The sequence below is a fragment of the Durio zibethinus genome, chromosome 22, assembly GCF_047325235.1.
Source record: "Durio zibethinus cultivar Kanyao isolate XHJ-2024 chromosome 22, ASM4732523v1, whole genome shotgun sequence".
Classification (NCBI taxonomy): domain Eukaryota; kingdom Viridiplantae; phylum Streptophyta; class Magnoliopsida; order Malvales; family Malvaceae; genus Durio; species Durio zibethinus.
This window is the reverse complement of record NC_143183.1, coordinates 9,996,337-10,068,425: the sequence shown is the minus strand read 5'-3', so window position 1 is coordinate 10,068,425 and position 72,089 is coordinate 9,996,337. Positions and strand designations below refer to the sequence as shown.

The window sequence follows — 72,089 nt, the reverse complement described above, 5'->3', positions numbered from 1 at the left end:
TTTAATAATATATTTGATAATATTTTTAAGATACGAAAGTAATAATATTTGTGAATCAAATAAATTAAATCTATTATATTAAACTTGTTTGATATTATATTAATTATTTAATTTTTAGTTATAGTTATAAAAATAATTTATAAATAGTTATTAATAAGACAATTAATAAGTAAAAGATTTAAAAAATAATCTATTTATCAAACAAATTCAAATCGTTATGATTATATGAATAATTATTTATTTCAAATTCTTATGACTTTTTTGTTTTGTCATAAAACAATTGTTTTCGTCCATATAAGCTTATTCGGATTAAAATAATATTGATTTATTAATATTTCAACAATTAATAAGTAAAAGATTTTTAAAAAATAAGTTTACCAAACAAGTTCAAATAGTCATGACTATTTAAATAATTATCTACTTCAAATCATTGTACATTTTGTTTTGTAATAAAACAATTGTTTCTATTCATGCTAGCTTATTTGAAATAAAATAACACTAATTTATTAATATTCCAAAAATTAAAAAGTAAGAGAATTAAAAAAATAAATCTATTTATTGAACAAGTTCAAATAGTTATGACTATCTTAATAATTGTCTATTCCAAAACATTACAACCTTTTGTTTTGTCATAAAACAATTGGTTTTATTCATTCAAGCTTATTTCAAATAAAATAATATAAATTTGCTAATGTTTCAAAAATTAGTAAGTAAAAATTTTAAAAATAAATTTATTTAAAAATTAATGTTCCAAAACCAATTGTTTCTATTCATACAAAATTATTCAGAATAAAATAATATTATTTTATTACTATTTTGAAAATTAATAGGAGATTTAAAAACTAAATCTCTTTACCGAACCAGCTCAAATAGTTATGACTATTTGAACAATTATCTATCTCCAATTATTATGATTTTTGTTTTGTCCTAAAACATTTAATTTATGTTCAACAAGCTTATTCGGAGTAAAATATTGCTAATAATAATATTCTAAACACATTTATTTTTGTTTAGAATATTATTAATTTAGCAATATTTTACTCCGAATAAGCTTGTTGAACATAAATTAAATGTTTTAGGACAAAACAAAAATCATAATAATTGGAGATAGATAATTGTTCAAATAGTCATAACTATTTGATCTGGTTCGGTAAAGAGATTTAGTTTTTAAATCTCCTATTAATTTTTAAAATAGTAATAAAATAGTATTATTTTATTCTGAACAATTTTGTATGAATAGAAACCATTGGTTTTGGAACATTAATTTATAAATAAATTTATTTTTGAAACATTAGTAAATTTATATTATTCTATTTGAAATAAGCTTGAATGAATAGAACCAATTGTTTTATGACAAAACAAAAGGTTGTAATGTTTTGAAATAGATAATTATTAAGATAGTTATAACTATTTGAACTTGTTCGATAAATAGATTTATTTTTTTAATTCTCTTACTTTGTAATTTTTGGAATATTAATAAATTAGTGTTATTTTATTTCAAATAAGCTAACATGAATAGAGACAATTGTTTTATTACAAAACAAAAATGTTACAATGATTTGAAGTAGATAATTATTCAAATAGTCATGACTATTTGAACTTGTTTGGTAAACTTATTTTTTAAAAATCTTTTACTTATTAATTGTTGAAATATTAATAAATCAATATTATTTTAATCCGAATAATCTTGTATGGACAGAAACAATTGTTTTATGACAAAACAAAAAAGTCATAAGAATTTGAAATAAATAATTATTCAAATAATCATAACGATTTGAATTTGTTCGATAAATAGATTTATTTTTTAAATCTTTTGCTTATTAATTGTCTTATTAATAACTATTTATAAATTACTTTTATAAGTATAACTAAAAATTAAATAATTAATATAATATCAAACAAGTTTATATAATAGATTTAATTTGTTTGATACACAAATATTATTAATTTCGTATCTTAAAAATATTATCAATTTTTGTAAATTTATCAAATATATTATTAAATTATTCTAAATAATATTAATTATTAGTGATTAACTTGTTCTAATAATAAATATAATAATTTAATCTTTTTGTAATATTATAATTATAATAGATTAGAATAATATAGTATTAAATTAGTAATATTTGATAATTATATTATCAAATAATTAATTTATTTAAAATAGATAATTAATAGAATAAATAAACAATTGTTTTACTTAAATTTTAAATTAATTTTACTAATTATATAGTACTATATATTAATTGAAATAAATAATATATAATTGTTGTTTATAATAGTAAATATTATTTAAAATAGTTAATAATATTTTGAAAATTATTTTTTATTTAATTTACATATTATTATAATTAATTTAACTAATAAATTAGATATTATTATACTATATTTATAAATGAAGATTAAATATTATTAATTAAATTAAATTAATATTATTAAATATTATTATATATTATTATAATTATTGTAATATTGATATATTATTATTACTGATAATTAATTTTAATATTCATTAATTTTATAGTATATTAATGAAATATTATTAATAATAATTATATAATTACTAATATAATAATATTATATGTTTATAATTATAATTAATATCATAAATTAAAGTAATTTAAAATTGATAATAAATAAAATTGCTTATAAGCATTTATTATATCTATTTCTAATTTTTTAACACTAAATAATATTGATATTATTTTATTATTTGTAAATAAAAATTTATTTCATAATTTTTGTTATTTTATATTTTGTATATAAATATTTGAATTGTATGTAATTAATTAGATTAATTAATTAATAAATTTAAAATTACTAAATATTAATAAATATATTTATTCATTACAAATAAAAATATTTGTTAATTTATATTAATTATAAATTTAATACTAATAATTTTATTAATTATAATATACTAATATAAATATATTATAATATTTCTATAATGTTATATTAATTCTAACAATTGTTTAATATTAAATTAATTTATTTGATATAATATTTGGTTATTTTATTTCAAATTAATAAATTTTTTTATTAAAATTTTCAATTTTAATAATTAATATATACATATTAACACTAATTTATTAACATTCAAAAAATTAATAAGAAAGAGATTTAAAAAAATAAATTTGTTTACCGAACAAATTCAAGTAGTTCTTACAATTTGAACAATTCTCTATTTAAAATTGTTATAACCTTTTGATTTGTCATAAGACAATTGTTTTAGTTAATACAAGCATAAATGGAATAAATTTAATAAGTTATTTAATATTATTTCATAAATTTAATATGAAATTGTTAGCATTGAATTGATCCTTATTTTGAAATGACAAAACATTAAAGCTAAATAAACTTGATCAAGATTTTGAAAAAGATTTTTTTAGTACATGTTCTTAAGTTTTATATTTTGGTACTAAATAAATAATATGATTTTCAAAGCTTAAACAAACCTTTCTTTGTTTTCATATTTCTCAAACCAAATCTATCTTTAAAGATTATTTATTTGAGCTTAAATGAAAGTCCAATTGTTGTTTTTAAAGTGAACTTATTCATTTTGGACTTAATACAATTTTGATAATATTAGTTTTGAGAAATAGATTAACTTAAGAAAGCTGTTTTACAAGAACAAAGTTTTTCAACATTGAATTTGTTTTATTTTTCTGTATTAATTCACAAAGTTTTAATATTTTAATTTTATATGGTTGGAAAGCTCTTTGAGTCTACTTTCTAATGGATGAAACAAAATCAAAATCCAAATTTTCTAAGAAAAGATTTTGAATTTTTACTAGACACTCTGCAGTTGTCAGAAAAACTGCATAAGGGGTAAATTTGAAAATTCACTATAATTCGTAATAAATAAATTAGGTGATGAATTTTATATGGATAGAAAGCTCTTTAAGTCTAGTTTCTAAATCTTTAAACCGTTTGTGATTTGGATTTATATAACTCAAGATATGATCAAATTAGTAAGTAGAGTGTAAAATAAAAGACAACCACTCAGCCATTGACAGGATCAATCCCCTCATGGAAGGGATCGATCGGTCATGTTTTTTTAAGCATAAAATGGTATAAAAATTGAACCAATCAATCCCCTCAAGGAAGAGATTGATCGGGTCTGGGTGGGATCACACCAACAACTACTTCTTCAATTTCTCTATAAATTGGGCACTCCAACACACCAAAAAGATTGATGAATCAAGAGAGCAAAAGTCAATAAGCCATATTTTCATTCTCTCAAAGAATCAAGAGTTTTTAGAGCTTCAAAGTCCATATCTTTGTATTTATTGTATCCAAATTATATTTGTTGTTTATTCATCATTTTCTTGTACTTAAACTTAGCAAACACTTAGCCTTAGAGAAGTTGTTCGATTGTTTATAAAATTACCTTTGATATACAAGGGTGGAAGAGAACAAGAGGTGATGTATCCTCTTGATATTGTAAGGGTATAGGTTGCTATCTAAGCCTTCAGAAAAAGATAGAGATTTAGTACAAGATAGGTTTGTATCTTGTAAGAATTTTTCTTCAATTAGTGGATTGAAGCCTTAGTGTGGACAACCAAGAGAGAGGGTATAGGTGCCTTGTGGAGAAAAACCGAATCTCTATAAATCATTGTGTTTGATTTCTCTATCCTTATCTCCTTACAATTTATTGTTGTTTGTATTTGATTTTAGGTTCATTAATTGTTATTGTTTGCATTATATTTTCATCAAAAATGCTTATTGTTTTAATTTCTATTCAATTAGATTGAATTCATTTGTTTGGAAGAATTTGGAGAAATCCAATTCACCCCCCCTTAGATCACCATATCACCTATAAAGCTAACAGAAATTAAGAATTATAATACAATTCTACAAGCATAATTAGTTAATATATTAATTTATAAAATTAATTATTCTATAGTATATTACTATTATATTTTGCTATTATAAGTATATAATCACATAATATTAATTATTATTTAAATTATTAATATAAATGTTACTTATATATTTATTATAAGTTATAAATAATAAATTGGATAATTAATTTAATACGAATGTAATCTTATATGCTTGTTATAATATAATAAATTATAAATTAAATTTTTTACTTAAAAATTAAGTAATTAAAATTTTAATTACTTAAATAAATTATTTATTAACAATTATTATATTAAAAAATAAGTATAATTTAATAATTAGATTTAATCATTATTATCTATTAATTAATTATAGTATTTTACTTAATATACTATAATAATTAAATAAGTATGTGATTTAAAAAGTGAATTTGTTTACAGAATTAGTTCAAATAGTTATGACCATTTCAACAATTATCTATTTCAAATTATTATTACCTTTTGTTTTGTCATATAACAATTGTTTATTTATCATACAGGCTTATTCGAAATAAAATAATACTAATTTATTAATCTTTCAAAAATTAATAAGTAAGAGATTTAAAAAATAAATATGTTTACCAAACTAGTTTATTTAATTGTTGATATATAAGTTTATTAATATAATTAATTAAATATATTAAATGATACAATTGATATAAATAATTATTAATTATGATAAATAATTAAATATTAAATTATTAATATATTATTTGAATAATATAATTTATATTATTAATTAATTTGCATACAATTATAAATATTATTACAATACAATATTATTGTAAATTAACTATAAATATAATAACTATTATGTAATTATACATAGCACTTAAATGTTATAATAGTATAATTTATTATACTATTATAATATTTAACTTTCAAATAATATGCATTTATTAAAAGGATAATATTATATTGTTTAATTAATATAATATATATTAATATACGTACAATTAATAATTTAACTTATTATAAATTAAATTAATATAATTAATATATATTTTATTATTGTTCATTTTAATTAGGATTTTTATGAATTCTATTATAAAATATAATATATTTTAATATTACTTAATTATATATAATCTAAATAATATTCATTTTAATATTTATATAGTATCAATATATTATTATTAATTAAATAAAAAATAATTATATATAATTATATATAAATAAATAATTATAATATATTTAGATAATAACAATATATTATATTTAAGTATAATAGTTTATCTTATAAAAATTAAGATAACTATTTTATCTAATTTAAAGTTATATAAATTATATAATAAATTAATTATATTACAAATTAATTTAACAAATATTATAATAAAATTAATCAATTATTAATTAACTATATAATTACTATATATTATTATAATATAAACATAAATAATAAAATTTTATTTTATAATATTTATAAAATTATAATAATAAATTAGATTAAATAATTAGATTTATTTAAATATATTTAAATATATAATATACTAATTCAAATAGTTATGACTATTTAATGTTATAATTAAATATATATTATATTAATTAAGTAATACATTATTACTATTTTTATTAATAATATTTATTACTATATTATATAAAATATTTAAATAAATTCATATAAAAATAAATTTTATAATTTATTATTTGTAATTGTAATTTATATATATTAATTAATTAATAAGTTCGATTAATATTAACAATTGCAATAATTTAATATTAAATATTTTATTATAAATATATAATCATTAAATAGATTATATAAATTTTATTATTAAGAATAAGCTTATATAGACGGAAACCATTGTTTTATGACAAAACAAAAAAGTCATAAGAATTTGAAATAAATAATTATTCAGATAGTAATAATAATTTGAATTTGTTCGATAAATAGATTTATTTTTTAAATCTTTTACTTATTAATTGTCTTAATATTAATAAATTTGTATTATTTTATTCGAAGTAAGCTTATATAAACAAATAAAATCATTATATGACAAACCAAAAGGTTATAGCAATTCCAAATCAATAATTGTTCAAATGGTCATAATTATTTAAACTTGTTCAGTAAATAATACTAATTTATAATTAAATAATATTTAATTAGATATAACTTAAAAATTTATTTGAATATTATAATTATTATAATATTGTAGTATATTATTTTAACTATTTATTCAAATATTTGATTACTAATATTTCATAAAATATATATAAATAGTTTATATAATTAGTTATAGTCTATAATAAATAGATAATAATCTATAACTAAATCTTTGATTAAACTAATAATATAAAATCTAGTTATTATTATAATTTATATTTAATTAATAATTAAATTATTATAAATATAAATTATTAATAATATTTTATTTTTATTTTTTTCGACAATGTATAGATTGTGTTTATTAATTTAAATTTAAAAAAGTATTTGTGTGATTGGCTACCTATTAAAGTATATCATTTTAATAAAATCTTAAAATTAATTAAGACATTTATATAATAATATTAACTTATTTATAATTTATAAATAATCTAATTGTAATCCTTTACTAATCAAATAATTTATAATATATTTTGCAATTAGTATAAAATTATACTTATATTAATAAATAATTGTTCATATAGACAAAAATTAACTATTTTTAATTTATTTAAATTAATAATTAATAATTATTTTTCTATTTAATTTTATTACTAGTAATAACTGTAATTATTATATTAATTGAAATAAGTTATTTAATATTAATATTAAATTTATTATTAATAATTATTAATGTTAATTTCAATTTTATTAACAAAAACAATTGTCTTAAATAATAATAATATTATTATATATAATAAATAATAACTATATAATTTGAAACTATCTATTTATAATTATTAATATGAATAATAAGGGGTTAAATTAAAAGTTGTTATAGTTACATTAATTTAATCAATATTTATTAATTAAAGATAATGAATAGAATTAATTTAATTAAATGTATTGAATACTAAATATTAATAATTAATATAATTAATATTAATTTAATTGCATTATTATTAAATTAAAGTTAAGCTAATCATGTTAATATTATTATAATTTAATATATATTTATAATAATTAACTGTATTTATTAAATCTTATAATATATTAAATTATATATTCATTAATTATAATATATTTATATTATTAAGTTTTTATTAAATACTAATTATTAATAAATAGTATATATTTAGTAAAAATATAATTATTATTTATAAGTAAAATATTTACTTTAATTTATAATAGTTATAACAATTAATGAATTTGTTATATATATAATAATTAAATAAATTATTTAACTATAATTATCTATTTAATATTATAAAAGCTTATAATATTTATAACTATATTAATAATCATATTAGTAATAATTTATAATTTATTATTCATAAATTAGTTGAGTATTAATTAATTTAAATAATTTTAATATTATTTAAAATTAATAATAATAATATTTAATTATTATAATTAATAATACTAATTTAATTAAAAAAATTTTAATTATTAATTGTTTTAAAAAATTAAATCTAATTATCTTTAATTATAATTAAAAATTAAGAATAATTAATCATTATTAAACAATTCAGTAGATAAGATTATTTAAATAGATTATAATTATATGTTTCCATTATTACATAAGTAAAATATATTATTACTAATCATATATTATTTAATATACATAACTAAATATATATTAATTACACATTATCTTTAATTATATATTAATAATTTAACAAAAATTAATGTTTATTAAATAATTTATAATAATTAATATTATTATTTTTGTAGTAGTGGGTAATAATAAATTACTATTTAAAAATAATATAATATATTATCCCTAATTTTTTTCCCAAAATTATAAATTTAATATTATAATTTATTATTACCCATTACTACAAATATAATAATATTAATTATTATAAATTATTTAATAAATAATTATACAATTAAATATATATAATAATATAAATATAACTATTAATTGATTATACATATTATTAAATATAATAATAAAATTATAGTAATTATAGTAATTATACAAACCAAAACAAGGTTTGAGAGTTCGATTACATGTGGGGAAGGTTATAACACCCCTACATGCCCATCTAGAGGATGGTACCATTTTATTTTAAACTTATCCTAGGGTTTTGCGTCTAATGATTTTAAAATTTTATGTTAAATATTGGAAATAATTTTTAAGATTCTCCATCAATCTGGTAGAATTTGTAAAAAAATTTTCTCAGCTCGGAAGTATTAAAGGATCCCATTTTTTTCCTTGAAGAGGCTCCGTCATAAAAAAAAAGTTTAATTATTATTTTTTTATTGAAAATATATCTATTTATTCCACCATTTAGGCCAACTTAGAAATATTCTCTTTTGAATTTTTAAATTTTCTATCATTTGGGCCTATTTAGAAATTCTTTTTCTTTTCTTTTATTTCTTTGTTGGATTTCTAAATTTTTCACCATTTGGGTCAATTTAGAACTATTTTCTTTTTTTGGAATTTCTAAATTTTCCACCATTTTGGGCCTATTCAAAAATTCTTCTTTTTATTTATTTATTTATTTTATTTTTTTTTTGAAAATAAATATTAAATATTGTTATTGAAACTTTATCTAAATTATTCCACCTTTTGGGACAAATTTAGATAAAATTTCTCACCTAAAAATTTTATAGAAATTTACCATTTGAAATTTCTTTAAATTCCATCATTAGATAATTAATATTTATGCCAAAAATTTATTTTATTTTAATTTTTTATTTTTTAAAAAATTTAATCATGCAAAATAATAAGAAAAAAACATATAAATAAAAAATAAAAAAATATCAAAAAAATAAAAATGGCTCGACTGGAGCAGCTGAAATTCAGTTCGGTTCGAGACAAAAACAATGGCTTGGGAGATGTGGTTTGGTGACTCGGCTGATGCATAGGTTAAAAACGGGTTGCACTCGGGTTGGGTTGGTCCAAATAGAAACGCGCAGATCCTGAAGGTCTCTTAATGCCAAAACGACATCATTTTGTAGTAGTATAAAAGGCTAATTTTGATCTTTTTTCACTAGATTTCCCTTTTCCTTCTCTCTCTTCCCTTTTTTTCTCTTATTCTCTCTCTAGAAATCCAAATAACTCCAATTGAATCTTTATCGGATTCTAGAAAAAGTCACCAAAATTTGGGTAAGTTCACCGAACATTCACCAAAATATTCAAGCTAGCCGAAATCTTCAACCGGATTATGGGATGCTTGCCAAAACATTCAACCAACGCTGAAAATTTTCATCAAAATTTGGAATTTTCAAAAATTTTTCCAAAAAAATCCCTATTTTTAAACCCAAAAAAACTCTCAAAATTTTTTTTTTGCTTTCTACTTTTTTCTTTTTTTTTTTTTGAATTTTGTTCTTGTGTTCTCTATTTTTTCTCTCTCTGCCCTTGATCTATCTCTGTGTATATGTATTAATAGAGTCCTAAGCCTAAGAACCCTAAACAAGAAAAAGAGTTTCTATTTATTCCAATCTTCAATTCTAAGTTTATCCAAACTTTAATAACCTCACAGAAACAATCCAAAACAAATCCAACCACCTAGAATTTTCCTAATTTTTTATTTTTTTTCATTATTAAAATTAAACACCTCGGACAGTTCAAGGTGTCTATAACTACCCCTCTTTGCACATTTTTTGTGAAACAGGAACTATGCAAAGATGTGGACAACCCAATTAACTTGACTCTTTTTAAAAAAAAAAAAGTGAACAAAGCTTCTCTAAACAGGGGCTCAACAACTTTGAGAAAAAAAAATAGCTCCTCTAAATAGAGGCACAACAACTTTGAAAATTAAAGGCTCCTTGACAATCATGTCCAGATGAGTCATAGATCAGGTCTGATGAAATTTGTAATGAAAACTCAAATATTCACAATTTGAGTTTGAAATTCCAAAGGTTTAGATTTGCAATATACCTTTCAACTTCACAAGAATTCACTGAAATTCGATTATCAAAATTTTAGTTTCATAAGAATTCAAATCTACAATATCTTAAGATTCACACTTGCAAATTGTAAGACTCTCATCCAAATTTAAAGATTCTCATTTGAATTTTGGAGATTCACATCCAAAAGTTCAAAGCTTCTCATTCGAGTTTGAAGATTCACATTTGATGAATTTCATAGTTTCATATCTCAAAAATTTTCATTTGAAACTCAAAGATTCTCATTTGAAACTTAAACATTCTCATTTGAAAACTCAAAGATTCTCATTTGAAGATTCAAAGATTCTCATTTAAGGACGCAAAAATTCTCATTTGAGGATTTTTTAAGGATTTTCATTTAAGACTTATAAATTTTCATTTAAAACTCAAAAATTCTCATTTGAGGATTTCTTATAGTTTCTTATTTAAGACTCAAATATTCTCATTTAAGACTCAAAGATTCTCATTTGAAGATTTCTTAAAGATTCTCATTTAAGACTCAAAGATTCTCATTTATGACTCAAATTATTTTCATTTGAAGATTTATTAATTATATTTAAATTAATCAAACTTATTCTTTATGCTAGACTTAACAAATACATAGTGTCGCCACCAATCTTTTTATCTAAGTATGATTGGCCACCTAAGGAATCTATCCTTTTAAGGAGCTCCTAAGCTTGATTAAGGGTCCCTAAAAGAATAGGTTCAGGTCTACAAACCAGAATAGGATTTGAAAGTTCGGTTACAAGTGGGGAATGTTATAGCACCCCTACATGCCTATCCAAAGGATGGTACCATTTTATTTTAAATTTATCCTAAAGTCTTGATTCTAATGGTTTTAATTTTTATGTTAAATATTGGAAATAATTTATAAGATTCTTCCATCAATATGGTAGAATTCTTAAAAATATTTTCTCACCTCAAGATTATTCAAGGATCCCATTTGTTTCCTTGAAGAGGCTTTGTCATAGAAAAAAAGGTTTAATTAATTTTTATTATATTTTTGTTGAAAATATATCTAATTATTCTACCATTTGGGGCAAATTAGAAATATTTTTTCTTTTGAATTTCTAAATTTTTCACCATTTGGGCCTATTTAGAAATTATCTTTATTTATTATTATTTATTTTATTTGGATTTCTAAATTTTCCACCATTTAGGTCAATTTAGAAATATTTCTTTTCAAAAATTCTAAATTTTCCACCATTTGTGCCTATTTAGAAATTCTTTTTATTTATTTTTTTTTTGAAGGGGAATAATATGACAATTACTTTTCTTGAAATTTCATTTAAATTCTTCCACCATTTGGGACAAATTTAAAGAAATTTCTCACCTAGAGATTTCTTAGAAAATTTACCATTTGAAATTTCTAAGATTCTCATCCTTGGATTAATTATCAAATATTTTCAACCAATTTTTTATTTTTTTGTTTGAAAATAAATATTAATTATTGTTAGTGAAAACTTATCTAAATTATTCCTCCATTTGTGATAAATTTAGACAAAATTTCTTACCTAAAAATTTTATAGTAATTTACCATTTGAAATTTCTATAAATTCCATCATTGGATAATTAATATTTATTCAAAAAATTTATTTTTTAATTTTTTATTCTTTTAAAATAATATTAATTAATTAATTATAATTAATTTAAATATAATATTATAACTATTACTTCTTAGTTTATAAATTATATAATATTATTATAAAAGTTATTATTTTAATAACTTATATTAAATAATATTAATATTATTTTAATCTATTTATATTAATTATTTTATTTAATATATTAAACTATAAATAATAAGATAATATCTTATATTAGATATTATAATAGTAATTATAATATATAATGATTAATTTACAATATAATTATTTTATAATTATATATTTATTATATATAATCAAAATTATTTGAAATTAATTATTTAATTTATAATGTTTAGTTATAATTAATAATATTACTAATTTAAATAATAATAATTTATAATACATGTAATAACCTAAAGTTATAATTATTATAATTATTTATAATATTTATATATAATTTAATATCTAGCTCAATTGTATGAAAATTATATGTTTTATTTGTTATAATATTTAATTTATAATAATTATAACTATTATTATAAGTATTTAAGTATATCCTTTTAATAATTATATGATTAATATATTAAAGCATATAATATAAATATAATTAAATATATAAATAATAGATAAAATACTATAATATAGTATCTTCTTATTAATATAGTATTTATTATTACACTTAATTAATACTTATTTTAATTATAATTCACTATATTTGAATATAAATATATTTTAAATATCTTAACAATTATATTAAGCTAATTATTTTATTTATAATATATTTATAATTAATATATTATTAATTATGGTAAAAATTAATATTTAAATTATAAATGTTTAATTTGAAATAATATTAATAATTTATTTTATAATTAATACAATTAATTTATCTACCGATAATTTATTTAATATAATAATTATAATATACTATTTAAATTTATATAATATAATTATATGAATGTATTAATAATTATTAAATTAATTAATCTATAATAATTTATAGATCTTATTAAGATATATAAATTTTTAAGTATATTAATAAAGTTTTAAGTATATATACATAGCCTAGTATTTAAATAATAATAATATTATTATATTATTTTATTTTATAACAAAAGATAATTCAATTATTCAATTAATTAATAAAATTAATTTAGAATTATAATTATGTATATTAATAAATATTTAAATAATATCTTAATAATAGTTAATATTATATATAATTAAATAAACATAATTATTTAAATTTATTCAGTAAATAGATTTATTTTTTAAATCTCTTTATTATTAATTTTTGGATTATTAATAAATTAGTACTATTTTATTTTGAATTAGCTTATATGAATTGAAACAATTCTTTTATGACAAAATAAAATGTTATAACGATTTGAAATAAATAATTATTCACATAGTCATGATTATTTGATCTAGTTTGGAAAGTATATTTATTTTTAAAATTTTTTACTTATTAATTGTTGAAATATTAATAAATTAATATTATTTTAATTTGAATAAGCTTGTATGAATAGAAACTATTGTTTTATAATAGAACAAAATTTAATAAATTAATATAACCTATACCTTTTAATTGTTAATACTATTATTATATTATTATAATAATTAATACCATTTATTCAAATTTAATAAATTTATAATAATATTAATAATATTTCATTTTTTATTAAATCATAATCTTTAATAAAAAAATATAATATTTTTTTCAATTATAGTATATCTTAATAATAAGCTTATTATAAATTTCTAATAAATATATGTATAATTTATATTAATTATTAATATTAAACATGACCTTAACTAGAACCTACTCTGATACCAACTGTCATGGGCTGGGACTTATGCCAACACTCCGTGGAGCATTAGGTTAGAATATTAAATAATTAAATATATTATAATGATATTATTTTGATTTATTATTTTGAAAACATAGTTTTTTATGCTTTTAACTATTAATCATTAAATCATTAAATTAGTTATGAAAAGTAAATTTTACATATATAATTATTTTATTATAATTAAGTTAATAATTGCTTGTTATTAATAGTCAAATATTAATGTAATTTTATTAAAAATAAATTATTAATTAAAATATTAATTATTAATATTTCAAACATTAATAAGTAAGAGATTTAATAATTGAAATTATAAACTGTCATAGGAAGGTAGATTTGATCAATTTTATAATAAATTTGTATTATTTTATTCAGAAAAAGCTTCTATGAACAGAAAAAAATATTTTACAACAAAGCAAAAGGTTATAACAATTCCAAATAGATAAATGTTCAAATAGTCATAACTAATTTTGGATAACAAAATTACTAATATTATAAAAATATTATAATTATTGTATTATAATAATATTAATTATTAGTAATATTATAAATATTAATATAATAAATTAAATAATGATAATATTAATTAGTAGTTTAATAATAATATAATAATACTAATTACAATTGATTATTAAACTGTTAATAATAAATAATCATAATAATAAAAATTAATCAGTAAATAATTAAATAATTAGTAAGAAAATAAAATTAATATTATACTTTAATTATAAAACTTGTATAATGAACATTTAAATGACAAACAATATTAAATAATTATTATAATATATGCTTTAGACAATTTTTAATTTAATAATTATAAAAAATTGTTAATATTAATATGACATTTAACTATTTAAATCTCAATTTATATAATAATTAGAACTCTATTTTATTATATAAGCAATTATTTGTATATAGTAATAATCGATATTAACAAGCAATTTTATAATATATCAATTTTATATTAATAATTTAGATAATTATTCTATTTTTAAAATTATTATTATTTGAAATAAAATAATATTACCTTTTTAAATTTGTTCGATAAACAAATTTATTTTTTTAAACTTTTGCTTATTAATTTTGGAAATATTAAGAAATTAGTATTATTTTATTCTGGATAAGTTTTTATAAATTGAAACAATTCTTTTATGTCAAAACAAAAGGTCATAATGATTTTAAATAAATAATTATTCAAATAGTCATAACTATTTAAACTTGTTCTATATTATTAATATAAAATTACTTTAATGTAATATATGTATAATTCAAATAAATATTTTAAAAGTACTAATGTTAAATTAGTATATTTAATTTATAAATCAATTGTTTTACAAGCATATTTATTTAATTAATAATGTTATAATAATAGAATTTAATAATAGTATAATATTTTGATACTAATTTAATAATTATAGTAAATAAACTAATGATTAATATCAATTCAATTCAATAATACTAATTTATTTATATTTTGAAAAATGAAATATTAATAATTTTAAATGAAAAATAAGTTATCAATTTATTAGTATTAGTTATTGTTTAATTATATTTTAATATTGAACTATTAATACAATTGGTTATAAATGTTTTTCTTCATATAAGTTTGCTCGAAATAAAATAATATTAATTTATTAATATTTCAAAAATTAATAAGAGATTTAATAAATAAATCTATTTACTAAACTAGTTCAATTAGTTATAACAATTTGAACATTTATTTATTTCAAATCATACTAAATTAATAATTTGTTAATAAATTTCAATCGTACCTTTTGTAATTTAAATTTATAAAATGTTTTTTAATTGAGTTGTCATAAAACAACAGCTAAATAATTAGAAAAATATTACCTTTTAAACCTCTTAGTTATTAATTTTTTATATTTGAAATCTTATAATTCAAATATTCATAACTATTTGAATATTATTCTAATTTAAGTTTAAATTTGTTTAATTTAAAAATTAAATATTTAATTTCAAATCTATTTTAGAGTAAAAATATTTAAAGATTTGTTTTGTCATAAAACAATTGTTTTTGTTATAAAACAATTGTTTTTGTTAATATAAGTTTGTTTGAAATAAAATAATATTGTTTTATTAATATTTAGAAAATAAATCTGTAAGAGATTTAAAAAGAAAATCTGCTTACCAAACTATTTCAAATAGTTTTGACTATTTCAATAATTATTTATTTCAAATCGTTATAACCTTTTATTTTATCATCAAACAATTGGTTCTGTTCATACTATTTTATTTAGAATAAAATAATACTAATTTAATAATATTTTGAAACTTAATAACTAAGAAAATTAAAAAATAAATCTAATTGTTGAACCAGTTCAAATAGTTAAGACTCTATGAATGATTATCTACGTCAAATTGTTATGACCTTTTCTTTTAACGTAAAATAATTGTTTTGTTTGTACAAGCTTATTTGGATTAAAATAATACTAATTTAATAATATTTTGAAAATTAATAAGTAAGAGATTTAAAAAATAAATTTGTTTACCGAATCAATTCAAATGGTTAAAATTATTAGAATAATTATCTATTTCATATCATTTTATATTTATTTTGAATAATTATATCTTATAATTAATATGAATAATAGTATTATTATAATACTAGGTAGTTATTAATTTTTAGAATATTATTTAAATTGTGTTATTAATAATATAATATAATAAATCTATTAATACTTAATATTAAATTATTTATTTATATATAAATAGTCATAACTATTTGAACTTGTTTGGTAAATAGATTCATTTTTTAAATCTCTTACTCATTAATTTTTTGAATAGTAATAAGTTAGTATTACTTCATTTTGAATAAGCCTATATGAATTGATATAATTGTTTTATGGCAAAACAAAAGGTCATAACGATTTGACATAGATAATTATTCATATAGTTATTACTATTTGAACTTGTTTGGTAAACATATTTATTTTTTTAATCTTTTACTTATTAATTGTTGAAATATTAATAAATTAATATTATTTTAATTCGAATAAGCTAATATGAACAAAAAATAATTGTTTTATGACAAAACAAAAGGTCATAACGATTTGAAATAAATAATTGTTCCAATAGTCATAACTATTCCAAATTATTTGATAAACAGATTTGAAATAAGCTTGTATGAATAGAAAAAATTACTTTATGACAATAAAAAGGTTATAGCAATTTGAACTTGTTCGGTAAACAGATTCATTTTTTAAATCTGTCATGTATTAATTTTTGGAATATTAATAAATTAGAATTATGTTATTCTGAATAAGCTTGTATTAACAAAAACAATTGTTTTGTGAGAAAACAAAAGATCATAACGATTTTAAATAGATAATTGTTCAAATAGTCATAATTGTTTGCACTCGTCAAGCCAAAAGATACATTTTCTAAATCCATTACTTATTAATTTTCAAAATATTAATAAATTAGCATTACTTTATTCCGAATAAGATTATATAAATAGAAACAATTGTTTTATGATAAAACAAATGGTCATAATGATTTGAAATAAATATTTGGTCAAATAGTTATAACTAATTGAACTGGTATGGCAAACAGATTTATTTTTTAAATCTCTTACGTATTAATTTTTGAAATATTAATAAATTAATATTATTTTATTCCAAACAAACTTATATGAACAAAAACATTTGTTTTATGACAAAATTGATATTATTAAAATAACTAATAATAATTATAAATATTATTAATTATATTTGATAAATGAATATAATAATTAAAAATTTAAATTATTTATAATTATATTTATAAATTAACGTTAATATTTATAATTAAGTTATATGTTTTTTATATTATTATAAAACTACAATTGTTTTAAATTTAATTTTAAAATATAATATCAAATATTATTATAATATTTATAATAAATTATATCTTATATATAAGAAAATATTAAACTTTAAATATTTAATATAACATTGATATATGTATTATATTGGTAATAAAAAAAACAATTATAGTATATAATATAATAATTAATAATATTATTATAAAATAATAATAGATTATTATCTATTTCTTTAATTTTGTATTATCTATTATAATTAATATAAATTATTGATAATTTGATATATAACTAAACTATTTTATATATAGTTTTTTTTTAATTCATTACTATATTATTAATTATAGATAATACCAATAATTATCTTAATGTTATACTTTTTTGTTAATACTTAATATTAAATTATTTATTTAAACTATTATATAATTTATAAATTATAATTTGTTGTAGATTAACAAAACAAATATTATTAAATCTATTTAAATTAAATAACTAATTAATATTTAAATATTATCAAATAATACTAATTATGTTTTATAATTATCGATTAGTTTCCTTGTACTAATTTGTATATAATAGAATTAATATATATAATTCAATTAATTATGAATAATAGCAATAATACTTATTTAAATACTTATTAATAAGTAATAATTAATCCAAAACTTTAATTATAATAGTTAACTAAATAAATACTTAATTTATTTAATATATTAAATAAATTCTTATTAATTATTTAATATAATAGAATATTAATAATTAATATTATTAATTATCTAAATTTAGTTTGATAAATTATACATAACTATTATTCAATTTTTTAATAAAATTAATAATATATTTATATAATATTTATTATATTACAATAAATTTTAATTTAAATATTTAATATATAATTATATTATATAATTATCCTAATAATATTAATTATTATGCTAATAATATTAAGTAATTATTAATATTAATTAAATTATAAATTAAGTACTTTTAATATATTTTAATTAAATATTAATTATTATAAGCTAATTGAACATTTAAATATTAGTTATTTAATAATTATCAATTATATGAATAAATTATCTAAATATTATAATAATTATAATAATATTAGTTATAAAACATTGAAATAGTTTTTAATAATCTCTTTAATAATAATTAATTTAAAAACTATTCTAATTTATTAAGCTAATAGTTAATTTATTTATATTACTTATTAATAATAAATATTAATTATTTATTATAAATTTTAATTTATCATAAATATTAATAATTAATATTAATATTTAATTCAATTAATATAATATAAGTTTAAATTATTAAACTAAAAATAATTTATATTTTTATAATATTAATAACTTTATTAAAAATTTCTATTATAATTATTAATAAAGTTTATCCAAAATAAAATAACTATTTTATTATAAAATTATAATTATCTTAATTATTATTAATATTTATTTTTAATATTAAATATAATTTAATTTATATTATTTAATAATATAAATAATTATTAGATATTAATCTATTTATTATATAATAATTATTATATTTATTTATCTATCAATATTAATTATTTTAATTAATACTATAAATTAATAATTATTAAGCATATATTATTAATAATTATTTAATTTATTGTAAAACTAAACCTATTATTTATAATATAATAAATTTATATTTATATATTTATATTGTTATATAGAATAATTAATCATTATATCAATTATTTTAATAATTAATATAATAATTAAATTAAATTATTATATAATTTATTACATATAATTATAAAATAATAAAATTAATATCAAATATTTATTATAAGATTATAATATTTTTTTAAATAATAAATAATTATAAATAAGGTATATTAATTTATAAAATAACAACTATAATATAATTATAAGTTACTTAATTATTAATTATATTAGATTTCTATTTTTAATTGTTAATATCATAATAATTAATATTAATTATTATAATTACAATTTAATTATAAATATAAACAAATTATTAATCAAAAGGTGAGAGCAAAGGGATTTCAAGGAGCTTGTTGCAAAGCTTCATTAAAGAATATTCAAATGATGAGCAAGACATGGTTGTAATGGCTTTAGCCATATATGGACCGCAGTTTTTCACTATTAATTTAATCATATAATTTACAATTAGTTAATAAGTAACAAATTATATATTTTAATTAATAACTATTTGAATTGGTTCAATAAACAAATTTATTTTTTAAATCTATCAGTTATTAAATTTCATAATATTACTAGATTAGTATTATTTTATTTGAAATAAGCTTGTATGAACAAAAACAATTATTTTATAGCAAAACAAAAGGTCATAACAATTTGAAATAGATAATTGTTCAAATCTCCTACTTATTAATAAAAAATTTATGAAATATCAATAAATTTATTATTAATATTATTGTTTATATTAATTATAGTTTATTAATTTTATTAATAAGTCAATTAATATTATGTATAAAAAATTAGTTATGACTATTGAATAACAATCTGTAATATTAAATTAAATATAATAGTTAAATTATAATAATTAATAAGTAAATGTCTATCATTATAATATATTTAGTTATATAATATTATTATATATTAAATATTTATTCTAATATAATAAATATTATATTATTAATTTAATTATATAATAATATTATTTTTATTAAACAATTGAATAATAGTTATGTATAATTTATCAAACTAATATTTAGACAATTACCGAACAAATTCAAATAGTTAATAATATTTATATTATTTATTATTAATAGGCAAATAATGTATATATTAATTAATATTTATAATGTATTTAATAATAATTAAATTTGTATATTTATAATAAACAAATTTATTACATTAATTTATAAAATAATAATATAAAGTAATATTATAGATAATATTATAATAATTATAATTAATATTTAACCTATTAAAGTATTTTTATTATTGGTATAATAACTATTATTTTATATATTATATATTTATATTATACTATAAAAATAAATAATATAATAATAACAATATCTTATAATACTAATTAAATGTATAATTAAGTTAATATTATAATTATATAATATAATGCTTTTCATATTATATAATTGTTATTAATAATTATAAATATCAATTTTAATTAATATTATTATAGTAATAAATTAAATATTAACAAATATAATAATTTAAATTGATTATTAATAAAATAATCATAATTATTATTTAACTAATTATTTAAATGAAAAATTATTTGAATAGATAATATTATAATATATCATATTAAAATATATTAATTACTTCATTTTTATAATATAAAAATATTTGAATAAATTGTTTTTTTATAATAACAAAATATTAGTTACAATAATTGTAATTATAATTATTATATTATCAATAATTTAATTATTAATTATTACAAATTATCATAAATTTTTTATATTATAAAAATTCAATAAATATTAAATATATGATATTAGTAACAATAGTTAACTATAATAATAAAATAAGTTATTAAAATATACAAATTGTTTACATTTTATTAAATAATATAGATAATTAATTAATAAATTATTTATTATCAATTTCTTTAATAATAGTTGATATTATTATAATCATTTTGTTTTTAAAATTAATTAATTTGATATTTGATTATTTATTTTTTGTATTAATAAATTATAAAATTAACTTAATATTATAATTAATTTAATATTATAATTGTTCAAAGATTATAAGTTAATAATGAATAAAATTATATGATTAATATATTAATTATAAAATATTATAATTAATTATCATAAATATTATTAATATTAAATTTCAATTATTAATAAACAAGTTCAAATAGATTTGACTATTTGAACAATTGATCTAACTATTGAAAGTCGTTATGAATTGAATTTTATTAAATTATTTCATTAAATTATGTATAATTTAAAATCGATATAACAATTAATAACTAATATTAAAATTTATAATATACCTTATAAATAATTATATAATAATGAATAATAGTGTAAATATTATTATTGAATTTATATTTAATAGTGCATTGGAAATAATTTATTTAATATATTATAATTATCAAATTAATTATATTATGTAATTAATATTATTAACTATTAATAATAGTTAAAAACACCTAATTAGGAATTAATTATTATAAGTCATGTTATAATTCAACATGTTTAATTAGGTTAATAAAATTATAATTAATATTAAATTAATTAAATTATTTATATATTAAATCAATATTAATTGTTTTTTAATAAATTATTGATTATGATTTATAATTTATTAAATTTTAATATTTATTATATTATTATTAAAAAATATATATTTTAGTTTGAATTATAAAATAATTAATTGTTTGAATAAATTATGATTATTAATAAATTAATAGTAATATTGTTATTTAATATAATGCTTAAATAGATTATAAATTATTATCAATAATAATAACTTTTATATATTTATAAAAATATATAAATATTTTTAAAACCTAATTATTTGATATGGTATAATTAATATAATGAATTAATAAATATATTATAAATAATTATTTAAATTAATAGTTATAGTCATTACTTTTTAATTAAAATTTTGTATAATAATATACAAATAATTATATATAATATAATTAATTAACAATAATTTAAAGTAATTTAAATATTAGCTTATTATTAAATTTAATAAATTATCATAATAATATTAATTAAATTATTAAACATATAATTTTATAATTAAATATATAATATTTAATATATAATTATAATTATTTTATATTAATTTTATAATTAAATTAGAATAGGATTATAAAATTATAATAAATTATTTATTAATATTATTAATTAATCAGTATAAAACCATATAAATATGTTTATATGAACAAAGATATATTAATATTATAAATTAAGTTATATAATTTACTAATAATATAGAAGTAAATTATATATTTAGAATTATATACATATTTTTGTTCATAAAAATTAAAAAATTCTTATTAATATATTCAAAAAATAATATTAAATAGAAATGGTAATAATTATAGTTCTAATTATAATATAATTATTTGTTTAGTGCTTATATAATTAAATTAATAAATTAGATTTATTATTTTTATAATAATATTATATAGTTAATTTTAATACTATTAATATTACTAATCTATTAATAGTTTATTATAACACAAATTCAAAATTATATATTCGGAATAAAATAATACTAATCTAAATAATTATGACAAAAAATGATAATAAAATTATTAAATTAGTACTAATTACTAATTATAAAAATAATAAATAATATAGTATAGTTATAATATATTAATAATTAATTAATTATGTAAGATAAATTTTAATTATATAAATTTAAAATTAATATAGTTATTAAATTTTCTAATATTATATATAATAAATTAATTAACTAAATATTGTAAAGTTATTAAATTAGTTTCATTATTATTTTAATTATAATTTTATTATAATTAAATTGTAATTAGTTTATCATCTAATGAATTACTCTAATGAACTAATTTTGTAAACAAATTCACTTTTTAAATTACTTAATTATTAATTTTTGAAATATTAAAAAAATAGTTATAATAGTATATAAATTATAATTAATATTATAATAATATTCAAATAATTAATAATTATTTAAATTAGATTATATTAATAAATGGTTATTATGTATTATTAACTAATAATTAATATTAGTTAATATTATAAGTATTTGAATAATAATTTTACAATAATAGTTATGACCTTAACTATTATTATATACTTAAATAATTATTATAGTATTATAACTATTATAATAATAAAAAATTTAAATAGCGATAATAAATATTACTAATATCTTATAATAATATAAATTAAATATAATTATTATAAATAATCTTATAATTAATTCTTATTATAAAATTAATGATAAATTAACAAGTGACCTGTTATATTAATTAGTATTCAATTTTAATAATAGTAATTAATTAATTACTATATTCATTATAATTATTTATATTTTTAAAATATAGATATAATAACCATTTATGAAATATTAGATAATTAATAATATTAATTAATTAATATTTTATTAATTTTATTAATTTAATATTTTATCATTGATTTTCAAGTAATTAATTAATTATTTAATATCGAATATTAAGATTTTAATAATAATTATCAATATTTTTAATTTATTAAAATATTATATATAATTTTAATAAAGTATATCATTATTATCTATTTAATAAATATATTTTATAGTTTTAATTATCAATTTTAAATAATTATTAAAATCAATAATTAAAAGTTAAGTATTATAATAAATAATCGACAATTAAACTATATGAATAGAAAAATAATAATATCATATATAATAATTAAAATCATTAATTATAATGAATTGTCATACCAATAAATTAAGAAAAATCTTTTAATATATTAATCAAATATAATTATATAATAATATATTAAACAAATAAATTTATAATAAAATTAATAATTTAAATAAATTCTTATTAATTATATCTATATTAAATCTATAGATAATTGTTGAAATGACCATAATTATTTGATTATTTTATTACTAAGCTTATGGCTTAATTCTTTTATATTATTTAAAAAGAATTAAAGATAATTTTAATTATTAATTTATTAAATATAAATTCTTATTATATAAATTTTTACTTAATTAAATAATTTTAAATAGTTAAATAAATAATAATTCTTATGATTTAAATATATAATTTATTAAATTATTAACTATAAATATTATTCAATTATAATCTATACAATTAAAATTTAAACAAAAATTTTAAATAATTTTGATTTTAATTAATTTCAATTATATAAATAAATTATATTTAATATTTAAAATTAATATATATTATAGTATTAAATATGACTAGTAAAAATATATTTAATAATAATTATTAAAAATATTTAATTAAATATTTATATTTTAATTAATTAATTAAATAAAATTTAAATATAAATTAAACTAATTATTTATTAAAAACTTATAATTACAATCGTTTAATAATTATAAATAATTATAATTAATTTATATAATTTATTATTATATTATAAAAACTACATAAGATAATTATAAATTATAATTATGATAATTGTAATTATAAGTTTTTGACTATTCCTTTCACTGCTCTTTTTTATATATAATTTAATTGTATATAAATTATAATAGTATTTATTATAATAAATTTATAATAAGTCATATCTTTTGCTTATTAATTTTTTGAATGTTAATAATTAAAAATTTTAAATATTTAAATTAAAATATTTAATTTTTATTATTTAATTATTTATATTTATTAATAAATAAGCTATGAAATAATAATATAATTTATGAATTTTGTTAAATAATTATTAAAAATAATCATAAATATTTTAATTATTGATTCAATAGACTATTCACATATACATTTAATTATTATAGTATTTCATTATTATAAAATTATTAACTAATTTAATTGTAAAAAATTTATTAAAATATACAATTATAATACTATTTATAATTCATTACACAATTTGTATTATTATAAATTAATATTATACTTAATTATAAATAAATAATTTATTAATTATATTAAATATTTATAATGAAATAATTATTATTTCCTGAAACAATTGTTGCATGACAAAAAATTATCTTTGTTAATTAAATTAATTATAAGCTAATAATAACTAATTATTATACTGTTTAGTTATAATAATTATCTAATAAATAATTAAGCTAATAAATTAGTTTTATAATTTAACAAACAATATGAAATATTATATTCAAAATAAAATAACACTAATTTATTAAATTATTTTATTTAATTAAAATTATTATAGTAAATTAAATATTAATTAATTAATTATTAATTAATATTTAATTAATAAATGTTAATTAATAAATTAACTAATATTAATTAATAACAATAATTAAAATATTTACAATTGTTTCTAATAATATTAATTATTATATAAGCTAATACAATATATAATATATTGTTTAATATTACTAATATTTAATATTAGTTAAATATTTTAAAATATTTTATGACTAATTTAAATTTACAATGATTTTAAATAGATAATTGTTCAAATAGTCATAATTATTTGAACTTGTTTGGTAAACAAATTTAGTTTTTCAATATCCTGTTTATTAATCTTTCAAAAGTTAATAAATTAGTATTATTTTCTTTTGAATAAGCTTGTATGAACTGAAACAATTATTTATGATTAAACAAAATGTCAAAACGATTTGAAATAGATAATTATTCTAATAATCTTAATTATTTGAACTAATCGACAAACATATTTATTTTTTAAATCTCTTACTTATTAATTTTCAAAATATTATTAAATTAGTATTATTTTTATCTGAATAAGCTTATATGATAAAAAAATTTTTTTATAACAAAACTAAGATCATAACGATTTGAGATTAATATTTATTCAAATAGTCATAACTATTAGAACTGCTTTGAAAAATAGCTTTAGTTTCTAAATCTCTTGCTTAATAATTTTTGAAATATTAATAAAGTAGTATTATTTTAGTTCAAATAAGTTTTTATTAACTAAAACAATTGTTTTATGACAAAACAAAATGTGAAAATAATTTTAAACAGATAATTATTTAAATAGTCATATCTATTTGAAATTGTTTAGTAAATAGATTTATTTTTTTAAATCTCTTACTTTAATTTTTTGAATGTTAATAAATTAGTATTATTTTATTCAAAATAAGCTTGTATGAACTGAAATAATTATTTTATGAGTAAACAAAAGGATAAAATGATTTGAAATAGATAATTATTCTGATAGTCTTAACTATTAATTTATAATCGTATTATTATAGAATATTATATAATTTTAAATATATAATAAAATAAATATTTTATTATTATATTATAATATAATATTATAGTCAAAATTGTCTATATATTATAATTATTAATATTATAATTTATAACAATTAAATTAATAATATTATTAATTTGTTATATATTCAAATAAGTAATAATTAATATTTATATTTATTATATTTTATGGTAAATAATTGTTTAAGAATAACTATTTAATAAATATATAAATATATTATAAGTAAAATAAACTTTAAATATTTAATTAGTTATTTATTATAATTTTATAAATAAATAATAGAAATAATATATTATACTATTTATATGAATAATTGTTCAACTTGATTAACATTATTATTTATACTATTATTAATTTATAATAATTTCTATTATAAACTAATATATAATATAATATTTAAATTCTTAATAATTTAATAAATTAGTTACAACTAATTATAATATAATTATTAATAATAACATAAATTAATTATATTATAATAATTAATAAACTATATAATAATTTATTATTATATTAAAAAAATAATCTATTTCAAATCATCGTGAGCTTTTGTTTTGTACTAAAATAATTGCTAGTATTATTAACAAAATAATTTTGAATTAATTAATTTAAAATATTATAATTAACTCTAAAAATAAATCTATTTTTCAATTAATTAATATTTAATTATAATTATTGCTAATATTTCAAATTAGCATAATAAGCAATTATAATAGTTTAATCATATATATTTCAAGTGATAATTTAATTAGCATAAATTAAAAAATAATTATTCTTTTGTTTTAAAATTAATAAAAAAATTTTTAAATCTCTTCCTTAAAATTATTAATAATATATATTATTTAACTAATAAATAATTATTAATGATAAATTATTTTTTATTTAATTAGTAATTATTAATGATAAATTAATTATTATAGTCATTTGGTTTAATAATTATTCTAATAGTACTAATAATATTTATTATTATAACTATAGTATATTTATATTTATATAGTTAGTAATCTAATTAATATTACAATAAATTATTTTATTGTAAAATAGTCTAATTTAATATACATTGTTAATTACAATTTATAATAAAATATTTATAATATATTAATTAATTAAATTAATTAATTTATGAAAACAATTATAATTATTATTATATTTATTGTTATTATTTATTATAACAATATAATATTATTTAATATTATTTATTATAATAATTATTATATTAATTTTATTTAATATAACATTAAATATCTTATCTTATAATATTTTATTTAACATATGACCATTTGAATGATTTAATAATTTATATATAATTATAAATAATTTTGATATTATATTTATATATAGTTAAGTATATAAATTATTTTATTTTAATTAAATTATTTTATTTTAATTAAATAAATAAGTAATATAAGTTTATTATAATTTAACCTATTATACAAGTTTAACAAAAGGTCAGAATGATTTGAAATAGATAATTGTTCTAATAGTCTTATCCATTTAAACTGATTCAATGAATTTTTTTTTTAATCTCTTACTTATTAATTTTTGAGATATTATTAAATCAGTATTATTTTAATCTGAATAAGCTTGTATTGATAAAACAATTATTTTATAAGAAAATAAAAAGTAATAACGATTTGAAATAAGTAATTGTTTAAATAGTCATCATTATTTGAACTGGTTTAGAAAGTTATAATTATGTTTTTTTTAGTCAAATAATTATAACTATTTGAACAATTATCTATTTTAAATTGTTATTACTTTTTGTTTTGTCATAAAACAATTGTTTTTGTTAATATAAGTTTGTTTGAAATAAAATAATATTGTTTTATTAATATTTAGAAAATAAATTTGTAAGAGATATGCTTACCAAACCACAAATAGTTTTGACTATTTCAATAATTATTTATTTCAAATCGTTATAACCTTTTTATTTTATCATCAAACAATTAGTTCTGTTCATATTATTTTATTTAGAATAAAATAATACTAATTTAATAATATTTCAAAACTTAATAACTAAGAAAATTAAAAAATAAATCTAATTGTCGAACCAGTTCAAATAATTAAGACTTTATGAATGATTAGCTATTTCAAATCGTTATGACCTTTTCTTTTAACATAAAACAATCGTTTTGTTCATACAAGCTTATTTGAATTAAAATAATACTGATTTAGTAATATTTTAAAATTAATAAGTAAGAGATTTAAAAAATAAATTTGTTTACTGAATCAGTTTAAATTATTAGAATAATTATCTAATAATTATGATAATATATTATTATAATACTATAATATATTTATAAACAATAGTCAAATTGTTATAACTATTTGAGCAATTATTTATTTCAACTTGTTATGACTCTTTGTTTTATCATAAAATAATTGTATAAATTTTCTTATTATAGACTATTTGAATTAAAATAGATAATTGTTAAATCTGAACAATTAAAAAATTTAAATATAATAGACAATTATGATTATTATTTAAATATTTGATTTAATTAAATAATTTTTTTATAATTACACAAATGAAATATATAATAAAATATTTCATTATATAATATAATATAATAAGCAATATAGTAAATAACTGAACTAAAATATTATACTTATTATTAGTAGATAATATCAATTTAATATTCAAATATTAATTATTTAATTTTATACATTAAATTATAAATAATTGAATAAAATATATAATAACTTGAAGCAGATATTGTTATTTAACACAATAACATAACTTAATTATAATATAATTATTTAAATAATTATATTAATATTAATAAATTATATATTAATTATAATTTATAATAATTATATACTATATTATAATAATATAATTTTCCTCAACCTGATTCAGTTTAAGAGATTCTGTTTTCTTTTATTTTTAGCATATATTCAAAAGAGCTATAGGTTTCGTAAAAGTCTTAATTAAATTATGTTCATGCAAAAAGTTGAGGAAGAGAGGTGGATAGCTTGTGGGAAGCTAAAACTTATTCAGTAAAACCACCCACAATGTCAATGATGCTTTTACGAGTAATGCCCAGAAGAATTGTCCCACTTGTAGGAGTTGAAGTAACATTCCCTTCCAATGATTGGAAATTGAGGTTAATGATTTTATGAGAATGACTATGGTTATATAAGAGAATGGAAACTTAAATTAATATTTAAATTATAATAAACAATAATTTATTATATTCATGCAATATTTATTATACTTATAACAATAGTTTATATAATAAACTAATTAATACTTTATTAATAATTAGATTAAATAATTAGATTTATTTGTATTGATTATTAAGCTATTGCAATATTTATTACTTAAAATAAATTTTAATATTTATTTTTAATTTAAACAAATTAATATATTAAAACAATATATATTAGTTTTAATATTTAAAATTAGTATTTAAAATTTAAATATTTATATTATATTTTAATTAATTATATATTATAATTAAATTAGATTATTATTTAATTATAACAATTATTTTAATTTTAAATTAATAAGTAAAAAATTTAATTAATTTTAATTATATAAATAAATTAGATTTAATATTTAAAATTAATATATATTATAGTATTAAATATAACTAGTAAAAATATATTTAATAATAATTATTAATATATTTGTTAAATATTTTGAAAATTAACAAATATAATTATTTATTTATTAGTTATATTAAATTAAAATCAATAATTCATATTAATATCTTTATTTTATTACCATACAAGCTTAATCATAATATAATGATTTAAAATATATAGTTGTTTAAATGGCCATGATTATTTGAATTGATTCAGTAAACGGATTTATTTTTTAAATATCTTGTTTATTAATTTTTGAAATATTAATAATATAGTATTATTTTATTTTGTATAAGTTTTTATGAACTAAAAAAGTTGTTATATGACAAAACAACTGGTCATAATGATTTTAAATAGATAATTGTTGAAATAGTCATAACTATTTAAACTTGTTTAATAAATAGATTTACTAAATAATAATTAAAATATTCATCATTAATTTATTATGATTATATTAATTAATTTATATTATTTAGAATATTATTTATTTAAATAATACAAAATTATTTATATAGGCTTATTTGAATTATTGATTTTTTGTAAGCAATTATTTATATTAATTATCAATATAAGTAAGAAAAATAATTATTATTCTAATTTATTTAATAAGAATTTTAATAAATATTAAATTATTTATTTAATTATATAATTTAGTATAATTATACATAAATTAAATTTTTACTAGTTAATAATTTATTATAATAATAATACAAATTTATTACCTTTTGTTTAAATATTTGATATTATATTATTCTGTTTCTATCTTAAATTAAATGTTATTTAAGATAAATTAAATAAATTAAAGAATTAAATTAATATTTGTATTTAAAGTAAATATTTAATTATCTATTAATATATTACTAATATATATTTAAATTTCTAAAATTTAAAATATATCAATATCTATTAAATTAAAAATATTTAATTAATTATTTCCATTTGTTAAATATAAATAAAAGAAACATTTTATTTATATTAATTAACATTTAATATTTAATTAAATTGATTAATTAATTAATTAAAATAATTAATATTTTTAACAATATTAAAAATAATTAGTTATTTTATTTATAAAGATATAAAGAAATAACTTTATATTAATTTATAAAGTTAAATGTTAACAATCATTATAACATTAATTATTTTATTATAATTAAATAAAATTAATAATATAATAATTACTATATAATAAATAGATTAAATTAATCAAAATATTAATTAATATATTAAACTAATACTTTTAATAAATTATTAATTAATAATTTGAATTATTTAATTATTAATAATTTTAATAATAATATAAACAATTTTGACTATATAAGTTATTCATGATATAAAGTAAACAATTATTAATAATTAAAATATGTTAATTAATATTACTACTATTGATATTATAGTATTGTTAATAATTAACAATAAATAATAATTTATAATATAATTAATTATAATTATTATTATATAGATAATAATTACTATTTTAATATATAATTTTATTAATAATAACAATTAAAGTTATTAATTATTTTAATAATTTATAACACTAATAATATTATAATTATCCGAATAATTACTAATAATGATTATCTTTAATTAATATTACATAATAGAATTTAATATAAATAATTTATTAATAATAGATACTAATTTAATAATTAATATAAATAATAATTAGCAAATATTATTTTATATTAGTATATAATATAAAGTTGTATTTATTATAATATAACAAATAATATAAAAGATTAAAACATAATATAATCACTATTATATGAGTGGAAATATAGATTATCTATATTTATATTTTAATAAATATAAATAAATATTATTAAATTAAAATATTGTATTTTAATATTGTTAATATAATAATTAACCAATGTATATTTGCTTAATTTATTAATATTAATTGTTAAATTTAGTAAATTAGTTAATATTATACCAATTTAATATTGAATAATTAAGTATTTATTTAATTAATTATGTTATTATAATTATTTAAATATGAATAGATTAGTATTAGTTTTTAAATCTCTTATTAATAAATTACTTAATAAATAGTTTATTATGTTTATTTAATAGTAAATTGAAATATATTTTTTAAATATTTTACTTATTAATTTTTCAAATATTAATAAATTCATTTCGTTTTATTCCAAATAAGCTAGTATGAATTGAAAATTTATTTTATGACAAAACAAAAGGTCATAACATTTTGAAATGGATAATTGTTCATATAATCTTAAATATTTGGACTGGTTTGATAAATAAATTTATTTTTAATTCTCTTAGTTATTAATTATCAAAATATTAATAGATTAATATTATTTTATTCTGAATAAGCCTGTATTTAGAATATAAATTTTGAATTTGGGTTATAATAAACTATTAATAAATTAGTAATATTAATAGTATTAAAATTAACTATATAATATTATTATAACATAATAATAAATCTAAATTATTAATTTAATTATATAAGGACTAAACAAATAATTATATAATAATTAGAATTATAACTAATACAATTTCTATTTAATAATATTTTTTGAATATATTAATAAGAATTTTTTAATTTTTATGAACAAGTTCTAAATATATAATCTATTTATATATTTTTAGTAAATTATATAACTTAATTTATAATATTAAGTAATAATAGTTATTAATAGTTATTAATATTAATATATCTTTGTTCATATAAACATATTTATATGCTTTATACTGATTAAGTAATAATATTAATAAATAATTTATTATATTTAATTTTTATAATTTATTATAATTTTATAATCTTATTATAATTTAATTCTAAAATTAATATAAAAATAATTATTATTTTTTATTAAATATTATATATTTAATTATAAAATTATTTGTTTAATCATTTAATTAATATTATTATGATAATTTATTAAATTTAAATAATAAGCTATTATTTAAATTGTTTTCAATTATTGTTAATTAATTATATTATATATAATAGTATAAATTATTTGTATATTTTTATACCAAACTTTAATTAAAAAGTAATGACTATAACTATTAATTTAAATAATTATTTATAATATATTTATTAATTCATTATATTAATTATACCATATCAAATAATTAGGTTTTGATAATATTTATATATTTTTATAAATATGTAAAGCTTATTATTATTGATAATAATTTATAATTAATTTATATTGCTTAAATTATTATTAATAAACATGTATGAACTGAAATAATTATATTATATATTTATAAATATTAAATAATAAATTAGGTTTAATAATTATAATAAATCTGTATAGCAACTTATATTTGTTATTATATTGGTAATTAGTTAATTTATATTACTTCTTCAGAATTAATTAATACTAATTTATTCACATTTGAAAAATTAATAAATATGTTAATAGATTATTAATTTTCTATTAATTAATTAAATTCAGTTACAAATAATTTTAATTTTAATATTTTGCAAGTTAATATTAAAATAATAATTAATAATATTTAATTGTTTAATATTTTAATCTATTAACAATTTCTTTAAATATTTATAAATATTATTTATTAAATATTTGAATATATTGAATATAAGGGAATAATATTTACTAAATAATAATTTATGGCAAAACAAATAAATAATATTATAATATTAATTATTATTGTAAATAGTTTATATAATAACATACTAAAATATTGACATAGCCATAATTATTTGAATAATTTAATCATATATTAAATAATAATTATAAATTTATAATTAATTAATTATAATAATTTAATATACTATTTTGTTATTTATTTAATTGTGTTAGTTATATTAATAATTATATTGTATTAAATTGTATTAAACAATTTGTAAATTATCAAATAATTTATATAAATTATTTATTTATTAATATTATTAATTAATTATAATTAATTATGAATTATGTTAAACATTAGTTTACTCATAGATACAAATAATAATTTGAACATGATATTAATAATAATTAATTAACATTTAAATAATTAATTTAAGTTAATTCATTTATTTAATATGTATAAAATATTTAATATTTTAATTTAATATAATTAAATAAGTAATATAGTATAAAATATTAATATGTTATTAATATTAATAAAAATTATATTTAATTTTAAATATAATAAAATTTAAATAATTTTATACTAATTATTAATATAATTTTAATTTTAAAATTATACGTTAAACAATCAAAATGAAATAATTTAATAATTAATCAATATACTTAAAATGTATTATTAAGTAATTTAATAAGAGCATATAATTAATTATATTATGATTAATTAAATAAATCTAATTATTAATTGATAATTAATAATATTAATTATAATTAATTTAATTTAATATAACAATTATATCAATTTATTATAAAAATATTTAATGATATTTTATATAACTAAATAGAACAATTAATAGTTAGTAATCTAATATAATTAAATAATTAAATTTATTTATTAATTATCCTAAATATTATTAATAATATAATAAATATAATATAATTTTTCATTTTTTGAATGTCAATAAATTATGACCCTTATCTTATAAATTGAATATTTTGAAGTAGTTGGAGATTTAAATGATAAATATGTTGATCGAACAAGTTTAAATAGTTTAAATTATTAAATCTTATTATTTAAATAATTATTAATTTAAAAGAAAATTATATTCCTTATAGTCTTAACTATTTAAACTTAAATTAGAATATTATTCAAATAGTTGTTTGTTCAACTTATTAATTTTAACAAGTTTATTATTTTAAACTTTTTTAAAATATTCGATAATTTAAATAAGTTTTATAAAACAATTATAAAACTTAACTTATATTAAAATAATTAATAAATTATATCAATATTATCTATTTAATAAATTAAATAATAAATGTATTTAAACAATTATCTAATTAATATTAAAATATTGAAAATTATCTATTATAGTTTTAATAATTTAATTATTACCATAATATTAATAAAAATATAATTGAATATAATATTAACTTTTTGTTTTAAAATAATAATAAATAATATTTAAATAGGCTTTTTATTATCTAATTAATAAAATATATAATATTTTATATTATCTTTAATATTCAATTATATTCTAATTGTATAATTATCTATAATTGTAAGTAAGAGATAATATTTGGAAGATAATATATTAATTAATTATAAATAATAGTTAATATTATATACATAAAACAATTATAATAATATTTATTTAATATTTTTAATAGAATACTATATAATAATGAAAATGTCTATTATGGTACCACAGATGATTCCCAAGTACATAATTAATTATTTATATTATAAATAATTAATATTATTATATAATAAATATTAAATTATAAAATATTTATAATAATATATTATAATAATTATATATATAAGGATTTAAAATAATTGTATAAGTTTAAGATTATTTAATATTGTTTTATATAATATATAAAGTAATAGTAAATATCAATAATTAATATTTAATATTATTAATTCATATTTACTTAAATTCATATAAATTTATTAATCATATTATTGGAATTAGTATTGAATTTATTTTTAAAAATATTAACTTAACAATTAATATATAATTGTTATATATTATATAACAATTTAAGTATTATAATTTATTAATATCAATGTTAATTATACCATATCAAAAAATTAGGTTTTGAAAATATTTATATATTTTTATAAATATATAAAAGCTTGTTATTATTGATAATAATTTATAATTAATTTACAATTATTTTCAAAACCTAATTATTTGATATTGTGTAATTAATACTAAAAATTAATTTAATATTGTTATTAATATTAAAATTTGTGAATTATATTACTAATTTAATTAGTTGAGTCAATATGGAGAAAGTTCACCATAAAATATGTTGTTGCTTAATGCAATATAATTCAAATTCGGATGCAAACCAAAAGCTTCTGATATATTTCCTATGAAGTGGTTTCCTTCAAGCCTAACTCTGTATAAACTTTTACAAATTTTGAAACTTGGTGGGATATGACCCGTCAAATAATTTATAAATAATAATTTATATATTATTATAATTTATAATAAAATATAATTATAGTATAATTATCTGATTAAATGACTATAATAACAAAATTTTTTAATAGTTCAATCCCTATTAACTTGTTAAATAATTATAATTAATATAATTAAATCCCTTAAGAAATTATTAATTATATTCATATAAACTAATGTTTAACATAATTGATAAACTTAATATATATAAATTATTGTTAAATATTAATAATTTAATATTATTAACAATTTCAATTAAAAATAATTATAAATTATAATTAATTATATATGATAGTTTTTAATTTATTATATAATAAATTAATATATTATATATTAATATAACCTAAATAAGTTAAATAATAAAGTAATATTATTTTAAATATTTAATTTATAATATTTTATTTTATTTTATATAAATTTAAATTAATTTATAATTATTATATAATAATTTATTACAAATATATAATCTTTTGTTTTATCATAAAACAATTGTTTCAATTCAATAAAACTTATCCAAAATAAAAATAATATTACTTTATTACTATTTCAAAAATTAAGAAGTTGGAGATTTAAAAAATAAATCAGTTTATTGAATTAGTTCAAATAATTGTTTATTTCAAATCGTTATGACCTTTTGTTTTATTATAAAACAATTGTTTTTGATCGTACAAGCTTATTCAAAATAAAATAATACTAATTTATTAATATTTCAAAAATCAATAACTAAGAGATTTAAAAATAAATCTATTTACCAAACCAATTTAAATAATTATGACCAGTTCAAATAGTTATTATTATTTGAACAGTTATCTATTTCAAATTATTATAACCTTTTGTTCTATCATAAAACAATTATTTCTGGTCATACAAATTTATTTGAAAAAAGTAATACTAATTTAATAATACTTTGAAAATTCATAATGATTTGAAATAGATAATTATTCATATAGCCTTAACTATTTGAATTGGTTCAGTAAACAACTTTAATTTTTAAATCTATTAGTTATTAAATTTTGTAATATTGCTAGATTAGTATTATTTTATTTGGAATAAGTTTGTATGAAGATATATAATTGTTTTATGACAAAACAAAAAGCTATAACAATTGGAAATCTATAATTGTTTAAACAGTCATAACTATTTGAACTGATTCTATAAACAGATTTATTTTTTAAATCTTCTACTTATTAATTTTTCAAATATTAATAAATTAGTATTATTTTACTCTGAATAGGCTTGTATGATGAAAAATAATTATTTTATGGCAAAACAAAAGTTCATAATGATTTGAAATAGATAATTGTTTAAATGGCCATAATTATTTGAATTGATTCAATAAACTGATTTATGTTTTAAATCTCTAACTTATCAATTTTTATAATATTAATAAAGTAATATTATTTTATTTCAGATAAGCTTTTATGAACTGAAACAATTGTTTTATGATAAAATATAAGGTCATAACGATTTTAAATATATAATTATTCAAATAGTTAAAAATATTTGAACTTGTTCGGTAAATAGATTTTTTTTTTAATTTCTTACTTAATAATTTTTTGAATGTTAATAAATTAGTATTATTTTATTTCAAATAAGCATGTATGAGTTGAAGCAATTATTTTATGACTAAACAAAAGGTCAAAACGATTTGAAATAGATAATTGTTCTAATAGTCTTAACTATTTGAACTGATTCAGCAAACACATTTATTTTTTAAATCCTTACTTATTAATGTTTAGAATATTATTAATTTCACAATATTTTACTCTGAATAAGCTTGTTGAACAAAAATTAAATGTTTTAGGACAAAACAAAAATCATATCAATTGGAGATAGATAATTGTTCAAATAGTCATAACTATTTGAATTGGTTCAATAAAGAGATTTAGTTTTTAAATCTCTTATTAGTTTTCAAAATAGTAATAAAATAGTATTATTTTATTCTGAATAATTTTGTACAAATAGAAACAATTGGTTTTGGAACATTAATTTTTAAATAAATTTATTTTTAAAATTTTTCCTTATTAATTTTTGGAACATTAATAAATTTATATTATTTTATTTGAAATAAGCTTGAATGAATAGAACCAATTGTTTTATGACAAAACAAAAGGTTGTAATGTTTTGAAATAGATAATTATTAAGATAGTCATAACTATTTGAACTTGTTTGATAAACAAATTTATTTTTTTAATTCTCTTATTAAGATAGTCATAACTATTTGAACTTGTTCGATAAACAAATTTATTTTTTTAATTCTCTTACTTTTTAATTTTTGGAATATCAATAAATTAGTATTATTTTATTTCAAATAAGCTAACATGAATTGAAACAATTGTTTTATTACAAAACAAAATGTTACAATGATTTGAAGTAGATAATTATTCAAATAATCATGTCTATTTGAACTTTTTTGGTAAACTTATTTTTTAAAAAATTTTTTACTTATTAATTGTTGAAATATTAATAAATCAATATTATTTTAATCTAAATAAGCTCGTATGGACGAAACAATTGTTTTATGACAAAACAAAAAAGTCATAAGAATTTGAAATAAATAATTATTCAGATAGTCATAACGATTTGAATTTGTTCGATAAATAGATTTATTTTTTAAATCTTTTACTTATTAATTGTTGAAATATTAATAAATCAATATTATTTTAATCGAATAAGCTCGTATAGACGAAAACAATTGTTTTATGACAAAACAAAAAAGTCATAAGAATTTGAAATAAATAATTATTCAGATAGTCATAACGATTTGAATTTGTTCGATAAATAGATTTACTTTTTAAATTTTTACTTATTAATTGTCTTAATATTAATAAATTTGTATTATTTTATTCGAAGTATGCTTATATGAACAAATAAAATCATTATATGACAAACCAAAAGGTTATAACGATTCCAAATCAATAATTATTTAAATGGCCATAATTATTTAAATTTGTTTGGTAAATAATACTAATTTATAATTAAATAAAATTTAATTAGATATAACTTCAAAAATTATTTGAATATTATAATTATTATAATATTGTAGTATATTATTTTAACTATTTATTCAAATATATATAAATATATATTTATTGATTTGAATAATTACTTGAAAAAATTAAACAATATAATATTTTTATTATAATATTATAATTTTATTACGATACTTGGATTAATATATATATTAAACTAATTATTATAATTATAATAGAAAATTAATATATGTTAAATAATGTTTATAATATTAATAACTAATATTTTAAATAAAATATTTGTAGTTAATTAATTATTATTTATATTATCATAAATTTTTTAATATTTTAATTAATCAATATATATTATTATTAATTAAAATAATATTTATAATTACTAATGTTATTAATATATATTATCATTTTATATTAGGATAGTTATTAGGAATAAAGTAATGCTAATTAAACTACTATTGTATTAATTTGTTACTCATAAAATAACTATAATTAATCATTATAATTATAATTTAAAATATAACATTTAACTAATTGATATTTAATAAGTATCTCTTTTATCCTTTCTATAATATTAAAATACCAATAAATTAAGTATGTTTATTTAATTTATATTTAATTAATATAAACTTGTTTACAGAATTAAATTTAAATAGTTTATTGTTATCGATTAATATAATATAATAAATATTATATAATTATAATTAAAGTTTAGGTATTTTAATATAAAATTAATATATCTATTTTATTTAATTCGATAATTAAACTAAATAAAATAGTTTATAATTATACTTAATAATATTATATTATTTAATTAAATCCTTTCTATAATATGAACTTGTAGAATTATTTTCTAAATCTCTTATAATTTTTTGAAGTATTTATTTAATTAAAATAATATCATAATATTAATTTTAATTTTATTTATGTTCATTTAAATTTAATAATATTTAAAATTTTTTAATTGAATATTTTTAATATTCATATAAACTTGTTACTTAATTTAAAATAAATAAATAGAGATGAATCATTTATATTATTATAAATATTTGAAATAAAATAATTGTTCAAATAGTTAAACTAATTGAACTAGTTTAGTAAAAAAATTTATTTTTTTAACTCTCTTACTTATTAATTTTCAAAATATTAATAAATTAATATTATTTTATTTTGAACAAACTTATTTGAAAAAAATTTGTTTTATGACAAAACAAAAGGTCATAACGATTTGAAATCGATAATTGTTCAAATAGTCATAATCATTTAAACTGATTTTGCAAATGAAATTATTTTTTAAATCTCTTACTGATTATTTTTGAATTATTAAAATAAATAAATATTATATAATTAATAATTAATTTTATAATTAATCTAATAATTAATATTCTGAATAAATTATTAATAGGTATGAATAAATTATTAATATTATTAATGTATTTAATAATCCAATTAAAATTTAACATATATTAATTTTTTATTATAATTATAATAGAAAATTGCAAATTATCATAAAAATTAAGCACTTAGTTATTATTTTCTATTAATAAATAAGTTAAAAAGTAAATCTTTTTATCAAACTAGTTCAAATCATTATGACTAACAATTTGGAATAAATAATTATTCAAATAGTCATAACTATTTAAACTTGTTCAAAAAATAGTTTCATTTTTTAAATCTCTTACTCATTATTTTTTAAAATATTAATAAATTAGTATTATTTTATTTTGAATAAGCCTATATAAATTGATACAATTGTTTTGGGACAAAACAAAAGGTCAAAATGATTTTAAATAGATAATTACTCAAATAGTTATGACTATTTGAACTTGTTCGGTAAATATATTTATTTTTAAAATATTTTACTTATTAATTGTCGAAATATTAAAAAATTAATATTATTTTAATCCAAATAAGCTTGTATGGAGAAAAATAATTATTTTATGATAAAACAAAATATCATAACTGTTGGCCTTGAATTGATTAAGAGTTTTGGTTTGACAAAATAAAAATTTGCCAAACTTGTTTCAATTTTGTCTAAGCTTAAATTGAACATTTTTCCACCCTTCTATCTTGCCAAAACTCATTTGAGAACCAAAACAACTTAAATTCTTGGAACAAAACATGATTTATGCAAGTTTTGATAGAAGGGATCGATCCTATTTTCAACCAGAATCGAAAGTTCTCAAGATTTGGCAAAAATCGATCAATCCCCTCCCTATAGGGATCGATTGGTTGGGGTTTCAAGCTGAACAGATTGATCCCCTCATTCAAGGGATCGATCACTTTTTCATATAGAAGGTTTGTATCGTGCAATTTTCCAAAAAACAGATCGACCCTATCACATAGAGGATTGATCACTTAAGGCAAGAGATCAATCGGTTGCTCAAACAGAATGTTTCCCAAGTTCGAAAACCCAGAAAAGGGATCGATCAGTTGCTCAGACAAAATGTTTCCCAGTTTGAAAACCCATAAAAGGGATCGATCAGGTAAGGCAAATCAGGCACAAAATCGAGCCTTCTCCAATATGAACCAATCGATCCCCTGAAGGCTAACAACTCCCAATGGCTATTTTTTGGTTTGAATTTTTATATGTTTGAAGCATTAAATGCAATCCAATGGCTCTCAACTGCTTCCTAACTATAAATCAAGCATTCCACTATAGACTAAGTGTAATAAGAGCTAAGGAAACTTATTGCCATTCACCGACCAATTTACTCAAGCATTCAAAGTTGTTCCAAGTTAGAAAAGTGTATAATTCATATCAGTTTTTCTCTATTTTGTTGTCTATACCACTGTGTACTTCAAATTAGCAAACACCCAACCTTTGAGAGGTTTTTAGAGTTTGTAAAACACTTCATATCTCTGTATTGTGAGTTTGTGAGCTTAATGGGGAGGATAACCCTTAAGAGTATATTGTGTTGAGTTTGTAAAGCTTAAAGAAGCTTGGTTGTAATCTTCAACACTTATAGTGGATTGAACTTCTTAACAAGAGAGGCTAAGGGAAAGGACGTAGGTGCCTAAGAAAGGACCGAACCTCTATAAATCTCGGTGTTATATTCTTTATCCCTATCTCTCATTTACTTTCAATTATTGTATTTAATTGTTTAGCAAAATTTGTGCTTATTGAATACTATGTTTCAAAAATTTATTAAAACCAATTCAGCCCCTTCTTGGTTTATTCCAAATCTTTGAGCTAACAATAATAGTTTGAAATAAATAATTGTTCAAATAGTTATGACTATTTGAACTTATTTGGTAAACAAATTTATTTTTTTAAATCTTTTACTTATTAAATGTCTAAATATTAATAAATTCATATAATTTTATTTGAAATATGCCTGTATGAGTAGAAAAAATTGTTTTATGACAAAATAAAAGGTCATAATGATTTGAAATTGTTCAAATAATCATAACTCTTTGAACTTGTTTGAAAAATAGTTTCATTTTTTAAATCTCGTACTCATTGTTTTAAGAATATTAATAAATTAGATTTATGTTATTTCAAATAAGCTTTTATGAACAGAAACAATTACTTTGTGATAAAACAAAAGGTCATAACTATTTGAAATAGATAATTATTCAAACAGTCATAACTATTTACATTGGTCAGGTCAACAGATTCATTTTTTAAGTCCGTTACTTATGAATTTTCAAAATATTAATACATTAGCATTACTTTATTCTGAATAAGACTGTATGAACAAAAACAATTATTTTATGATAAAATAAATGGTCATAATGATTTGAAATAAAGAATTGTTTAAATAGTTATAACTAACTGAACTGGTTTAGTAAACAGATTTGTTTTTTAAATCTCTTACTTCTTAATTTTCAAAAATGAATAGATTAATATTATTTTATTCTAAACAAATTTATATGAACAAAAACATTTGTTTTATGACAAAAGAAAAAGTCATAACGATTTGAAATAGATAATTGTTCAAATAATCATAATTATTTTAACTGGTTTGACAAACCAAAATTATTTTTTAAATCTCATACTTATTAATTTTTTAAATATTAATAAATTTGTTTTATTTTATTCTAAATAAGTTACTAAAAACTGAAAAAATTATTTTATGACAATAAAATAATTATCGATATATTGTTATGTCAATTATAAAAAATTATTACTTATTAAATTATTAAGATATGATTATTATAAAATATATCTAAAAATTTATTATTCTTATGGCCATTTTGTTAAATGGTCAATTATTAAATCAATTATCTTTTAAATTAATAATTATTACTTATTCTTATTTGTTATTTTCAATTAATATTCAAGTAACTATTATTAATTTGTTTACAATGACCAATATTTATTAAATTTTTTTTAATTTTGTTATTTATTTAATTGATATATTTTGTTATTAATAATTAATATTCAAGTAATTAAAACTGAAACCTAAGGTGATTTGTTTAAGTTTATAATAGTTATATAACTATTTAAACAATTATCTATTTCAAATTGTTATAACTATTTGTTTTATTAGAAAACAAATGTCTCTATTCATACAAGCTTATTAAGAATAAAATAATATAAATTAATTAATATTCAGACAATTAATAAGTATAACATTTAAAAATAAATATGTTTATAAACAAATTCAAATAGTTATAACTATTTGAACTATTATTTATTTCATATCATTATGACTTTTTGTTTCATTATAAAACAATTGTTTCTATTTATTCAAACTTATTCAAATTAAAATAACACTAATTTTTTAATTTTTAACTAATAAGTAAAAAATTTAAAAAATAAATCTATTTAACGAGCAAGTTTAAATAGTCATGGTTATTTGAATAATTATCTATTTCAAATCATTATGACTTTTTGTTTTGTAATAAAATAATTTTTTCTGTTTATCTAATATTTGAATTGTTTCAACTTATTAAATTAATAAGTAATTTATTAATTACTCTTTGACTCTATTTTCAAAGTCCTTTTCATTTTTCCCTCATGGAACTTGTTCGCTATTAGTCTTTCGCCCATATTCAGCCATGGACAGAATTTACTATCCGATTGGGGCTGTATTCCCTAAAAAAACTTGACTCACAGACAGCCTTTCATGGTGCGATAGAGTCCAGGCATAACAGGGCTCTCACCTCTATGATACCTTTTTTCAGAGGACTTAGGCTCGGTTCACTGCTAAGGATGCTTCTACAGACTACAATTCAAACACGGAGATGCTCGATTCTTAAGCTAAGCTTTTCTCGGTTCATTTGTCATTACTAGGGGAATCCTTGTAGGTTTATTTGCTCTACTTATTGATATGCTTAAACTCAACGGGTCATAATGTGAGCATCAATCGAATGATGTAGGGGTTCGATGGGGTTTGGATGGATAATGTGCACGTCTCACAGGAACAACGCATGTAATGAGCTTTACCATTGATGGTCATGACACTATCATTGTTAGGAACTAGTTTTTGGACCAATCACGATCGACAAGATCATAGGAAGCCATCTTTCACCCCCTCAATTGGAGTTGATAGGCAAGAGGTTGGAGGGCAATGATGCATGACACCTAGGCAGGCATGCCCTTGGCCTAAGGGCTTGGGGCACAACTTGTATTCAAAGACTCAATAGTTCAAGAGATTCTACAATTCACACCAAATATCACATTTCACTACATTCTTCATTGATACGAGAGCCAAGATATTCGTTACCAATAGTCATTTTGGTTTTTCTTGACAAAAGGAGCCATGGTGCTACCTACACATGCACCATAAATAGGGTGGCAATAGCATACGTGCTCTTTTTCATTTAGGTTTCTTGGCACGATTCAAGCTCGAGGTTTGTTATTTGGTCACAGGCAATGATGCTGATCGTTTCATTTGCTCATGAGGCAAAATGAACCGATCATCACACATGCCTAAGGCCAAAAGGGGCTCAGGCCATGGAGGCACCCTTGCCCCTTTTGTGTTTTGTTAACACATTCATGGGTCATTCGTTGAGCCAGTTTTGACAATGATCCTTCTGTAAGTTCACCTATGGAAACCTTGTTACCTTTCTCTAAATTATAAGGTTCAGTGGACTTTTCATGATGTCATAGGTAATGAACCGTCGATGTTACTGCAATCTGAACACTTCATCGAACCATTCAATTGGTAGGAGCGACATGCAATATGTACAAAGGGCAGAGATGTAGTCAACGTAAGCTAATGACTCACACTTACTAGAAATTCCTCGTTGAAGATAACAATTGCAATAATCTATGCCTATCATGATGAAATTTCAAAGATTACTTAGGCCTGTCAGCTAAAGCTATAAACTCGTTGAATATATCAATGTAGCACACGTTTAGCCCAAAACATCTAAAGGCATCATAGACCTGGTATTACCTCAAACTTTCTTGGTCTAAGTAGCCATAGTCCCTTTAAGAAACTAGCCATGAAGGATCATCTCCTTGTAGCTAGTTAATAGGCTAAGGTCTCATTTGTTAATAGAATTAAGCAGACAAATCACTCTACTAACTAAAAACGGCCATGCACCACCACCTATAGAATCAAGAAAGAGCTCTCAGTATGTCAATCTTTACTATGTCTAGACCTAATAAGTTTCCTTGTGTTGAGTCAAATTAAACTACAAGCTCCACTCTTGGTGGTGCCCTTCCATCAATTCTTTTAAATTTCAGCCTTGCAACCATACTCTCCCTAGAATCTGAAAACTTTGATTTTTCATAAAGTGTCGACAGAGTCCTAAAAGTAACATTCGTTGATCCTTGGTTGGCATCATTTATAGTTAAGACTAGGATGGTATTTGATCAACTTCGAGCCCTCAACTTTCATTCTTGATAAATGAAAACATCTTTGGCAAATGTTTTCGTAGTTGTTCATCTTTCGTAAATCCAAGAATTTCACCTCTAACTATAAAATATGAAAGCCCTTAACTATCCTTGTTAATCATTACTCTAATCCCAAAGGCCTACACAATAGCACCAAAATCCTATGTTGTTATCCTATGCTAATGTATACAAACATAGGCCTAATTCGAGCATTTTAATTTCTTCAAAGTAGCATTGCCAGAGGAATGACCTGGCTAGTTAAGGTTTGAAGCACATCGTTGGTTATAAAGACAAGTAGACTGGTGCTCACCGTGAGGTAGACTAGATGACCCAACCTTAGTTCCAACTATGAATTTTTTAACTGCAACAACTTAAATATATGCTAGTAAAGCTAAAATTATTGTGGCTGCTAGCATCAGACTTGCCCTTCAAAGTATCCTCATTAAAGGATTTAGATTGTATTCATTTCAATTACTAGACTCATAAAGCCTCGTATTGTTATTTATTATCATAACCTCCCCGTGTCAAGATTGGGTAATTTTTTACTTGCAGCCTTTCTTGGATGTGTTAGCCTTTTCTCAGGTTCTTTTTCTGGAATCAAACCTTAATTCTCTGTCATCGATCACCACCATAGTAGGCCACTATCCTACCATCAAAAGTTGATAAGGCAAAATTTTGAATGATGCATTGCTGGCACAAAGGCCATGTGATCCATCTAGTTATAATGAATCATTAGAGAAAAGGGCAAAGTTGCATCGACCTTTTATCTAATAAATGCATCCCTTCTAGAAGCAAGGGTTTGTTATATGCTTCAGCTATAGAATTACTATGGTTATCTAAGTAGTAGATACCATAAAAAAAACTATAACTGATTTAATGACCCATTCACAATTTCACAATTTAAATTAATTCATACATACACATGCATGGCTTTATCTTTGAGACAAGAATATGACTATTGGCAAGATCAACCAAGTATCATTCTTTTAGGACATTAGGACTGCATAAGCCTCAATGCACTGACTGAGTGGTAGAAAGAGCCAAGAGGGAGCACAAGCATTGTGTGTGTCAAGCATGTAAAATGCATAGCTTTGGATGAATAAGGGCTAAGGGCCAGCACCCACAAAATATTCTACATTCGAGAGCATGAATGAACATTAGTGTACCAATGCAGCCATAGAAGGTTTGGGTGGCACACTTGGGACACGAGGCACAATTAAGGTTCGACTCGTAACTCCTAAGGACACAAAGCAGTTGAAAGATGGCAAGACATTCAATTTCCTTCAATTTAGGTATGCATCACAAGATCTCGATCACACCTTCAAGGTACGATGACCACATGAAAGAGATTGAAGAGGGTGATGATCGACAGTTCGATGCATCAAGCATGAATTCTACCAACACACATAACCATAGCACTACTCATATGCCTATTGCATACAAGTGGTAACATTCATGCACACCGGTCTATAACCCACCCAATCAATTACACAATGAGCAAGCGGAGGAAATGATGCATGAGCCACACCACAACTACTTGGCAAAGGAAAAACACATGCAAGGGCCACGAGACTGCACCATTATCCAATAGGCAACAATAGTATAACACCACTAATGCTTGGTTTTGCCAAGACTGTACATATGGACTCTGCTGTCACCACCCTAAGGGGATGTTACCCAATTCAAGAACTTGTTCCTGAGGTCTTAGACAACATTTACTGCATGTACTGGCTTGGCCAGGCCAAGGCATTTTTTATAGTCGATGAAAAGGGACATGAGACTATCAAAAACCTAAAAGACTTGGCCAACCTAAGCCTGTTATTGTAACTTCTACTAACACCACCCCATGGAGTCATTGCGTGATTTAGGGACTTGGTCTTAGGGTATTGGATAGCATTAGCTACAAGCATAGGCTTGAGCTCGACTTTTTTTAAGTGCATGCCAACCGGTCAAGGCCATAGGCTCTTGCATGTCACTAAAGTAACCAGTCTCTGGATAACACGACCAAAAGGCATGCATGGCCTAGATTTTGCCTCAAGGACATTGCCATAGATGTATGCAATAAGAGGCCAATCATGTACACCTACTCCCTCCAAGGAAGGGAGAGAGAGCACCCGACAACCAACCCCTAAAAAGCATAAGAGATTTTATAGATATGTTAGCATAGACATTAAAGTGTTTGAAATGGAGACACTTTTTTCAAATAAACATATCCCACATCAAGGGTCTACAAGTGTCGATGGTGGTCAAGGCTTGTGTCTATACCAAGACACAGCATGTGCCGATGGTGTTCTAGGTAAGTACCTGTAGCAAGGGCCAGCATATGCCAATAGTGATGGAGGCAACTATTCATATGAAGGGCCATATTCTTTTGATGCTGATCAAGGCATGTGCATGCACCAAGGTCCAGCATGTGCCGATAGTGGTTGAGGTAAGTGCCCGTACCAAAAGTCAGCTTATGCCAATAATAGTCGAGGCCTTAGTCAAAGTTTGATTCTAGGCCACGGTACACACGCTGGGCTCAGGCATGCGCTAGTTATGTATTTTTTTACGTAGGGCACCATCACTGAAGCATTGCCAGAGAACCTGATCGATAGCATTGAGGGTTAGGGCAATTAGGAGAGGGGGTTAGGGGTTATGCGCACATGATATACGATGGGTGGTTGCCCTTGACCATTATATTGGCTCCTTATCCCCCAAACAACCTCGACTACTCAACCCCTTTAAAGAGTATAAGAGCTTTTATCGGTTTGTAGCCAGTAGCAATTCAAGTGTCTAAAATGTAGACTTTTTTTTTTCAAATGGACACAAAATTTTCCACACTTTGACATTTTAACTGAATTTTTTTTTTTATGTCAACAAAAATATAAGGATCACATATACCAAATATAAAGCCAAAACTCCTAAAAAATTTTCAAAAAATCCCATATTGTAAAAAATTTTTAAAATCATAAAAAATAAGAAATGAGTCATCTTGCTGTGAAATTTCACAAGAAGGCTTAGGGGACCATTATATGAATTTACAATCCATAAAAATGTCATTGGCATGGAAAAAATATAAAGATATGTCTTAACCCACCTATTGTACGATCGTGGAGCACGTGATGCATGGCCTAGCATGTGCTGATGGTGTTTAAGTGAACTACTCGCACAAAGGGCTAGCATATGCTGAGACCAAGGGTGAACATGTCTCGACAGTGGTCGAGGCATATGCATGTGTCACAGTCTGCATGTTGGTCCAAGCTCAAGGCTTCTCTCTAAGTCAAAGAACAATTTTAATTCTAAAAGATAGGATCCGACAACTAGAGAGACCAAGCGTTGAGGCCTATTAAAGGCCTAGGTCATAGGGAACTAGCCTAAAACATTGGATTTGGCAGTGATCAAAACTTGAGAGGCTTAAGCATGATGTTCAAGTTTGGTAGAATTGAGCTTGCCCTTAGTGCGGGCACTGGTGAATGCTTATATCAATTTACAAGCCATAAAAATGGCATTGGCACGAAAAAAATATAAAGATGTGTCTGAACGTACCTACTACCCTATCATGGTATGCATGGTGCATGGCTCAAGCCCAAGATACCCTTGCATAGTGTACAGCCTAACATGTGCCAATGGTGTTCGAAAGAACTACCCACATAAATGGCTAACATGTGCTGATGGTGGTCGAAGCATGTGTTGAGACCTAGGGCCAACATGTCCTAATGGTGGTTGAGGCATGCACATGTGTCATGGTTCTAGTGGAATAGGGTCTGATAGCTAAGGGAACCAAGCTTTGAGACCTATTAGAGGCTCAAGTTATGGGGGAACTAGCCCAGAACAGTGGTATGGGCAATGATCAATTCTCCAAAGGCTTAGGCATGATGTTCAGGTTTGACATAATTAAGCCAAGCCCAGGTGTAGGAACTAGTGAGCACTTATATGAATTTATAAGCCATAAAAATGCTACTAGCATGGTAGAAATATGAAGATGTGCCTGAACCCACCTACTACTTGGTCGTGGTGCACATGGTGTGTTGCTCGGGCTCAAGATACCCTCGCATGATGCGTGGCCCAACATGTGTGCCCCGATAGTGGTTGAGGCATATGCTTGTATCACAATCTACAAGGTGGTCTAAGCCCAGAGGTTTTATTCAAGTCGAGTAGTAGTTTTAGTTCTAAAAGGATAGGGTCTGACAGTTGATAGAACTAGACCTTAAGGCTTATTGCAAGCCCAAGTCATAGGGAACTAGTCCAAAACAATGGTATAGGTAGTGATTAAGACTTTAGAAACTCAAGCACATGTTTAAGTTCAGCAGAGTTGTGCAAGTGCTGATGAGTGATATGTGGGCATATGGTCAGACCTAAGTTCAAGCACTAATAATTGAGGTGCGAGCACATGGTCAGACCCAGGTGCAGGCATGCTTGAATACAATCTTGGGAGGAACAAATTCATAGGCTTTTAAAAGGCCCAGTGCTATAACATAATCTTTAACAAGCTAGAATTATGATGAGCACTTCAGCTTTGTAGGCTAACTTAGGCACACGGAGTCAATAATTCCCTATCCAAGCCCATATGTGGTTTGGCTTAAGACCGGAGCTTGTGACACATGCACTGAGGATCATTTTGAGCCAATGGTGATCGAGGGATAGACAAGTGCCTTGGGTGGGAAGGTTATAGCACACGTGCCACAGTAAGTGTTAGCATTTGCCATAAATGTGTCAAAGGCAACAACCAGCACTAAGGACCAACTTGTGCCAATAGTGATCAAGGCAAGTACCCACTCAAACATTGCATGCACTAGCGATGGTGTCCAAGTTAACATCTCACACAAAGAGGTCAGCATCTACTGATGGTGTCTAAGGTAATAATGGGCTGGCATTCGTCGATTGTGTTGGATGTGGTTGCCTGTGAAGTAATCAAGGGCCAAAAGCAGTCGCTGGCATTCAAGGTAACAAACTGAACTGAAAGCCAGTGTGTGTTGATGGAGATTAAGGCAAGTGCTCACATTGAGGATGAGCCCATCCTTGTAACAAATACCGAGGGCATTTGGTTGCCGTTTCCTTAGACATTTGAGGGAGGGATGTTATCGCCTGACCAAATCAGTTGCAATGGGGAACACCATTCATCCCCAACCCTAAGGGGTGTGGTGTAAAAAAAATAAAGTGAAAGGGCTTTGGTGAGTGTGGTGGAAAGGGACAAATTGAAGCAACAAATGGGCTAAATCTTAGTGAATCATGGCAACAAGGCCACTTTACCACTTACAACAGTTAAACTAATATATTTTAATTATTCAAATAGTTATAATTATTTCAACTGGTTCAGCAAACAAAATTATTTATTAAATCTCTTATTGATTAATTTTTGAAATATTAATAAATTTTTTTATTTTATTTTGAATAAGTTAGTAAAAATTGAAAAAATTATTTTACGATAAAACAAAATGTCATAACAATTTAAAATAAAGAATTGTTCCTGTAGCCTTAACTATTTGAACTAGTTTAGCTAACAAATTTATTTTTTAAATCTATTAGTTATTAATTTTCAGAATATTATTACATTAGTATTATTTTATTCTGAATAAACTTGTATGAATAGAAATAATTGTTTTATGAAGGAACAAAAAGTTATAAGAAATTGAAATACAAATAGTCATAACTATTTGAATTGGTTCGGTAAACAGATTTATTTTTTAAATCTCTTACTTATTAATTTTTGAAATATTAATAAATTAATATTATTTTATTACGAATAAGCTAGTCTGATGAAAAACAATTGTTTTATGTCAAAGCAAAAGTTCATAATGATTTGAATAGATAAATGTTCAAATGGCCATAATTATTTTAACTGATTCGATAAATTGGTTTATGTTTTAAATCTTTAACTTATCAATTTTTAAAATATTAATAAAGTAATATTATTTTATTTAGGACAAGCTTTTATGATAAAATAAAAGGTCATAATGATTTTAAATAAATAATTATTCAAATAGTCATAACTATTTGAACTTGTTCGATAAATAAATTTATTTTTTAAAATTTCTTACTTATTAATTTTTTGAATGTTAATAAATTGTATTATTTTATTTTGAATAAGCATGTATGAAATGAAACAATTATTTTATGACTAAACAAAAGGTTAGAATGATTTGAAATAGATAATTGTTCTAATAGTCTTAACTATTTGAACTGGACCAGCAAACACATTTATTTTCCAAATCCTTACTTATTAATTTTTAGAATATTATTAACTTAGCAATATTTTACTCTGAATAAGCTTGTATGAACAGAAACAAATGTTTTAGGCCAAAACAAAGTTCATAACGATTTGAGATAGATAATTGTTTAAATAGTTATAACTATTCAAACTAGTTCGGTAAAGAGATTTAGTTTTTAAATCTCTTATTAATTTTTGAAATAGTAATAAATTAGTATTATTTTATTATAAATAATTGTGTATGAATAGAAACAATTGTTTTACAACAAAATAAAATATCATAACAATTTGAAATAGATAATAGTTCAAATGGACATGACTATTGAAACTGGTTCAATAAACTAATCAATTCTTTAAATCTTCAACTTATTAATTTTTAGAATGTTAATATATTAGCATTATTTTATTCCAAATAAACTTGTATGAATAGAAACAATTGTTTTATAACAAAACAAAAGATCATAACAATTTGAAATAAATAATTGTTCAAACAATCATAACTATTTAAACTCACTCGGTAAATAAATTTATTTTTTAAATCTTTTACTTATTAATTTTGGAATATTAATTAATTACAATCATTTTATGCCAAATAAGCTTGCTTGAATAGAAACAATTAGTTTATGATAAAACAAATGGTCATAATGATTTGAAATAGATAATAGTTCAGATAGACATGACTATTTGAACTAGTTCGATAAACTAATTAATTTTTTAAATCTTCAACTTATTAATTTTAAGAATGTTAATATCTTAGTATTATTTTATTCCAAATAAACTTGTATGAATAGAAACAATTATTTTATAACAAAACAAAAGATCATAATGATTTGAAATATATAATTGTTCAAACAATCATAACTATTTGAACTCACTCAGTAAACAAATTTATTTTAAAATCTTTTACTTATTAATTTTGGAATATTAATTAATTAGAATTATTTTATTCCAAATAAGCATGTTTGAACAGAAACAATTGGTTTATAACAAAACAAATGGTCATACTAATTTGAAATAGATAATTATTCAAATAGTCATAACTATTTGAATGTGTTCAGAAAATAGCTTTATTTTCTAAAATTATACTTATTAATTTTTAGAATATTATTAAATTTTTATTATTTTATTCAAAATGTGCTTGCATGAATAGAACCAATTGTTTTATGACAAAACAAAATGTTATAATGTTTTGAAATAGATAATTGTTTAAATAGTCATAACTATTTCAACTTGATTGATAAGAAAATTCATTTTTTTAATTCTGTTACTCTTTAATTTTTGGAATATTATTGTATCTCAAATAGGCTTATATGCACTGAAGTAATTTTTTTATTACAAAACAAAAGCTCACGATGATTTGAAATAGATTATTATTCAAATAGTCATGACTATTTGAACTTGTTCGGCAAACATATTTATTTTTTAAATCTTTTAGATATAAATTGTCGAAATATAAATAAATTAATATTATTTTATTTTGAATAAGCTAGTATGAAAAAAATAATTGTTTTATGACAAACAAAAAGTCATAACGATTTGAACTTGTTCAGTAAATAGATTTATTTTTAAATCTTTTACTTATTAATTGTCATAATTTAATAAATTTATATTATTTTATTCAAAATAAGCTTGTATGAACAAAAAAAATCATTTTATGACAAAGCAAAAGGTTATAATGATTTTCAATAAATAATTGTTCAAATAATTATAATTATTTAAACTTGTTCAGTAAACAAATTCATTTTGTAAATCTCTTAATTATTAATTTTCAAAATATTAATCACTTAATATTATTTTATTTCGAATAAGCTTATATGAATTGAAATAATTTTTTTATGACAGAAGAAAAGGTTATAACGATTTGAAATAGATAATTATTCAAATAATCATAACTGTTTGATCTAGTTCAGTAAAAATATTTAATTTTTTACATTTTTTACTTATTAATTGTCAAAATATTAATAAATTTGTATTATTTTAATCCGAATAAGCTTGAATAAATAGAAACTATTATCTTATAACAAAACAAAAAGTCATAATGATTTGAAATAAATAATTGCTTAAATAGTCTTAATTTGAACAGTTTGATAAACATATTTATTTTTTAAAATTTTTATTAATTTTTGAAATATTAATAGATTAGTATTATTTTATTTTGAACAAACTTATATGAACGAAAACATTAGTTTTATGACAAAACAAAAGGTCATAACAATTTGAAATAGATAATTGTTCAAATAGTCATATTTATTTGAACTGTTTAGGTAAACAAAATTATTTTTTAATTCTCTTATTTATTAATTTTTGAAATTTTAATAAATTTATTTTATTTTATTCTAAATAAGCTGGTATGAATTGAAAATATTGTTTTATGACAAAACAAAAGGTTATAATGATTTGAAATAGATAATTATTCATATAGTTTTAACTATTTGAACTAGTTCGGCAAACAATTTTATTTTTTAAATCTCTTAGTTATTAATTTTTAGAATATTATTAGATTAGTTTTATTTTATTTCAAATAAGCTTGTATGAATAGAAATAATTGTTTTATGACAAAACAAAAGGTTATAACAATTTGAAGTATACAATTGCTCTAATAGTCATAACTATTTGAATTGGTTTTGTAAATAGATTTATTTTTTAAATCTCTTACTTATTAATTTTTGAAAGATTAATAAATTAATATGATTTTATTCCAAATAAGCTTGTATGATTAAAAACAATTGTCATATAACCAAACAAAAGGTAAGAACAATTTGAAATAGATAATTATTGAAATAGCCATAATTATTTGAACTGATTTAGTAAACATATTCACTTTTTAAATCACTTATTTGAATTTGTTCGGTAAACAGATTTATTTTTTAAAATGTCTTTCATATTAGTTTTCCAAATGTTAATAAATTAGTATTAATTTATTCTGAATAAGCTTATATGAACTGAAATAATTGTTTTATGACTAAACAAAAGATCAAAATGATATGAAATAGATAATTATTCTAATAATTTTAACCATTTGAACTGATTCAGTAAAGAAATTTATTTTTTAAATCTCTTACAGAAATTTATTTTTTAAATCTCTTACTTATTAATTTTTAAAATATTATTAAATTAGTATTGTTTTAATCCAAATAAGCTTGTACGAACAAAACAATTTTTTTATGTTAAAAGACAAGGTCATAATGATTTGAAATAGATAATCATTCATAGAGTCTTAATTATTTGAACTAGTTCAACAATTACATTTATTTTTTAATTTTCTTGGTTATTAAGTTTCAAAATATTATTAAATTAAAATTATTTTATTCTAAATAAAATAGTATGAACAGAACCAATTGTTTGATGATAAAATAAAAGGTTATAATGATTTGAAATAAATAATTATTGAAATAGTCAAAACTATTTGAAATGGTTTGGTAAGCAGATTTTCTTTTTAAATCTCTTACAAATTTATTTTCTAAATATTAATAAAACAATATTATTTTATTTCAAACAAACTTATATTAACAAAAACAATTGTTTTATGACAAAACAAATCTTTAAATATTTTTACTTTAAAATAGATTCAAAATTAAATATTTAATTTTTTAATTAAACAAATTTAAACTTAAATTAGAATAATATTCAAATAGTTATGAATATTTGAATTATAAGATTTCAAATATAAAAAATTAATAACTAAGAGATTTAAAAGGTAATATTTTTCTAATTATTTAGCTATTGTTTTATGACAACTCAATTAAAAAACTTTTAATAAGTTTAAATTACAAAAGGTACGATTCAAATTTATTAACAAATTATTAATTTAGTATGATTTGAAGTAAATAAATGTTCAAATTGTTATAACTAATTGAACTAGTATGGTAAATAGATTTATTTATTAAATCTCTTATTAATTTTTGAAATATTAATAAATTAATACTATTTTATTTCGAACAAACTTATATGAATAAAAAAATTTGTTTTATGACAAAATAAAAGGTCATAACGATTTGAAATAGATAATTATTCATATAGCCTTAACTATTTGAATTAGTTCGGTAAACAAATTTATTTTTTAAATCTATCAGTTATTAAATTTCATAATATTACTAGATTAGTATTATTTTATTTCGAATAAGCTTGTATGAAGATAAATAATTGTTTTATGACAAAACAAAAGGTTATTAAACTTATTATTCATTAAATAATAATTATTGTTTAATAATATTATATAATATATTATAACAATAGTATTATCAATTTAATATAAGATTATATTAATTAATTTAATATCAAGTTATTTAATCATTAATATTAATACTTAAATTATATTAATATTAATATAATTTTAATAATTTATAACAATCAATATTATAGTTATATATATACATATTTGACTATTAGAATTTACATTATTAACTAAATTATCTATTTATATAAGTATTAATATATTAATATTATTTACTTATAAATTTATAATTATAATATTAATAATTTGTTAATAATAATTTATAATACTATTAATAATATATTATAAAAAATAATATTATAATATAATAATTATACTAAAATAATTTAAAACTTATAATGTTTAGTTTATATTTATGAAATAATTATTAAATAATATAATTATTATTAATTTATAGCATTAAATTACATTATAATTTATTTATTTAGTATAAATATTAATATATTATAAATATTATTAAATTAATTTAAAATATTAAATTATTTATAATAATTTTCTCAATTATTTTATTAATTTATTAAACTCAGTTAAAAATTAATATTTTAGTAATAATAATTAACATAATTGTTAATATATAAAGGTAGTATTATGTTTTATAACAATGAATATTATAGTAATTTAATATCATAATATTTTTAATTAAATTTGTTTAATAATGATAATTATTATGTTAATAATAATTAATATTAATATAATTTATTAATTTTAAATTTGTTTAATTAATAATAAGTATTAGTTTACTGATAATAAATTATAAAATAATATTATAATAATATTAGAAAATTAAGATAATTAATAATATTAATTATAATAATTAAATAAATTATAATAATATAATTATTTATTGAATAGATTGTAATTTGTATATTATTTCATTATCTAATTTATTATAAATTAGATATAATTTGACTTTTTGTTTAATTAAATTAGTATTATTATATCTATTATTATATTAATAATTTTAGTTATATTAAATAATAAGTATAATTTAATTAATTAATTAATTATAATTATTATATATAATAATTTATTATAAATTATAAATTTATATTAATAGTTTAATAATTATAACTTTAAGTTTAAATATCATGTATAATATTTTATTGTTATTATTATATAATAATATTAATAATTATATAATAATTGTATAAATTGATTATTATATAAATTAATTATATTATTAATTTAAAATATACTAATTAAATAACTTAATTAATTGGTTATTATTGTATATATCATTAAATAGTAAGTGATAATTGGTTATTATTCATAACAATCGTTCCTATTCATGCAAAATTATTTAGAATAAAATAATACTGAACAAATTAATAGTATTGTAATTTGTTATTACTATTAATAATATTACTATTTGAAATAGTTTGGTAAGAAGATTTTCTTTTTAATTCTCTTACAAATTTATTTTTTAAATATTAATAAAACAGTATTATTTTATTTCAAACAAACTTATATTAACAAAAACAATTGTTTTATGACAAAACAAAAAGTAATAACGATTTAAATAAATAATTGTTCAAATAGTTATAATTATTTGACTAAACAAAAACATAATTATAACTTTTCGAACCAGTTTAAATAATGATGACTATTTAAACAATTACTTATTTCAAATCGTTATTACTTTTGTTTTGTCATAAAATAATTGTTTTAGCTAATACAAGCTTATACGAACTAAAATAATACTAATTTATTAATATTTCTAAAATTAATAAGTAAGAAATTAAAAAAAAAAAATTTTTGAATCAGTAATAAAAATCTAGTTATAATTATATTTCAATTATAAAATGATTGTTTATTTATAATTATATGTTAAAATAATTTATATTATTAAAATATTGGATGAAATATATTGTATGTCATAATTTTTATAATTATAACTAATAAAATGAATTACTATTATAAATAATAATAATAATAAATATAGTTAATATTAAAATAATATAGTATTTAATATAATTATTAAAGATTATAATAATTTAATAGTAACATTATAAGCAAGATTAGTCTATAGCTTATTTTATAATATAATTTAGACTGATATATAATACTTTATTATAATTAATATACTTTATTAATAATAATTAATATAATTATAATAGTATAGTAATAAATTATTATACTATTATGTTTATTTAAATAAACAAAGTAAATATTAAAATTATTTAAATAAATATATTTGTAACTAATTACAAAAGGTTATAATGACTTGAAATATATAATTGTTTAAATAGTCATAATTATTTAAACTAGTTCAGTAAACAGATAATCTCCTACTTATTAATTTTTAAAATATTAATAAACTAGTGTTATTTTATTCTAATTAGCTTGTATGATGAAAAACAATTGTTTTATGACAAAACAAAAGTTCAAAATGATTTGACATAGATAATTGTTCAAATGGCCATAACTATTTGAATTGAGTCGATAAAATGATTTATGTTTTAAATCTCCAACTTCTTAATTTTTTAAATATTAATAAAGTAATATTATTTTATTTTGGATAAGCTTTTATGAAATGAAACAATTGTTTTATGATAAAACAAAAGGGCATAACGATTTTAAAATGATAATTATTTAAATAGTCATAACTATTTAAAGTTGTTTGGTAAACAGATTTATTTTTTAATTCCTTGCTTATTAATTTTTTGAATGTTAATAAAATAGTATTATTTTATTTTGAATAGGCATGTATGAACTGAGCAATTATTTTATGACTAAATAAAAGGTTAGAATGATTTGAAATTGATAATTATTATAATAGTCTTAACTATTTGAACTAGTTCAACAAATACATTTATTTTTTAACTCTCTTACTTATTAATTTTTAGAGTATTATTAGTTTAGCAATATTTTACTCCGAATAAGTTTGTATGGACAGAAACAATTGTTTTATGACAAAACAAAGATCATATCGATTTGAGATAGATAATTATTCAAATAGTCATAACTATTTGAATTGGTCCGATAAACAGATATAGTTTTTAAATCTCTTATTAATTTTCAAATCAATTATAAATATATATTATTCTATCAAATAATTAATATTATTTAAATTATTTAAATTTAATTATTAATCTAGTTATATAATCCTAATTATATTTATTTAATTAAATTATTTAAATAAATAATAAACAATTTTAAATTAGTTTAATATCAAGTTGTATTAGTATCAATTATAATATAACTAATATCTATCTTAATTTATTTAAAAATTATATAATTATATTTAAATAATGAATTTGTTATTTAAATAATAGTTATGACTATTGAACAATATTAATTTATGAGAACATTAATATTTTGTATTGTATTATCTAATAATTTAATTAGATAATATATAATATTATATTTATATTTAATATTTTAGTTCAATTATCTAAACTTATATTAATTGAATAAAAAATTATTTTAATATTTAAAATATTAAATATATTATTAATATAATATTTAATAATATAAATAGTTAATAATATATTAAATTTCAATATATTTATTATTAAAATAATAATATCCTTACTTATAATTGATAACAAAAGTATTGATATTGATTATTAATAAATTGATTTTAGACTGAAAAATATTAGTAACTAATTGTCATAACGTATATTATAAGCTTGTATGATTAGAAACAATTTTTTTATGATAAAACAAAGATCATAGCAATTTGAGATTGGTATTTGTTCAAATGGTCTTAACTATTTGAATCATTATTAATTAATTAAAGTAATAATAAAATTGTTAATTAAAATAGCTAATTTATAATAAATCAATTTTCCTATGACTACTATTGCTTATTTAAACAAATTTTATATACAAAATATAAAATTATGAAACAAATTTTAATATTAATTATAATTAGCTATTTTATTATATAATTTTATATTATTAATTCCAAATAAGCTTATTTAAACTTTAAATTATTTTTTATAGTTGCAAAAATATTATTTTTAATAACTTATTTGTTATTAATTTAAATTTGTTAACAAAATCATTAATAACTTATTTGAACAATTATCTATCTCAAATCATTATGATCTTCGTTTTGTCATAAAACAATTATTTTTCATCATACAAGCTTATTTGGAGTAAAATATTGTTAAACTAATAATATTTTAAAAATTAATAAGTAAGAGATTTAAAAAATAAATATGTTTACTGAACAAATTCAAATGGTTAAGAATATTAGATTTATTATATAAGCAATGACACCTTAGTTCAAAGGGAATAATTATCAAGGGGAAATAATGTTCATATGAGATAATTTTTCAAAGTCAATTTATTATATATATATTTAATAACAATTATCATAGTTTTATAGGATGATTTTTTTAATCATATAATAATATGAACATTATTTATTAGCCATAATTATTACTAATATGATAATTAATAATTATTTAATAATTGAATATTTTATGTAACGTAGAAAATCTATTATTAATGTTATTTGGATATTATTTATTATTGATATAATAATATATTAAATTATATTATTACCATGGACACTAATTAAGTAAATTATGATAATAATTTGAAATAAAATAGAGATTAATTAAATATTAGTTATTTAAAATATGCTAATTTAATTAAAGATATAAAAACTAATATCTCTTACTTATTAATTTATTTGAATAATTAGATATTTGCCTTGTCTCAAATTTGGATTTCTGAATAATTATCTATTTTCATTATCAATAATTTATCATAAAAGATCAAATATACATTTTAAAATATTTATGATTATTTTTAATAATTATTTAACAAAAATAATAAATTATAATATTATTTCATAGATTATTTTTATTAAATATTTTAATTTAAATATTTAAAATTTTTAATTATTAACATTCAAAAAATTAATAAGCAAAAGATATTAAAAAATAAATCTGTTTACCAATCAAGTTCAAGTAGTTATGACTATTTGAATAATTATTTATTTATATTTATTTAATTATAATTTATAAATCTAATTATTTAATATAGATTATAATATTTAGCAATAATTTGTTATTGTTATTAATTATATCAATAATTAATATTATTTAATACTATAAAATATGATTATAATATATAATAAATATAATATTATTATAATTAATATAGTCAAATTATATCTATTATTAGTATAATTATAAATTAGCTTGAATGAATTTACAATTATAATATTATAATCATAATATTAATAATTCAAATATAATAAAATGAATTAAATAATTTATTATAAATTATAATTGTTATTAATTTTAACAATTATAAACAAATTAATAATAAACAATATCATTATTAATACTATAAATAGTTATAATATAATATTTGCAAAACAAAAAGTATAATTAATATATAATATTATATATAAATTATTATATAATTAATTAACTTATTAAATATTATATTTCTATTTGTAATTAAATACTTATTATTATGTACTTAATATTTATATATAATAATTATAAACTTATTTGAATATATATTGAATATTATATATATTCATTATTATATTATATAATTAACAATTTAATATATAATTTCTCTAGTGATATATTATAATTATAATACATAATCTATACTATTTTATGATTATATTTATTAAATTATAATACTATAAATTATATATTAATTTATTAAAGATAAATTTATTATATTAAAATCTATATTGTTATACTAATAATTACACGTATAATTAATTTATATTAATAAATTAATATAACAAGTTCAATTAATATTTTTATAATTAAGAATAAGCAATCAATATTATAATATTATTAGTAAACTATATTACGTATAATTATATATAAGTATTATATATATTTATTATAATTGTCAATAATTAACAATATTTTAGTATTGTATATATTATCTAATTAAATTACTATAATAAATAATAATATAATTATATTAGGTTAAATAATTATAACTATAATTAATAGTTATTTATAGTATTACTTATATGATAAACAAGAATTTATTAATTCTATTATTTCATAATTTTTGTTATATAATAATTTTTTTTATTTATATCAATTTTGAATTATAATTAAATTATAATTAATTTATATTTAAATTATTAATAGTTAATGATATATTATAATTAATATTTTCTAAATTAATAAGTAAAAAAATTATTATAATCTATTTAGTTTTTAATTAGTATCATAAACTTATTACAATTGTTAATAATAAGCTTGATTTTCTAAATGAGGAACTAATGACCATCTCAAAATTAGAGGAAGATGATGAAGAGATATGGAGGATATATTTCGATGGGGCCACTAATAAATTATTATATTAATGAGTAATTAATATAATATATATTATTATTAATAATTGGTATGGATTATTAAACCATTATAATTATTATATTATTTATTATATTTATTATAATATAATTATAAAAATTATATTTTATAATCTATTTTTGGATAAATTTATATTTCATATAAATATTATTAGTTAATTAATAATACTAATAGTATTATGGTTCAATTATTAATTATTAATAGATACATTTATCAATAATTTATAATTATAATATTAAATTGATAAATTATAAAAATATTATTTATCCAAAATATTAATAACCTTTTAAATTATAATATATATTAATATAAATTATTTAATTATTATAACTATATTAATAAATTATTTTAGTTTATGTATTTAAATTATTATAATTTATCAATTTAATATTAAACAATATAATTATAATTTAATATTAAATCTATTTTGATTATATTATTTATAATACTTTAATCAAAAGTATTAATGTTAATTAGAGTAGTAAATTAATTATAATATTAAGTTTATAAGTTAATAGTTAATGATACTCAAATTAATACATGATTATTGTAAATAATAATTATCATAAGATTTAAAAAATAAATCTATTTAATTTATAATCTTTAATTAATTATAATTAATTATTTAATTACTTAATTTTAATAAATTATTGCTATAAATAATATATGATAATTAATTTTAATTAATTAAAGATTATAAATTAAATATAATAGTAACAAATAGTTATAGTTAATTCTAATAATTTAAAATATTGATTGATACTAACTATTAGAATCAATTATTATATATTAATAATTATGTATTATATTTATTTTAATAATATTATAATATTATTAATAATTAATAAATTATTGAAAAATTATTAATTAATTTTTGTGATATTAATTTTATTAATGTAAATCACATTATTGTTAATATTATTATTAATTTAATTTAAATTATTTTAAATTAATATTATATTTAAAGTTTGAATGTTATATATAAAGGGTTATTATAATATAACCCCTTATATATAATTCTATTATTTGTAATAGATATTATTATTAATAAGAATTTGTTAATCATTTATTATAATTATTAATAAGTATTTATTATAGATACTATAATATCTATATAATATTTAATTAAATTTTTAACTACAATTTATATTATTAATAGTATTTATATTATTAAATATTAGTTATTTAAATGTACAATATTTGGATAATATTATTATAAATATTAATATAATAAATTAATACTAAATTTATTATATTTTTATTAATTATTTATTTAATAAGTAAGGATTTATATCCTTAAATCTTATATAAGCTTATCATTTAATATGAATAATTGTTAATAATTGTCTAATATGCAATTGTTAAAATTTAAAATATTTAAAATATTAATATCATAAAAATTAATCAAAGATAAAATAAATATTTTCAAGTCTATTTCATATTAAAACAAATAATTGTTGAAATTGTAAAAACTATTTGAAATGGTTTGGTAAGCAAAATTACTTTTTAAATGTTTTACAAATTTATTTTCTAAATATTAATAAATTAATATTATTTTATTTTGAACAAACTTATATGAACAAAAATAATTATTTTATATTATGAATAATAAAAATAATAATAATATTAATATATTAACTTATAAATATTTATTATAATATTATAATAATACAATATAATTTATTAAATTATTAAATTATAACTTTATAATATATTAGTCTTATATTATAGAATTTAATTATAATAAATTATATATTTAATTAATTATATTATAAAAGAATATTATAACGTCAATAATTATTAGCAAATAATATATTAATATATTATTTAATAACTTATATATTTTAAATTTGTATTATAGTTGAGATATTATTATTCTTATTAATTTATTATTATATATAAATATTACTATTATTAATAAAGTATAGGTTATAACCAAATTAGATCAAATAATCATGGCCTAATAAAATTATAATGTATTATAATGTATGTTATAGTTATGACATTATATTTAATTTTCTTAATTTATAAATTAATTTATAATTTATATTATAATTGTATTAAAATTTATAATAGTTTTATGAATAATAACTTAAATATAAATAGTATTATATACGATTTATGATATAAATTGTTTTATAATTAAAATTTTATTTATTATAATGTACATTATAATAATTGTTCAATAGTCTTAACTATTTGAAATACTATTTAATGTTTAATTAAATTTTTTATAATAATATAATAATAATTAACATAAATTATGGTAAATAATTTAATACTATTTATATTCAAATAGTTATGACTATTTGAATAATTCTATATTTCAAATCATTATAACCTTTTGTTATATCATAAAACAATTATTTCTATTCATACAAGCTTATTCAAAATAAAACAATACTAATCTAATAATATTCCAAAAATTAATAACTAAGGGATTTAAAAAATAAATTTGTTTGCCGAATCTATTTTAAATTGTTATGTCCCTTTGTCATAAAACAAATGTTTTTGTTCATATAAGTTTGTTTGGAATGAAATAATACTAATCTATTGATATTTCAAAAATTAATAAAAGATTTAAAAAATAAATATGTTCATCAAACCAGTTAAATAGTTTTGACTACTTGAGCAATTATTTATTTCAAATTATTACGACTTTTTAATAATTATTAAAATATTAATAATTATTAAAATATTAATAGTAAATAATTTATATAAACAAAAATAATTAATATAACTATAACAATATATATGTTAATTATAATTATAAATTAAAAGATTATGTTTAATTATATCTATTATATTTATCAAATATAAATAAATAATTAATTAATAATTAATTGATTTGATAATTTGGTAAAATCAAATAGTCATAATTATTTGAACTAGTTATATAATTTAACTATTTTATTAATTACTAATAAATATAAGTTATTTATATTTATTAGATATAACTTATTCTAAAAATAGATTAAAAAATAATATATATTATAACAAAATCCTTACTCGCACAAATTATAAAATTATAAAACTTATTATAATTAATTATAGTAAATAAAATTAGCTATTTAAAATATTAATATTAATTTATAATCGTTATAAGCAAGAGTAATTCAAATATTATATATTAATTATATTAATAATTAATTAATATTAACTATTATAAATATAACTAATTAATATAATTTCAAACTGTTATAAATAAAATATATAATATAATTCTATTTGAAATAGTTATAATTTCAAATATTTAAATAATAATTAAATTATATAATAAATAATAATATAGTTAAATAATTATTATTAATGATAAATATATTTATTAAAATTATCATACTAATTAAATATTTATATAATAATATAAAATAATAAGTTATTTTATATTATTATTTAATATATTTAATAAATTAAGCTATTACATATATTATGTTACCATTATATTTATATAATTAAATTATTAAATATTCAAATGTTAATTAAAAAATTGTTTCTATTTAATGGCCATAATCATTACTATTTTACAAATACTAGGAGACTTATATTGTATGATTTGGAAATGACTATTTGCTTATTATAATTATATTAATAAGTAAGTATTAGTTTAACTAAGTTAATAATAAACATAAAATATAACAATAAAGTTGTTATAACAAAATTGAATAATACAAAACTTATTAATTATTATTATTTCAACCAATTAATTAAATATTATAATTTAATACCAATTTATAACAATTAAATATTATATTACAGATAATATTGTACTAATAAGTTTAAAATTATTATAATTAATAATTGTATTAACAATTAGAATAAGTTAAATATTTATAAGTATTATTATTATATTATATTATTAAAATTACCATTTATAAAACAAAAGTAGAATATATAATATTAAAATACGTATTATGAATATAAATTATATTCATTAATATTAATGAATGATTAGGTTTTTATATAGTATTAGTAATACTAGTTATTAATAGTTATAAATTATTAGAATATAATTATTTATCTCAATTATTTAATTTATAATTATTAGCAATAATTGATTTTAGTCAATTATAACAAAATCTAATCATAATAAATTCATACAAGCTTAATATTGTAATAGATAATAATATTAATTATAATTATTCTAAATATAAATTTTAAATTTAATTAATTTGAAATAAAATAATTTGATTAGATTCAGATAAGCAAAATAAAGATCATTATGATTTGAGATAGATAATTATTATTCATAATTTTATAAGATTTAGTAATATTTAATTAACAATATATATATATATTAAATAATAAAAATAAATTTGTTTACATATAAATTTTTGTTATTTTATAATAAATTAATAGTGAATTGTATTAAATTATTATTAATAATAATAGCTTATTATTAAAATTTATATTTAATAATTTAATATAATTAATATTATTATTTGTAATTAAATTATGTATACTTATATTATAATTACTTATAATTATTATAGTATACTTAATATAATATAATACTTTAATTATTAAATATTTGTAGTAATTATAATTATTAATTACTTATAATTTATTACTTATAATTATAATATAATTATATTAATAACATTATTATTAGATAATTAAATTGTTATATTAATAATTAATTTTAAAATTAATTATACACCTTAGTTAATTATATTATTAATTTAATAAATAAATTAAATGTGTGAATAATTAAAACTAAATATAATTAAATTAATTGTTTTGTCATAAAAAATTTATATTAATTAAATACAATAATATTATATTTATTAATATAATATTGTTTCGTATTATTGATAAATTATGTATATATATACTTTAACTTTATATATTATATAAATATTATTTATATGACAAATTATATTTACTTAATAATTAATATTTAACTTCATTAATTCAATTATATATTATAATTAATTAATATAAATTATAACAATTGCTCGTTAATATAATTATTTTATTATTTAAATAATTTTAAATTATTAATATTTATTATAATTATTTTAAAATAAATTTATAATAATAATATTATAAGTTAAATATCTATATATATAAATAATATATATTATTCAATAGATATTAATATTAATATAATAAACAATTGTTTATCATTATGACTAATACTATTGTTTGTTAAATAAATATTAACAATTAAATTAAATTAAAAAATTTTAATTTATGTTAAATTAATAAATAATATACTATTAATTTATAGTATTAAATTTAATAAATTATTTAATTATTATTATTCATAAAACTAATTATTGTAGTATAAATAATTAACTTAATATAATTAATCTAATATTTCATAAATCGTTAAATTAGTCTAATAATACTAACTTTATTCCAAATAAGCTTGTATGAACTGAAATAATTGTTTTATGACTAAACAAAAGGATAGAATGATTTGAAATAGATAATTATTCTAATAGTCTTAACTATTTGAACTAGTCTGGCTAACATATTTATTTTTAAAATTTCTTATTAATTTTTGAAATACTATTAAATTAGTATCATTTTAATCCAAATAAGCTTGTATGAAAGGAAACAATTGTTGTATAACGAAATAAAGGTCATTATGATTTGAGATAGATAATTGTTCAAATAGTCATAACTATTTAAATTGTTTTAGTAAATAGATTTAGTTTTTAAATCTCTTATTAATTTTTAAAATATTAATAAATCAAAATTATTTTATTTTGAATAATTATGTATGAACAAAAACAATTGTTTTATGACAAATTATTAAATATAATTAAATTAATTAAATTAAATATTCTATTAAATATTTAATAATAAAATTTTCTTATTATTATTTGCTATTAATTAATTATCTTAATTCTTTAATTATGATATTTAATTGATAATATATTAATTTAATTTAATTAATATTTAAATATTAATAGAAATCAATATTAATATTATTAATTTAAATTAATTTATAATAAATTATATATTTATTTAATATATTATACAAATTAAGTTAACAAATAACTATTTGAATTATATTAATAAATATATAAATTAATATAATTATAACCTTATTAAATATTATGGATTATAATTATTAGTTAATATAGAGATTATAATATTAATAATTTATTATCTAATAAATTATTATTAGTTATTTTAATAATGATTAATAAAATTAGATTTTTTTAATCGAAATAAGCTTGTACAAACAAAACAATTATATTAATATATAATTTAATATATTTAATATTAAAACTATTAAATAAATTCTATTATTTGTAGTTAATATTTATTAATCATGATTATAATAATTTATAAATATAATTATTAAATATAGATTAATAACAATTTATTATTTATAAATAATATTGTAATTAGTACATTTAGTTATGGTTTAAGTTTTGTTATAATAATTATTTAACAAATAAATCTATTAACATGAATGTTCAATAATTGTGATATCACGATTAATTATTGTGAATTAATTTATTAATATTCCAAAAATTAATAAGTGATTTACAAAGTGAATCTATTTACCACAATAATTATACTATTATAACCAATTGTTTATTAAATAAATTATTAGTGATAATATATACTATTAATGTATTAGTTATCAGTTGAATTATCCAATTAATAAACATAAATATGATATAAAAATTATATGAATAATATTACATAACTAAATATCAAAATCAATTTATAATATTTAAATATATATAATTATTATATATATAATTATTATAATATCTTATAATAAATTAATAAATTATTAATATAATATTAACTATTAAATCAATTATATTTAATATATGTTATAAATTAATTAATGATTAGTTCTAATCCAATAATTACAATTTTAATAACTAGTTATACAAATTAATTACAATTATTGATTAAGGTTAATTGAAAATTATCTAAATATATTTATAAATTATTATAAATTAATATAATAATTTAATCTATTCAAATAATTAATTTATTATAACTTATTATTATATTATATTTAACTATAATTATAATTAAAGTATTACTATAATACTAATTATTAATAATGATATTATTACTATAATTTAATAACAAATATAGTAATAATAAGTAATATATTATCAAATTATAATAATTTAATTATTATATATATAATAATAAGAATGATTTGAAATAAATAATTGTTCTAATAGTTTTAAACATTTGAATTTGTTCAGTAAACACGTTATTAACAATATTTAATATATATTATAATATATATTATTACTATTTTATTTATAATATTATGATAAGACATTTATAAAATAATAGTTATCAAATTTATAAGTTAATATAAATTAATTAAGTTAATATTTTATATGAAGAATTTACATATATAAAACAATTTATAATTTCAATATAATTATTATATTAACAATAGTTTATAACATATAACTTGATTAACTAATATTAATAATTATGTAATTTAATTATGTAATAATTGTTATTATTAATAATTTAATAATTATTTTTAGTCATTTGATAATTATTCAAATATTAATTATTATTATAGTCATTTGGTTTAATAATTATTGTAATAGTACTAATAATATTTATTATTATAACTACAGTATATTTATATTTAAAAAATATAACATCACTTTGAGAATTAATTTATTATAAAAATTATATAGTTACTTTTTTATTAATATACAAAAATAGTCATTTTTTGAATAATTCTAATTTAAAAAGTAAAGAATATATTTTTATATATTAAAATAGTTTAGTTATATATCAAATTATTAATATTATAATTTATATTATTACATTATAATAAATATAATTATATTATAATTAATTATAATATATTTAATATAAATATAATTAATATTAATATTTAAATACTTATTAATTAAATAATATAATATTATATAAATATTATTAGATAATATATTTTAATATTACTTAATTATATATAATCTAAATTAGATTTATAATATATAATATATTTATATTTATTAAAGATTATTATTTAAACTAACTATTTGATAATTTAATAATTATAAATAACTATAATTAATTATTAAAAAGTAGATTAAATATAATCTAAATTAATATGATAATATTAATTATAAGTATTAACATACTTAATATATAATAATTTATAAGAATTTAAAATTTAATATTAACTTAATATTAATTGTATTAATAATTAATAAAAATAAATTATCTATAAGATAGGAATATGTTTAATTTATTAATAATGATTTGAAATTAAATATTAAAACTGTTATAATTTATTTAATTTATAACATTTATTTCTATTTATATCATAAACATATTGATAATTAAGTCAATTATAATATTGTATTATTATTAATTTATATTTATATAATTATTTAAATAACATCACATTATTATTAATATATTATAATTATAAGATTATAAGTTAATAATTATATATAATTTATAAATAAAATAAATTAATATTAATTTATATTAAATTATAATTATAAAATATAGTATAATAATAAATCATTTATTCTAATATAATTTTATAAAAATATAAGGGTTATTTTTAATAAATAATTATAATGTAATATAATTAAATTATCATAACTATTTAATTTATTTATGAACAATAAATTAATTATTAATATTATATAATTATAACTAATTATATAATTTATATTATAAATATAAGTATAATATATAAAATTTATAATTATTTAATAATAATTATTATTAATATAACTAATTGAAATTATATTATTTAATTATAATATATTAAATTAATATATTAAATTTATTAATATACAATTAATTATTACTAATATTGGATAAATTATATAATATTAATATGTTAAGATTTGAAATAAATAATTGCTCAAATAGTCATAACTATTTGAACAAGTTTGATAAATAGATTTATTTTTTAAATCACTTTATAATTTA

At 16.5% G+C, this 72,089-nt stretch overlaps 1 non-coding gene and 1 pseudogene across 1 annotated transcript; both read right to left on the bottom strand.

Moving 5' to 3' along the window:
- Positions 1–45,175: 45,175 nt before the first annotated feature.
- Positions 45,176–45,331, bottom strand: LOC149512594 (5.8S ribosomal RNA). Its single transcript, XR_016332236.1, has one exon. It is a non-coding gene; the product is annotated as a 5.8S ribosomal RNA (ribosomal RNA).
- Positions 45,332–45,622: 291 nt separating this feature from the next.
- On the bottom strand, positions 45,623–47,419 carry LOC149512593 (18S ribosomal RNA; annotated as a pseudogene).
- Positions 47,420–72,089: the final 24,670 nt, after the last annotated feature.